This window comes from Vicugna pacos, chromosome 4 (assembly GCF_048564905.1).
Source record: "Vicugna pacos chromosome 4, VicPac4, whole genome shotgun sequence".
NCBI classification, from domain to species: Eukaryota; Metazoa; Chordata; class Mammalia; order Artiodactyla; family Camelidae; genus Vicugna; species Vicugna pacos.
Genome location: NC_132990.1, coordinates 72,125,266 through 72,197,354, shown reverse-complemented (window position 1 = coordinate 72,197,354; position 72,089 = coordinate 72,125,266). Strand labels below are relative to the sequence as shown.

The following is a 72,089-nucleotide window of genomic DNA, read 5'->3' as shown; positions in this document are numbered from 1 at the left end:
GACCCACAAGGATGACAGATGAGAAGGGAATGGTCTTCCACATTTGCAGGGAGTTCACATTTAAAAAATGATGTTTTCAAGGAGATCCACCCCAATTCCTGTGGCGAGCACATCTACCTTGTCAAAAAGGGTGGCTACCCTCCTGGAGGGGGTATACGGGTACATATGGAACCACTTTTTGGCCCAGTGCACTTTCCTCTCAATTTTCATCCAAGCCATTAATTTCAAAGTTTCATACTTACACTCATACAGACTGTGGTAGGCAGTGTTTTATTCTGGTCAAAAGAATGGAGGAGAGTTTAGAGTTGCTTTTGGTGAATCACTTCATCTTTTTTATCCTTTCTTACTCATCTGAAAATGGGGCCTAAATACTCCTGAATTTCCTCTTTTAGTAAAGGATGCATTCTTGTTCACATTTAAATGTTCCTGGACTCAGAAGACATCTTACAATCAATGAGTATATTTAATCTGGTTGTATTTTTTGTCCCAAACTCAGTCAATAAATCTAGAGTACACCTCAGAATCAATGGCATTCTTGAAAGCTATGTCTTAAGCTGGGCTGTTGTAACTCACATCACATTTTCTCACAGGCAGATGTCAGACTAAAGTCAGTACAGTGAAGACATTTGGAAAGATGTAGCCTGGTTTAAAAAGGGGACTGTGCTCTAAGTGTTCTCAACCAGGCACAAACCCGCCGGGCACGCCTTGGATTTCAATAGGTGAGCAAGCTGCATGTGAAGAGCATTCTTGCCGCCACATGTGTTTAGTGTAAAGCCGACCTCCTGTCCATCAAACACAAGACCAGAAGCATTGCTTGCCTTCACTCAGAAGTCAGAGGGCTTTGCAGGATAACTTTGATGACCAAGACTCTTTAAACGAGACGCCCGGAGAGATGGAACCTTTTACCCCTCAGTAAAATTCCCCAGAACAAATAGTTCCACTGACCTTAGACATGACTTTAGCATTTTCCTGAGTTGAAAGCTGTTTAAAAATAAAAGTCATGGCATCTGATTGTTTGACGGCTTCACTGAAGATTTCAGATATGAGGATCTGGAGCAGGGGGGGGGTGTCTCTTTAATCTCCCTCTCTTTTTTCCTTCTTATAACAGGATCAGAATGGAGGGGAGCCCTTTGGGAACAGAGTCCCCAGGGGCTTTCGGATGGTTCCAGGCACTGTGGAGGAGGGAGAAAAGTCCATTTTTGTTTCTTTGGATCAGCTTTAATGAGGTAAGTTGAGTTTCGGTCAATACATACATTTGTTGACTGCCACCACGACCTTTGCTTTCTTGACTTTAGCTGAGCATCAACGAGGTGCTCAGCATCTGGTTTTTGATCCTGCCTCCTGGAGTCCCTGTGCATCCTTGCCCTGCTTGTTCACAGTGCAGAGATCAGTGACTGCAGGACAGAGCCCTGGTAGGAGAGGTGAGATCACCACACTCGAGGCAGATCAGCTGGGCAGTGGAGGCACACAATGCCTCAGAGACCCTGTCATGATATTACTGCTGCATATTTACTTACTCAACAAATATTTTTGAGTGCTAATTAAGTGCCAAAAATTGCTCTAGGTGCTGGGGACATAGCAGTGGACAGGAAAAAGAAAAAAACCTTACCCTTCAGGAATGTACATGCTATGAGAGAAAAAGAGGCATAAACAAACAAAATATGTAGTCAGTTAGACGGTGAAAGGAGCTATGGAAAAAATAAACAGGTAAGGGGAAAGGAGAGAAGACAATATATCACCTGATGACAGAGTTTTAGACTACTTTGAAATTCTTACCTGACTTCTGTATCAAACAAGAGGTTGTTCACAGCTGCTGGGTGAGCAGGGGCTCCTGGCACTTTTACCTGCCCTCCTGATCTTCATCTTCTTCCCTCTGCTGGCATTGAGCAGTTTGCCTGTGTACCTGCCCTGCTCTGATCATTTCTCTTCTGCTGGGCTCCTCCAGGATCTGCTTCTCACCGGCTCCTATGGCCCCTCTGTCCCCTGGTCTCATCTCTGTAGTCCTGTCCACTATCCCTGGCCCAGAATGAAGCTGGCTTTGTTTTCAGATTCAGTGCTTCCACTGTTACTAGACACTTGAATTCTTTCACCACCTTTCCAAGATTGGGCCACATGGTAAAAACCGTGAGACCCTGGGCATATTAATCATCTGAACCCAGATGACTGTTAGGGGAATCTCATGAGACAGTAGAAGTAAAGCGGTTTTCCGAGGCTTGCACTTTGTGGGTGCTGAATCAGTAGGAGCTGCTACCATAGGAGGGACTGAGCTAATGGCAGGATGCAGGGGGCAGCACAGTGTGGAGGTGCACCCCTGCCCAGGCCTCCTCCAGCTCTCCCCATCCTCCCCCACCCCTGAAACCCTGTCATTCTCAGCTCCCCTTTCATCATGGAGCTTAGCTCTGTGGAATCTTTGCCTCTGGCCACTTAATGAGAAAAAACTCTTTAACGGATCTGCGCCCTCCCTCCCACTCTCATCGCCTGAAGAACAGTCTCTGTTCAAAGGGGATGATGCCTTTCTTGTCAGTCAAGACTCAGGAAGACTGGGGTATCTTAGCCTTTTCTTTATTTTGAATGCAGTCATTGCTGAAACCAGTCAGTGAGTTAAATTTGTCCAGGGTACTCCTCTGCACAGAAGGGATCTCATCTCTGCACGATCCCTTCTCCTGGCTGGAGTCAAGGCCCTTTCGTTATTTCCCAGCATGGAAGCCTGTCCTAGGGGACAGTTTACACTGTAACACTTCCTGTTTTTTAACCTGCCATCTGCCACCCCACCCACCCCGAACCCCGCCTCAATGAGACATTCAGATAAGTGAGTAACCTCTACCCATTCTCCTTTTCCTTTAAGCTTCTTCTCATTCCTTTCATCTTGAGCTCCCTGCGTTTTGACCTGTTGGACATGCTCACCTGTTTGGATTCTTAGGCAGAACTTTTAGGCCTGAAGTCTTCTTAAAGGTGGCTCAACTTCCAGTCAGGAATAAATTAAGAAAACAGTTTCTATGGTCAAAATTCACTGAACACAGTTAAGATGCTTAACCTCTCCGAACTTCTGTTTCCTCATCTGTGAAATGGAGATAAGTGTTCTGATCCCCAAGGGTTGCTGGGACTAGTACAGTGAGATAGCGACTGTAAAGCACTTTACAAAGTGCCTCATGTACGATAAACAAGCAGAAACCAGAAGCTCGCGTGGCCACCGTGGGGTTTGTTAGGATGAGTCTTATTTTCCTGCCGAGCCTTCTCTATCATGTCCGGCTACTTGGGAGCTTTAACACTGAGCCCTGGGCACCTGCTGATTCATCTGTCAGGCGTAAGCAGCTTAATGACAGGGACCTTGTCTGGCTCTCTCACAACTCTTAGAAGTTACCAGCATTTCCTGTTGTCAGGGGCTTCCTGTGACTTGAGAACAGGGACTGTGCCTCGTTCCCCACTCCGGTCCCTGTGCCTAGCGCCAAACTCAATAAATGTTTTTAAACAAAGAACAATGGAAGGACAAAAAGAAGTCAGGCTCTAGCTGGCTCCTGCTAGGATGAGATGGCTCAGAACTAGGAATACAGATTCACAGAGCCCTCCCGAGTGGGCAGCATTCCAGCCACCCTTCCTCTAGGCAGACCATCCCCTACCATGCCAGCCTCCTCCGTCCTCACTTCAGCCTCCTCTCAAAACTGCTCTTCACCCTGCCTTTCCCAGAGCTGAAAACAGGCAGACTTTACCTCTAAGGAGTGAACTATAGCAACGGGGTGCTAAAGGAAGGGCATAACTGATGGAGTTTCCGCTCCCAGTGGGAGTCTCCATGGCCACTTAAAACAACCTCGCTTCCATCAGCACATCAACAATCTTGTACCAACAATGTGTTCCAGAAACTCACCCATCAGACAGCCATTCCTTTCAGTGAAATGTGCGGAGCTCTTCTTTAAGTTTTGCTGGTATCTTCAGCCTCTAGAACCCTCTTCCAGTTAAACTTCCTCAGCAGAAAGACCCTCTTGAATTCTAAAGCACTCTCCAAAGACAACCTGACCTTAGCCCTCTAGCAGGAGACCCAGAAACTCAGAACTGGAGGCAAAAGTGTAAGCGTGGCCCTTTCTTTGCTCAGTCAAATTCAAGCCATGTTGTCGGCCCAGGAGTCTCTTCAAATACCCATCACTTCCCTTGCTTGTGTCACATTCCTGTAAATGGGAATGCTGTTTCTAGTGGGATGAGGATTACATGTGACAATCTAGTCCACGGCTGGAATGGTCTGCTGTGGAGTATGGTTCTCTAGTGAAGGTTGAGTTGCAATTTTGGGGATCATCCCATTTAAAGAAGAAATGAATTAAAATTGAGTGCGGGGAACTACAATCACACACGACAACACGGATAAAGCTCAGAAACCTAACACTGAGCCCAAGAAGCCAGTCACAGGAGTATGTGCTATTTGATCTGTTCGTATGAAGTTCAGAGACAGGCAAAACTAATCCATGGTGCTACTAGGCAGGAAATGGAAAGAGGAATGAGGGGAATTTTGAGCCCCATGTTTTTTGATGACATGGGTACATTCATTTTGTGAAAATTTATTGAGTTGTATACATTAATGATTTGTGCTCTATTATGCTTAATCATACTTCAGTTACAAAAAAAAAAAAGTGCATGTGGCCAGCAGGAAATCCTGAGGCCCAGGACTGAATCACACAATGATAATGCAAGCTTTGGGGTAAATTTAAGTTTAAACAAACTCACAGAGCGATGAAGAGACTAGCACGCTCTGCCCAGCTTTCTTGTGTCCGTAGACGTCATTAAACTCTGCCAAGACAGAACTCTCCTTTCCAAGTGGACAGGGAAGGACTCTCACCTAGGCTCTCTTCCTCCATCACTGCCTATACAAGTTCTGTCTCATCATGACCTCTGATGGAGGCCAGGGGTCGGCAGCTGCTATAAAGTGTAGCTATTGTCTAGAAAAGACCTTTAAGAACATGTAACACTTTTCCCTGGAGCAGATTAAGGATCATATGTGGGAAGGGGCTCCCAACCCCAGACTCTGAGGCCACCCTTCCATCTTGCAGAATGCCCCCCCAGTGCCACTCTGATCACAGGACAAGCTGCCTCCCAGGCATTCTGTAGAATAACAAGTTGACTCTCATCCTGCCCAAGGCAGGGTGATTCTTTGGGGTCTAGACTTCTGAAAGGAGCAGTCTGTGACTTTGATAAGTTTACTCAAAGAACAAGGATGAGGTTTTGCTTAAAGTCAGACAAGCTAATCATTTTTCAAAGTTCAAAAAGAAAATACGGCTGTATTATCATTGGCCTCCATGTGCAAAGAGGGTGGAGAGACCCTGAGGAGCAGAAGCAGCTCGGCTGTGGTGTGACTGTTGTGTAGGACCTTGTTTGAGACCACAGCTCAGTCCCTGATCCCAGGCTGTGACAGCTGCTCATGGGCTGGATGCACAGCAGGGTCCTCTCAGTTTCAGCCCCCAAGAAGGGAGCAACTTGAATGTGACAAAGCCAACCTTCAACACCCAGTAATTTCTGAGGCAGTTCTGGCTTGAGGGTGGCTGATTACAAAAAATCTTCATTTGCAGAGTGTCTGAATTTACAAGAGGAAATACAACCAATAATGGTACATAGTTCTGTACATTTTCATCTCTCACCAGAACAGGAATTTGATATTTCTTTATCACAGTAAGTATTTTGGTCTCTCTAGTCTCTCACCTTGCTACCACCACCCAAGCCTTCCTAAAGACTGTAGGAGACTGTCCTGACTTCAACTGAACAAACTGGTTGGGTGCCAGGCCCCACGCTGTAAGCAGTACAGACGTAAGGAACACAGACACAAGCAGGTCTCTACACCCTTCTGGTCCTCACAGAGCTTAGCAATGTGCATACAAATGATGCCTGCAGCGGGGACACAACCAAAGTTTTACGGGGGCCCTAAGGAAGAGCAGATGATACTGGGATGAGAAAAACAGTGAGAGCTTCCTAAAGGAGGTGGCACAGGAAATGGCCTTTATCAGGGAGCCATATTCAATGTCTTGTAATAACCTATATTGAAAAAGAATATGAAAAGGAATATATATATATATATGTATATCTATATGTAGCTGAATCACTATGCTGTACATCAGAAACTAACACAACATTGTAAATTGACTGTACTTCAATTAAAAAAAAAAAGAAATGGCCTTTATTTTGGGCAGGACGAATGGGCAGGATTCTGGCAGAAGGAGAATGCAAAATGGGCACCCTCAGCAGAGGGGATTTTAGTAATGCTCATCGATTAGAGGGAAGCTGTGAGCAACTCCAAGGAAATGTGGGATCTGGTTGGAGAGTAGAATAGGCAGGATGAAGAAATCGAGAAAACAAACCAGGAAGGAAGTATAAGCCTGTGGTCTGCAGAGTCTGGGCTTACTTTGGTAGAAACTGGGGACCCCCTGGAGGCTTCAGTGCAGTTTGATGACATGACGAAGAGTAAGGTGACAGGTGTGTGTAGGCAGAGGTGGAGTAGGGAGACCAGGCAATACTCTGGGTGAGAGATAATGAGGACAAGGGTAGTGACAGTCACCTTCCGAGTCTTTAAAGAATTGAACTTAACTGAGTGTAGGGGAAGGGGAGCGTTCTTGAAATTCCCTGCCAACCACCTTCAGGTAGAAAAGAGTGTTGCCCAATCTTGAGGACACTGGTGAAACAATTTTTAAATTCCATTAAAGGAATTGCTAATTGGAATTTTGCTGGCACGCATGGCAAGATGCTACACAACCAGTGCCAGAGGCAAAAATCTCATGGAGGAAAACCAAGTTTAGAAGGAGCCTCTGTAATTCTTGTTCTTGGACAGCCCTACCTGGGTTAACAACAGCCCCCCATTAGGCTACTGGGAGTCCACCCTGCCCCATTTCACCACTGACTTTACACTTGGCCCACCTGGGCTCATGTTGGCTCCTGCCTCCAGGTACCTGTTCCACACCCAGGAGACCACATTGGCAAGCCTATTATTTGTCACTCAGCCCATGAATGGAATGCAGCACAAACACCACGTCCTAGGTCATGTCATTCCATTGGGTTAATTTTCCTGACAGCTCTGATCATTGCCCATGGAATCAAATCCGCATTCCTCAGCCTAGGGTCTGCAGCCTTTCATGTCCTTGAGCACCAACATGGTATACATGCCCCAAGCTTGGGGCCCAGAGTCAGATGACCTAGTTCCGAATTCTGGCTCTGCCACTTTCTCAACCTCTCTGAGTCTTGGTTTTCCCTTACCCTTCAAGCTGAGTTGTAGTAAAGATCTAAAGAGATACTGCATGTAAAGAATGTAGCACGGAGCCTGGCAATACAGTAAATCTTGGTAGTTGATGTCTGTCACCATAGTAACAACTTGGCCTCAAAACCTACCTTTCCTGCTATGTTTTCACACCTCCTCTCACACTTCTCCACCTCCGTGCCTTTCTTCACAATTTTCCCTCAGGGTAAGTTGTCCTCTTCTTCACTCTAATCCAAGCTCCCCAGGTCAGAATTCTACCCATCCGTTCAGGCCCTCCTTAGATGCTGACAGCACTAGGAAGGTTTGTTGCATGTCCCTAGGTGTCCTGTTCCTGTGTGAGAGTTTGTGGTACTTCTCATTAGCATTAGAGAGGTACCAGTCTTATCTGCGTCTAGAATGTGAATTCCAGGAGAGCAGGGATCTTTTATCTATTTGTCGCTGTATCTCTAGCATCTAGAACAGCACATAGTATTAGGCTCTTACCTTTTTTTTTTTTGAAAGCGTGACTCTACCTACTAGTGTGTTCTTTTGAGAGCCTGTTACTGATTTATTCTATAGCTTCCACATTGTACTTGTGAACTCAAGGTGCTGAACTACGGCAGACAAATTATGAGAAAAGGGTTCTGTTCAAAAAGGGAGAACGGGAAGATTGTGGGAAGCAGAAATAGGAATCACTAACAGGGAGGTTTTGCCCCTTTTCACCCTCAGGATGACAGCGATGAGGTAAAACCCAGGGAAGCAGGTAATATTGAGAGGGTAGCTCTATGGCTACTACAGGAGACACCTACAACCTGGGTCTCGTTCGATAGAGGAATTAAGCTCGGTGGCTTGGACCAGCTAGGTTTCTCTGAGAAGTGTTCTCTTGAAGTAGATGGTTAATAAGTCTTATTTACAGGTCTGGATTCATAAGGTTTAGCCAATTATGTGACATAGACAGCAAAGGACCTATCCTGAAATGTCTGTTTCTTTGTCTCCCGGAGTGCTTCTCACAGCCTCTGAGGACAGGGAGTCACCCAGGGCCAAAGCTAGTGGTTGATACATATTTAGTATATAAGTGAGTGAATGAATGAACCAAAGAATAGGCCCTGAAAGAGTATAAAGCTACTTTTGAGATATCCCACGTTTGCATTAATACTTTTCAACCATATACTTTTTGAAGAATAAATATAAAGTATTGCTGAATTCTCAGTAGTGTTTTGTGATTTTGAATTTTTCTTTTTTTAAATTAGTTTTCTTTTTTCTGAGGGGGGAGGTAATTAGGTTTATTTATTTATTTATTTTTAGAGGAGGTACTGGGGATTGAACCTAGGACCTTGTGCATGCTAGGTATGTGCTCTACCACTTGAGCTATATTCTTCCCCCTTCTTGAATTTTTCTTGATCAACTATTATCATGGTGAGGGGTGGGCACTCCCATATTTTTCTAATGTTAAAAAATGATCACTTGCCCTATGAGGCTTCTGAAGCTGCTTCTAGGCCAACTACTTACCACCTTCTTGGCAGAGCTCCTGTGTGAGTCACAAGCTCACTGCCGCCCTTTCTACTTTCAGATGGTCACAGAAGTCTCATGCCATGCTCTCTCACAGCTGATTCACACAAAACAAACTTTTTATTTCTTATAATCTTTCTAGTTGTCTAGCCCAGATCCTGTGTTTCCTGACTATAACATTCTATGCTACTTAAAGCTCAGAGCAGCACAATTACAATTTGAATGTTGTCCAAAAGCAACTTTTGGTCCTTAATCAATTGCCACAAATTTTAGTATTAGATGAAGCACCAAATAACATGTAACCATCTGTTTTAGATTGTGCCAAAAATCCCACTGAAAATATGCCCTCTTCTAGAACAAGCTTCTCAGCAGAAATTAACAAAAAAAAAATTCATCACTTTTCTTCACTCTAGGGCTTCACTCTAGGGTATATTTAATAAGGAGTATAGCAATTCAGTTTCTTCTGCTTCCAAAGCAACTTGTCAACTGTTTAAGTCATTCTGTTGACATTCTGGTGTGAGCCAGACACTGACCACTGTCTACCAGAAATCATCTTTTGATAAATCCTATTGCCCTCTTCTGCCTGACTTAAATAAAATGTCCAGCATTACACCTCAGTACCTGCTCAGATACAAAATCTTTCATTTGGGTTAGGAGAGAGGATCTGTACTTATTTTTAGAATTCTTAGCCAATAGGCAATTTCAGCACCACTGAGATGACATTCAGTGGGAAGATGGCACTTCGTAAGAATGTTGGGTGCCCATACTTTCCAAGAAAGGTCTCTGACAAAGCAAAAAGTCCATGGCTGTAACTGGTGATAAAGATTCAACAGTGAATCTGCATGTATTATTATTTTTTTACATTCAGCAGTATTTACTGACTGTGGATCAAGACTGTGCCAGGAACGGCCAGTCAGAAACAATTAAGACATAGTTCCTGTTTCTGAGGAGCTCACTGTCTAGTAGAGGACATGGGTTTGTGTGAAGAATGGACAGTGTATATAAAATTACGGCATAGGGACAAGTGTTACAGCAGAATTAAGTTCAAAATGAAATGGAATTACAAAGAGTGGTGAGAATAATTCTCAGGGGTGCTCAGGGAAGGCCTCACAGGGATTATTTTTGCAGAGCCAGGAACAATACAACGTTTTCCAGGAGGACAAAGGTTAGGGAGGTGTGAATGGAAAAGATAAGAATTATTCAAGGCAGGGAAGATCACCCACGCAAGAAAAGCCCAAGGAAAGCAGCCAGGGCCCAAGTGAGATGGGCAGCTAAGAACAGACAAGTAGGCTGATGTCAGATCAGGGCCTTGAACGGCAGGTTAGGCGTTAAGATCCTCCCAGGTGGATCATGGGAAGTGACAGGATTAGACCTGCTTGGGAAGGAGGGCTTGGAACAGGCAAGTGGTAGGAGACTATGTTAGGAGCGGGGGCTGTCGTGAGGCGGTAGCTGTCCCAGAGGCTGACGGGAACAGGGTGGGCCTGCTTGGGGCCCACCAATCCCGACACCGAGATAAGCAGGTGCTGCTGGTGCCGAGACCCAGTCTCCTAGAGATAAACACCAGAGCAGTGGGTAATGGGCCCAGACAAACCACTGGCCTCTGGAACCTCTCTTTAGATTACCTTCAAAATTTAACATACAGGGCACCAGCAGGCAGTGTGGGGTTTATTCTGGACATTCTGAACCCAACAGAGTGCATATAGCTTAGTGGAACCCAAGACTTGGGCTGTCTGGGCTTGAGTCCTGGCTCTGCTGTCGGTGTCCTCCCACCAGACAGAGATGGCCTTAGCACCTGCCTTGCAAGACTGGTGTGAGGGTGAAGGGTCAGTCCATGAAAAGTGCTTAGTGTGGAACACAGTAGGCACACGTAAATGTAAATTCTATTAAGGAGCAAGCAGTTGGTTGATTGTACTATGTGAAATTAAAGTTGCTCTGGTGGGAAGAGGGTGGGGATGGGGTCACACTCCTTTTCCACGCCTTTTTCTTGGAGAACTTGATGGGACTTTTCTACTAGTTGGAAAATCACTGGATTCTCCATTCCTGGGGTTAATTTCTACATGCATTTCCTGAACCGAAGGAGCTCAAGTAGGGTGAGCTGCTGATGCCAGCCTGAAACAGTCACTGAATGGAGTCTCTATTTCTCCAAAGAGAGCAAACAAAGTTCATGAACTCAAGGGATACCCAGTAAGTCACCCACCACTTAAAGGTACCAGGACGATAATCTGGCCTATGTCCTTGCTCTCCAGCATTAGAAGTCATGCTTGGTGGCCGGCAGGTGGAGAGGAACAACTGTGCAAATCTCAGACACAGACATCCCTGCTGGCCCATGAGTAAGGGCTTAGAGAGGGGTTTCTCTGATGGAGGAGGAAAAAACACCACCCCAGGAGAATAGGAAGCTGTCATCCTTTCCTGCTACATGAGGTAGCCCGGAAGAAAATTCTGCCTCACGGGACTGTTATGAGGAATAAACGAGTTAATGCGAGTTAAGTACTTAGCACATGTTAAGCATGCAATGAACCTTCACTTAGAGCTGTTATTTATAGTCCGTAATCCCAATTCTTCCTACACCTATTAAAGTAGGCGCGGGGTTCAGTGGGTTGAGTGTGTTCAGAGCCCATTAAATACACAGAACTGCCATTAAAAAAAAATTCTTTCCAAGAAAAACTGTATCTTCATATTGTGAGTAGACAAAAGATATTTCACATATTATGACACACTATATAAATGAGGTAAAAATTAATCCCTTCTAGTCTGGTTCAAGGTCACTGCTGTCATTTTAAAGCCTACAGGTTCTCCTAAGGCAGATCCTGCAGGAATTCTAGCCGCGTTTACAGATTTGGCGTCCATCCATCCATCGTGAGTGGAATGCTGGGCGGCTGAGGAGCTTTTCAGAGAACCCTAACCAGAGAGATTTTATCACAGCCTGGCTGACCCCAGATGAACAAGGCAGGGGCAGTTCCAGAAGCAGCCCCTAGCTTCTATCAATAAAGGTTAGAGACTACATTAAACAGACCATTATACCCTGGGGAGTAACAAGTATCTTATTAAGTTATAAATACATTTAATGGCCTTAGTACTGTTTTCTTATTTTGGAATATGAGGAAGGAAAAAATAGAACTCACAATTTCTAGAGTCTAAGTAAACAGCCACTATTTTTTATAATGTTTATTTACCTATAATACTGCTTATGAATTACCTTGTTTTTATAGAGCCCACACACTCCCTCAAAGGTGGCTGACTCCCCTGTAACTGCATCAAGCTACTTGCAGTAGTACAAGAAAGTGATAGATTATAAAATCAAATAGTTTGGTTTTGATTCAGACTAGTCAAACCAGTTCAGAAAAAGACCGAGACTTCACTCCCCACCTTCATCTCCCTTCCAAATTTGCATTAAGGAAAAAAAGATGCCATTTCTGCCCATCTTCATGAAACTCTGAACACAGAACGCTGGGCAAGTTTTCTTAAAAAGAATACAAGATAGAGACAGAAGTCCTTATCTTTCATGTTCTGCACTGGGAGAGAACATATTTAAAATCATTTACTAAGCAGTAAAGGACTGTTGCATCCAAGTTCAATAAGCTTACCTCATTTCCTGTTGCTGACCTGCTAACTGGTCCATCGACTGTGGGCAAACTCTAGAGCTCTGTACCCTCCAAGGTGCCCAGGCGTGGAGACTGTCTCAAGAAATGCTCCAGTGGTTTTGTGGGAAGTGGTCCCTGAGTTGACTAGGAGGGAATCTAAATAAACTGCACAGGTGTTATACACTCCATCTGGATAACACCCCTCACATCCCACCCACTTGTGTTCCCAAATACAAACAAACCACTTCATCTTTTCCTTTCCCTGATGAGGAACATAGGGCTTCTCATCTTCACACCACTGAGGTGTCCGCCCCTGCGGGAGCCAAGTGAGAAAATCTGCCTCCTAGGCAGGCTGGACTGCTGGTAACCAGGGGCCTCGGCAGGGCACCCAGGAAGGGTAAAAGTCAGGGTCGGAGGGTTACCATGCCACAGTGCCTGAGCTGTTTTGCCCTTGGTCAGGATGGACAGGCCCTAACTCAAAACAAACAAACAAACAAAAGGCTACAAATGGTTCTTCTGGACTTCTTTTCATACAGAGAATGGCTAAGCTAGCTGAGGCAATCTGTAGTTGGCTTCAAAATCAGCAATGGGGAGGGGAAAATAACCTCACAACAAACAGTGGTAACAGAAGGTTTGTGTGGGAAGATGCTTAAGTTTGGTCTAAAACAAGCAGTGTCTCTGTAATGAGCTGTTGTTAGGAAATATGTGGGGCCCTCAGTGCCTGCAGCACTTTTAAAGAGCATTGGTGCTGCTTCTTGAGGGTTTTCTTGGGAGGGAGGGGAGTGGAGGGGAGGACAGGGGAAAATGAGGTGAGTCAGAGACCCAACTGAAGCACATGAGGCATTACAGAGCAGTGGGAAAAGCCACCTCCATGTGTTGTAGCCACAAGTCCTGCTTCTGAATTTCAGCCCCACCCAGTAGTCATAGTTCCACCTTTGGTAACGTGCCTACCTTCTCTGAGTCCCAGCAGGCTCATACGTGCAGCAAGTACACCTAAGGCATCAGCTGTGGTTCTGGCACAGAACAGATGGCGTGCTCAGCTGGGGTGACTGAGGAGAGGAGAGTTTCATAAAAGGACTACTTACACAGGGTCTGGACAGGGTTAAGGAACTCCTATGAGGACACTTACGCCCTGGAGGCTCAGCAAAACAGGGAGTCAGGACCAATCCTCAGCTTGAAAGGATAATAGGAAGGTGTAGTTACCAAACCCTCAAGTTGCCTGACAGGAGCTGTGGCCCTTGGCAGAGGAGCCCAGCTGCTCAACTCACATCTGGCAGGAAGGAGCCAGGGGAGTGAATGTCCTGACTGCTCTCTTGTCCCACGTGTCTCTGGTAGACCCTGACCATAGAGGAAAGCCTCCAAAGTGAAGCACAGGGCGGGGAGGGGATCTGGAGGAGCAAACAGAATATATCCAACACACCTAAATAATATGATTGTCATCATAAGTGCCTGGCACAGCACTTTGATCACTCACTACCCATTTGATCAGGCTGTTTGGCATTTAGTTATCAAAAAGGCCACAATGTAACTTTTATTCTCAGGTGGCAAAAGCCAGAATGAAAACAAAGACATGTGGTCATATATCTAGAGTGAAAAACAAAACTTTTACAAAGTTGACAGATAACATTTATTAAAACATGTCATACAAAAGGGCATGGTCTCTTCTATAAGAAGAAAATATTAAACAGTAACATTCAATTAAGTAAAACCATGCTGTACACTGAAGACAGCAATATATAAGGACGAAACTATTCAACTTTTGCAACACAGGCGTAACATTTCACAAAATATCAATAAGATATGCACCTAATGATAATCTGTTTATCATCAAATGGTTTTGTGGTCTAAGAGTCACCTGACTTGCATAAATAAAGTAATTTTCTGGAAGAAACATTGGGAACCTCATAAAAGGAAAGAAGGCAGCAGCAACTGACATTATGACACAGGCTTCAAGCAAAACTTAAAAAAAAAAAAAACTCACATTTGCAAAATGTGTTCCAGCATCTTCCCATAGGGCATTATCAGTAGAGATTTGAAATAAGAAACATGTACCTTTAAACGTATAAGTAGCAAAGAAAAAACTCAAACAAACACCCTGGTTTCACTGAACAGAGTTAGTCACCCATGAAAGTAACCTAAATCACAAAATTAGTGTGGCACAGAAGGGACTGGGGGAAGGGGTATGTTGCTTGGTTTTCAGCATTCCTAAATTATCAGAGACCTTAGAAAAGCAAACACCTGGATTTGGAGTGATGGCGTCCTCTCCACCCTTCCCCAAGGGGCTACAGCAAATCCCTTTCCCAGGCGATTGCTGCTTCTGCTCTGCCCCAACTTCATTTCCGCAGCAGCTTGGGGAGGCGTGTGCTTCTGCAGGAAGACGCCACTGAGACTAAGCAGCTTTCCCAAATAGCTAGAAGTCAGCTCAGGGTCAGTTTAGTTCAGCAAATGCCCAAAAGAATGGAGGAGAGCCTCCTGGACAGACTCTTTGAAAGTGGTGGCCAAAAGAAAGGACTGGAAGAAAGTGAGGTCTAGAAATCAGAATCAACAGGCTGTGGCCCAGGAGCGCCTGAGGATAACCCTCAACAGCTGAGGAAAGGCTATGGCAGTTCTTCCTCGGTTAGACGGTGATACCTACTTCACCAAGTGGATTATTGTAATGTGCACAACTCAAATTAAAGGCATGGCATAAGCACTAAATATTAAATACCACTGGTGGTGCCTTGAAGCCCTTTCCCACTGGGACTGAGGAAAAACCACAGTTAAGACTCAAACTCGGGGACAAATACCTTGGCTGTAGGTCACTGACACAATCCCTGAAAGATTGTTTGGAAAATGTTACCCACTACTATCCAAACTCACTGGGAAGGATAAAGATTTTCTAAAGCTGTACTGAGTAAGGAGAGAGACTATCCAACCCAGGCTGGGCAGGAAAAAAAAGGTATGATCTCCTAATCTTAAAAAGCGAAGTTTATAAAAGCTCACTTTTACTCTACAAACTAAGGCAATCCCCTTCCCCTGCCTCTCTGAACATGGCCAGCATTTCAGATGCCCAACCACCTCACACGGTGTGGCTGACATGATCAACAACCCTAATTTTTATGAAAACCCCACTACCATAAAAAAACTTGAAACAGCAGATGTGAGGAACTTACATTTATATTCTACATTTGGTAGCTGATGTATATGAAAGGATTTCAATAAAAGATACACCTCTCTTCACAACACATTAAATAAGTCCCAACACAACTGACTGCTTCCAAAACCACCACCTAAGGGCTGCCCACGAGTCCTGGCTGAACAAGAGCTCTTCTTCCCCATTACTCATGACGGGTGTGCTGATCTCACTATAATTTTTCCAGGATATTTTTCTTTTACCTCTCAGACTTCTCAAATGTCCCAGTGCTCATCTGAATATAATCGTTAATGGAAACCAGCACATCAAACCTTCCAAATAGGCAGAAAATGGTTTGCTGATACCAAGTGATCAGTTTTTGGCAGAACAAATGGCTTCACTGCCTTAGTACCCAAATTAGTAGGAGTAATAAAACAGCTTCTCACACATCATGGCTAGGATCATACCTAAATCCTACTGGCTTCTAACATGAGAAAAAAAGAAGCAATTGAACTTGATGGTACAGTCACCTCTATATGCTCTGTCGGGTACAGAGAAAGGACTGTTAACTGATGGTTCCAACACTAAGAGAAGAGGATATTAACGTGGCAAACAACCAAGAGGTAATATCTAATTTCTCGGTTAAAAAAAATCTATCTGTATATATATTTATAATAAAGTTTTAAATACAAAGTGCTTTTTATATATCGAGAATGATACAGTGTTAATGAATAGATCCCTGTTCTGTAATCTTGATTACAAGAGTTAACTGGTAAGCCTTACTTTCCCCTTTCCAAACAACTTTTAACAAGTAAACGCCTTGATGGTAGGAGCTTGAGACTCAGAGGCCATTGCCAGCAACGTCTATCACATTAGAGCAAAGCCAAACTTTTGAAACAAAATTTCACCCCAAATCCAAGAAGTTATTTTTATTTTAAAGAAAAAGTTTCCACTAAGAAATAATAGATCAGCAAGTTTACGGAAAAGTTGACATAATAGTAGCACCCTGTACTACCTTGTGATAACTTCAGGTATATTACACATCTTAAAACATCCTGAATATATGCTTCTTTTTTAACCTAAAATATCTGACTGATCCTCAGAAAAGGTCTCAGAATAGCTGCTTTTCTTGTTTTTTTTTTGGTAGGTATAGCTATGTGGGCTTGCAAATTTATGCAGCTTCATCTATAATACGGGAGCATGAATCTGTGGACTACTTTCTAAAATTAGTTAGGACTCGTTCTTTTCCCCTTTTAAAATACATTCCAGCACTCAAGCTGGAAGTATTAGCTCAGTGTACCCCACTATGAGTATCACCCCCACCAGTGTATTTTCAAGACTCCTCTTTTCTTGGGCAGTTTCCACCCACCCTCCTCAAGTATAAACTGACACTCAAAATTCTGCTACTCAGCAGCGCTCACTCTGACAACTGGAGTGTCACTGTAGCACTCTATTAACTCCTGAAGTTCACAGGTAACTCTCAGCTGTGACTTCTGGCTCCTTCCCAATAATGGTGGTCACTCACTGACCTCTTCAGGAGGCACCATACTCTAAGACAGGGTAAATTGCCTGGAGCAGCCAATGGTACCACCGTGGTCAGAGTCAAAGCAGGCTAGGAGTCTTCTAGCCACAGAGCAGATCCCACTGTGTGGATGCTACAATTAAACAAATGGGATTTGGGACAGCAAACCAATTAGAAATACCTATCTCTGGCACCCTAGAAAATTACAATTAGATACAATTGTTCAAACTAAATGTTAGTACTAAAATATAATTAAACTCTGACTTACCAAGAGTCTGAAACACATTGTGACAGTGGCATCTTATAGAAATTGAAGCTTGTACCATAAGTTATTTGTTTCATACTTAGAATGTCACCCTCTTAGTATCTCCACAGTTTTAGTTAAAATACCCTTTAGAAAGAATGAAACCAGACAAGAGAGCTCTGTTAACAATTTCGTATCCTAGGAATCACATTATTTGTAGCTATTACATTAAGTAGCATTTCATTCAGTGAAGCAGCTACCAAAACAAATCCACGTTACCTAAGTATCTAGAGTAAGAACAAAATAAAATTCCAATATGACCTTGTAATGATGAGTGATCAAAAACTGCTGCCACCTGAAATGGAACACAGCTCCAAGTGCAGATGTTTCCATCACCAAGTCCACCTGCCTCGATCACAACAGGCCAGAAGGATTACCTGGCCAGGTGGAAGGTGGACTAACTTATTTCCCATTACCCACTGCAGGCCTGGCCTGGAACATACAGATTTGAAGAATTAGATTTTTTAATTGGCCTACTTAGAGCTGGTCTTTCAGAAATATCTTCCTTTTTTTTTTAAGCTTCTCTCATAATAGCAAGTAGCACGCATCATCTGTGCCCAGATTTGCATAATTACCATAGTTTATTTTTGTGCCTGCCACTCAAGGGCCAGACCCTATTTTTAGTTAGCCTCAGTCGTATTCTGCTCAGCCTTTGCAGCTTCGTAGGACTTGGTACAAGAAGTCACATGCCTGTGGAAACTGTCCCTCCACATAAATCTCTTTGCACAGATATTACACTCATACGGCTTTATGCCTGTGTGAATCTTCATGTGGCCCACGAGATGATGCTTCATTTTGAATTTCTTACCACAGACACCACAGCCGTAAGGCCGAAGACCGAGGTGCATGCTCATGTGTCGATCTCTCTGACTCTTGTGAGTGAAACTCTTTCCACACTGACAAGGATACAGCTTGTCAGTGGCTGAGAATCCTAAGTGGGAAGCTTCTTCTTTAATCCCTGTCACCATCTCAATGTTCTCACTGTAGCCTGCTGCCAGGGCAGCCTCCTGTCTGTGCCCAACTAGATTTCCATCTGACCTCTCTCCGGAAAACTCTTCCATGGAAGAGCCATAGAAATCCACCTGCTCATCATAATTGCTTTCATCAGCCTGTTCGTCAAACTCTGCTTCCACTTTTTTTTCCCCGATGTGAAAGTCTTCCTCTACTCCCGAGGGCTGGACCGAGTGCTCTGTCTGCATGGTGTTGATGGACTCAGTGACCTGGTGCTCATCGTAGGGTGCGTGCACATCCATGCCCTCGCATGCTTGTTCGAAGCGTTCAGGCTTCACATGGATCCAGCGTTTGTGAGCCATTATGCTGGGCTTGCTGTACATAGGCCGGGTGTAGTGGAACTCGGCACTGTCGCCGGCCCCCTCCTCCCCGTCCTGGCTCGCCATCTCAGTGCTGAGCCGGTCATGCTCTGTGGACGAGTTGCTAGGAAGGTATTCGTGCTCGGTGAGCTGAGATGACAGCTCATCTTTGGTGCTCTCCTCTTCATTCTCTCCATCCCTCAGTTCCTGGGCTTTGGGGAAATCAGTATGGCCCCCAGAGCCCAGCTCAAAGCTCTCCACTAGGCCGTTGTAACTACTGCTGCTTGGAGACTGGTGGTCACTGCCATGATTCAGCTTCTGACAGAGGACTGTAGGGTTTCCCTCTAAAACTTCAGTGCATTTGTCTACCACATGCCACATCTGAAGGAAGCTTGCTGCTGTTAAGTAACTAACAATTTCTGGAGCAGGCATGACTAGACGTCCCGTATAACTTGATAGGAGAATGTTCTCAAACACCCTGGGGTTCATCACATCAGGCAAAACAATCCTCCTGCTGTTTTTCAGGAGTACCTGGTCACAAAAGTAGGGTGAACTGGCAGCAAGAACAGCTTTGTGTGCCCGGAAAATGTGGCCTTGGACAACAATGGAGACATCACACAGTTGTCCTTGCTGGCGCTGCTGGTTCAGTTTCTGTAGAATGGTGCTGGAAAAATCAGGAAATTCTACTCGAAAAGAGTTTGTTCCAGGCTCCATTTCATCACAAATCTTGTTCAGTGCTACAAGAGAAAGCAAAATTAGTACTAATTCCAGCCTAAAGAGAAACTTAATGATCACCAAGAAAATTAAGCCAAGTCCCACAGTTCCACACAGTCCCCTCGCCTGGAGGCACAGCACTCATTCATTCCCCAGAGCAAGGATTGCAGGTGTGAGTGCCAAAAGCAGGAACCACTCACCACTCTTTACGGTATTAACTCTTAATGTTGCCTGTGTCTGTAAGTGAGAAAACAGAATCCAGAAATATCTGTAAGCTTTATAAATCCCCTAAGTAAAACAAAGTAAACATTTCTAGTCAAAACAAACACGATACCTATCCAAATTACAGACTTTTTAAGAGGCTTCAGGTTCAACCCATATTTGCCAAATTGGGGTGAGGAAGGAATTGTGGGTAGAAGGAAAAGCACATGTAAAGACTCTCTGGCAGACATGAACTCAGTAACTGCAAGGAACTGAGAGGAGAGCACTGGGCTAGAATCCAGGGAGGGGCAGGGGGCCAGAATGGTTGTGCCTTTAGTCCTTCACCACCACAGGGGTGAACTTGTCAAGATTCCAAACAACATGGGTTTCCCTAGTTGCTGTCGGAATGTTAGCCCTTTAAGAGCTTCTGACAACATGAAGCAGAATGAAACAGCAAGGCAAGGTATTCTTCTATCTGTTAATCTCCAAATTGTTTAAAAAGTAATAGACCAAAGAGGACAGTAAATATTGTCCCTGCTACTGAATGAACTCAATCTGAAAATAAAGTTATAACAAAGAATAAGGGATTGCTTGTGTTGTTACTGTAAATCTATTTTGTGGGGTAAGTCAAGCATTAGAGATAATTCCTAACAAGAGCAATCAACGAGGTGAACTCTGCTAGAGCTGCTGTTCAGGTCCCATAAACCCACAGTAAATTAAAACAAACCAGAAAACCTAACAGATTTATTGGTGTAATTTGTCACCTGGGTCTAATACTGTACCTAACACTGCTAAATACCAGGTTTTCTAAGTATGAGATTTTATCATTTTTTACCAGATAATCCAACAAAACAGACAAACCCCCCCCAAAACAGATTTTACTAGATAATCCAACAAAGGTTGAAAGTTATCTATGAAAGATAGGGAGACATGCCAAGAGAAGAAACTAATGTTTCCTGAGTAATTACTATATATCAGGAACTGTACACCTTTTTTTCACCTTATCTTTGTTAACAACTCTGCAAATGTAGAGGATTAACATTCTCAAGTTCACTATTTCAAGTAACTTTCCCAAGGCTAAAATAAAAGCTAGTTTTTATTACATTGGGATTTGAAATCTAGGTCTCTATGATTCCAAAGCCTAATGTATTTTTCCTATCACATCACTGCCTCTTCTAAGAAGACATTAAAATACCAGATTAGTCATTAAAATTTTTAAGAGGTAAAACAGTATTCTTAAAATGAAGAATTAATTTATGGTTTACAGCTCTTAAAACATAAAATAATAACAACAACAATAATAAAAATTAAAAAACAAAAAAATAGACCAGGAAATGAACAATTTTAGGTATTTGTAATTTTAAAAGGAAAAGTTAACTACATAAATGTATAAACTAGAGGTATATAAATTCTGAGAACCACATCTGGATTCTCTGCTCTCATCACTGTAGAATTTTATTTTTAGCTATTTGAGAAAAGGGAGGGACTAATACATACACACACAAAAAAATTTATGAAAAGCTGTATGAAAAAAACTCTCCTAGCTACCACATTAGAATACTCAATATCCAGTTCTCAATCCAAAATCACAAAGTGTACAAAGAAACGGAAAAATAAGGTACATTTACATGAAAAAAAAGAATTAGAAACTATCCTTGAGGAATTTCAGACACTGATAAGTGCTACTCTAAGCTGTTAAAGTCAACTGCCTTGGATATGCTCAAACTGTTAAAGAAAACTATGGACAAAGAACTAAAGGAAATCAGGAGAACAATGTCAATAAAGAGACAGAAATTATAAAAAGTAACCAAATAGAAATTCTGGAGCTGAAAGGTATAATAACTCCATTGTGGACTGACCTGTATCCCTCCAAAATTCCTGTGTTAAAGCTCTAATCCCCAATATCCCAGAATGTGACTATATTTGGACATAGGGCTGTTAAAGTGGTAATGAAGTTAAAATGAGGCTGTTAGGGTGGGCCTGAATCCAAGCTGACTGGCGTTCTCATAAGAAATGAAATTTAGACTGACAGACAACAGGCACACGTGCACTGTGAAGACAGTGAAAAGGTGGCACCTGCAAGCCAAAGAGAGAGGTCTCAGGAGAAATTACACCTGCCAACAGTTTGATCTGACTTCTAGCCTCTAAAATTGTGAAAAAATAAATTTTTGTTGCTTAAGCCACCTAGCCCATAGTATTATGTTACGGTAGATCAAGGAAACAAATGCAACTTGAAATAAAAAATTTACAAGAGGAGTTCAATGGCAAGTTTAGGCAGGCAGAAGGGGTAAAAAAAATCATCAAATTCAAAGATAAAGCAATTGAAATATCCAGTCTGAGGAGTATTAAGAAGGATGAAGAAAAATAAAAACAATCTGAGGTACCTGTGGAAAACTACCCAATATACCAACATGCAAATCAGAGTCTCAGAAGGAGAGAAAAAAAGACTAGAAAAGATATCAAATGATATGATGGCTGAAAACTTCCTGAATTTGGCAAAAGACATGTACCATCCAAGAAGCTTAACAACTCCAGGTAGATAAAGAGATACACATGAGACACATTGTAAGTCAAATAGTGGAAAGTCGAAGACAATGGGGAATCTGAAAAACAGCAAGAAAGAAGCCACTCATCACATAAAAGGGACCCTTAATAAGATTAACAGCTAATTTCTCATCAGCAACCATGGAGCTCAGAAAGGAGTGTTTGACATATTTAAAGTGCTAAAAGAAAAATCGGTCAACCAAGAATTCTATATCCAGCAAACCTTTCCAGAATGAAGGAGAAATTAAAACATTTCCAGATAAACAAAAGCTAAGGGTGTTTGTTTCCAGTAGGTCTCCTCTGTAAGAAATGATAAAGGCGTCTTTCAGGTTGAGAGAAAAGAACTAGACAGGAATTTAAAGCCATATGAAAGAATAAAGACTGCTGGAAAAGTAACAATATAGATAAATATAAGATATTTATCAATATTACCAAACTGTCAGTTTACAACTCTTTTTTTTTTCTGAATGATCTAAAAGGCAAGTGAATATAACAATAATTATAAATCGATGTTATTGGGCATACAATGTATTAATATGCAACCTGTGACAATAACAATATGAAGAGGGCAGGATGGAGATGTATAGGAACATAGTATTAGTACACTATTAAAACTAACTTGTCCCTCACGGTAAATACTAGGAAAATAAAGATACATGAAAAGGAAAGAAGAGAGTCAAAAATGGTGTATATATATATATATATATATATATATACACATTATTTTTATTTTTTAAACTCTAAATACTAACTTTAATGACTGGGGTGTGTCTTAGGACCTAAAGAGTCAATGGTCTAAGGCACTATATGTATGTATGTATGTATGTGTGTGTGTGTGTGTGTGTATTTTTTTTAAGCCATACCTCAATTAAATATTTTTTAAAAGGCAGTAAGGGAGGAACCGTGGAACAAAAAACATACAAGTTACACAGAAAACAAATAGCTAAATAGTAGAAATAAATCCTTCCTTATCAGTAGTTACTTTAAATGTAAATGGATTAAGCTCTCCAATTAAAAGACAAAAGATTGTCAGAATGGATTAAAAAAACATGGTTTATCTATATTTGTCTACAAGAGACTCACTTAGATACAAAGGCACAAAGACATTGAAAATAAAATGATGGAAAGAGATATTTCATGCAAATAACTGAAAGAGAGCTGACGTGACTATATTATTATCAGATAAAACAGATGTTTAGTCAAAAAGGTTACAAGAACAAAGACAGATATCCCACATTGAAAAAAGGTTCATTCTACATCTCAAAAATGTTCTCCTACGGCAGTCTACCCAAGCAATAGAAATAAAAGCAAGAATAAACAAATGGGACCTAATTAAACTTACAAGCTTTTGCACAGCAAAGGAAACCACAAACAAAACAAAACAACAACCAACAGAATGGGAGAAAATTTTTGCAAAAGATGAAACCGACAAAGACTTGATTTCCAGAATATATAAGCAGCTCATATGACTTAATAAGAAAAAACAACCAACCCAATCCAAAAATGGGCAGAAGACCTAAACAAGCAATTCTCCATTGAAGACATACAAATGGCCAATAGGCACATGGAAAAATGCTCAATATCACTAGTTATCAGAGAAATGCAATTCAAAACTACAATGAGGTATCCCCTCACAGTAGTCAGAATGGCCATCATTCAAAAGTCCACAAATGACAAATGCTGGAGAGGCTACGGAGAAAAGGGAACCCTCCTACACTGCCAGTGGGAATGTAGTTTGGTGCAGCCACTGTGGAAAACAGTATGGAGATTCCTCAAAAGACTAGGAATAGACTTGCCATATGACCCAGTAATCCCACTCCTGGGCATATATCGAGAAGGAACCCTACTTCAAAAAGACACCTGCATCCCAGTGTTCATAGCAGCACTATTTACAAGAGCCAAGACATGGAAACAGCCTAAATATCCATCAACAGATGACTGGATAAAGAAGATGTGGTATATTTATACAATGGAATACTATTCAGCCATAAAGAAGACAACATAACACCATTTGCAGCAACATGGATGTCCCTGGAGAATGTCATTCTAAGTGAAGTAAGCCAGAAAGAGAAAGAAAAATACCATATGATAGCACTCATGTGGAATCTTAAAAAAGAAAAAAGAAAAGAAAAAGACAAATGAACATAAATACAAAACAGAAGCAGACTCATAGACACAGAATACAAACTTGTGGTTGCCAGGAGGGAGGGGGGCGGGAAGGGACAGACTGGGAGCTGGAAATCTGTAGATACTGACAAGTATATATAAAATAGATAAACAAGATTATACTGTATAGCATAGGGAAATGTATACTGGATCTTGTGGTAGCTCATGGTGAAAAAGTATGTGACAATGAATATATGTATGTTTATGTATAACTGAAAGATTGTGCTCTACACTGGAAATTGACAAAACATTGTAAACTGACTATAACTCAATAAAATAAAATTTTAAAAAAAGGTTCATTCTATCAAGAATATATGACAATTAAACATATATGCACCTAGCAAAAGAAATATATATGAAGCAAAAATGAACAGAATTGAAGAGAGAAATATACAGATCTACAATAACAGGTGGAGACTTCAATATCTCACTTTCAATAATGAACAGAAAAACCAGACAGAAGATCCATAAGGAAAAAGAGGACTTCAACATTATAAATCAATTATACTTAAGAAACATACAGAGAACACAAAGCAAAAGGAAAGAAATTCTGATACATGCTACAACATAGATGAACACTGAAAACATTATGCTAAACATTAACTTAAGCCAGACACAAAGTACAAGTGTTGCAAAATTCCACTTACATGAAATATCTAGAATAGGCAAATTGAGAGGAAGTAGATTAGAAGTTACCAGGGGCTCTGGTGGGTGAGGAATGGTGAGTTACTGCTTAATGGATAGTGAGTATCTGTTTGGGGTGCTGAAAACATTTTAGAAATAGAAAGTGGGGCTAACTGCACAACACTGGGAACATAATTAATGCCACTATATTGCACACCCCCCAGAAAATGAAAGTGGCAAACTGAGTATGTTTTTACTACACAATTTTTTAAATGGAAAAAAAGTCATATAATTTTATTTTTAACTGTGTCAAGGTGGTAATAGTCTCTGTAATTTAATACGTATCTGATCTCTGCCCTTAAATTTTGGTGAGTGTGGCATTTCAACATATTCCCTTGCCTTGCAACATGCAAAGCCTAAACCTCTCCTACTGGTTTTCCTGCTATATAAGCAATATTTACAAACTCACAGGCAGTTTTGACCTATATTAACAGTACAGTTGTTATTTCAATTGTTTAAAAGAATTTCTTAGAAGTAAATATACTAAAAAAAAAAAATCATTAAAAAAACCCACCACAACATAAAATACTATACACAAAGTACTGTGGGGATTTCTAAGATGAAGGAATGTCACTGTCCAGAGTTTATAATCTGGTAGCGGAGATAAAAAACCTGCATACAACCCCATTATTCAATACAAAGCCTGATAAAAGCACTGAAAGAGAATTAAAAATCCAGGAGGAATCAGGAGGGGACTTGGTTGGTATACTCTACAGGTTTATATCCTGTCGCTATAAATTTTGCTGTCACCGGAGGAAGAGGAAGACTTGAGGGCAGCATATAACTCTTCCCATCTACCACACCCTAACCAAAAAAATTTAAGAAATACAAAAAAATAGGCCTGAGTTCTGAAAAGTAGGGATTAGAGTCATCTACAGGCAACAAACTTTAATTAGGGCTACAGCAGAGCTGGGGCCAGGCTAAAGTAAGACACTGCCCCGGCAACTGCACCTGCTACACAAGGCTGTCTATCCTGGCACAGCAACAGTAATCCTGACAGAGGACCACTAATACCTGTTCATTTGGAAGGCTTGCAGCTAAGAAGCCAGGGCAGACCATGGGGTAGGGCCTGCAGGTGGTGACATGCAGAGGTGGCTGTGTTAGGATACCAAAAGTTGTATAATGCCTCAGCAGAAAAAATTTTAAAGACTTTACATGAGAGGATGGGGCTCATTTGTAGCCCGAGGAAGGAGGCGAAGACAGCCCATCCTTTGCCAGCTGGGCCAAAGGGACAAAGTAGGCCCCGGGTATCACAATTTTACCCACACAAAAGAAAGTGCACAGAGCTCAAGCTCTCCAGGTGGTGAGTCAGAACTTGCCCCCAGCCCCTGCCATTGTACTCTAACCCTGGTGTCAACACCGTTGGCCCATCCTTCAGCAAAAGTGCTATGAGTTGATTATAACAGCATTCAGGTATGCAATGAAGGATCCCAACGCAATCCACCCACAAAGGGGGAAAACTTCAGACCCAAACAGAATGTTTCCTGACACAGTTTTATTCTGTAAATAAATGTAAATACAGTCTACAATAATCAAAAAGAAAATAGCAAGGGATAAACTAAGAGTAGAGTTGAGACAGCATTTTTAAACTGATGTTTTCCACAAACATAAAAACTGAGTCTCTATTAATGACATAAGGAACATCAGACAAAATAGAATGATACAAAAAAAACCCTAAAAAAAAAAGAGCTGACTGAATTAAAGACAAGATACAAGGAAACTAATAATAGAGCAGAATTTTAATCAGGCAATAAGTAGCAGAACTGCAACTGGAGAAAATGGAATCAGTGATGTGGAAGGCACTTCAAGGAACCTCTATCTGAATGTAGGCGGATGATAAAAATATGCAAATAGCCAGAGAGAAGTTAACAGAACAGGAGAATAGAGACTAGGGATCCAACATATGACTAACTAGTATCCTTGAAAGAAAGAACAAAATGATGGAGTAGAAGGAATAATCAAACAAAATATTTAATAGAAGAAAACTTCCCTGAGTGTAAAACCTTGAGTACTCAGAAGAGTCTTAACTCAGTAGTGGGGACAAATTAGCACAACATGCAGTTCTGGTCCCATTAAACAAAGCTTAAAAACAAGCTTCAAAAGGATTAAACTATTTCCAAGTAACTTAACTGTATTCCAGAACAAAGTCTGAGGATTTTAAATAATACAAAAATATCCAGAGCCCAACAAGGTAAAATTCATGCCTGTCATCCAATAAAAAAGTCATTGGGCATGCAAAGCAGCAGGAAAATATAACCCATAATAATGAGAGAGAAAAAAATGATCAATAGAAACAGACCCCAAAATGACAGATTTACACAACTGGGAGAGATTTCTACATTCCATATGTTCAAGAAAACAGAGGAAAATTAGGCATATAAGGTAGACAAGGAAAGCTATTGAGAAAAAAAAAAAAACAAAACCCAAATCAAACTTCTACAGACTATAAGACAAACAAATACTGGATGGGAAGAACAGAATTAACACTGCAGAAGAGGGGATTAGAACTTGAAAACACAACAATATAAACAACCTAAAATCGGGGGGGGGGGGGGAAGAGTATCAGTAAGTTGTGGGACAACTTCAAGGCACATAACTGGAGTTCCTGAAGGAGGGAGAGGGGAAAAGGGTCAAAATTTATTTGAAGAAGTAACAGCCAAAATTTTTCCAAATTTGATAAAAACTACAAACTTAGAGATTCAAAGAAGCTCAATAAACCCCAAGCACAAGAAGTATAAAGAAAACTGTATCAAGGCATATCATAATCAAATCACTTAAAATCAGCGATAAAGAGAAAACCTTAAAAGTAGCCAGAGAAAAAAGATCCACTATGTGTAGAAGAACAAAGATAAGAAAAGCTGCAAATTTCTTGTCAGAAATAGTCCAGCCGGGAGACAGAGACATCTTTACAGCGCTGAAATAAAAAAAAAACTGTCAACCTAGAACTCTATACCCCATTAAAACAGCTTTTAAAATGAAGGTAAAATACTTTTTCAGATGTAGAAAAGTGAACAGAATCCATCACCAAAAAGCTCAAAAGAAAAAAAAAAAAAACAGGTACACAAAAACAAAAAAGTTTCCGGCAACAGTATTAATATCAAAGTAAAATTCAATGTAAAAAGTATCAAATGGGATGAAAGTTTATAATTATATTATATATATATTATATATATATAATATAATTAAGGAATTCCATAATTCACATGAGGGTTACTTTGTGAACTTTTATGTGTAAATATAGCATAGTTTTCAAAAAAAACAAAACAATAGTGACATAAACACAACTATAGTAAGAAATATAAATGTCCTTCTTCTAATCTTTAATAAATCAAGTGGGCAAAGGATAATTTGGATTTAGAGATTTAGATTGGTATCATTAATAATGCTAATTTAACTGAAACATACAACCTCTGTATTGCTACAAATAATACATCTTTTTCAGTTTCCATAGGACATTTGTAAAAATGATCATATAAGTGGCCACAGAGAGCATCAATAAATCCCCCAAAGCAGAAATGCATACACAGACCTCATTTGATTACAACTGATTACACAATGTAATAAATCTAGAAATATTAAAAACATACATTTTAAAAAGCCCAAACACTCTATAACTAAACAAAATTCTTAATTGTTAAAACAATGGAGAATTAAAACTGCAATGTCGAATTCACAAAATTAGGAAAAAGAAATGGAATATAATCCATTACAGAAACTTTTTGAAACAGAAGACAATTCTACACTAATAAAATTCAAAGTCTCAGTGATAAAAAATTGATAGAAAAATATAGAACTCTGAACAGATCAACATGCATGGAAGAATTGCAAAACACATTCAAATGACTGCCAAAACACACCAGGCCCAGAACATTTTATGAGAAAATTCTTCACAACAGATTTCTACACCATATAAACTGTTTCAGAGGAGAAAGAAGGGGGAAAGGAAATAAAGATAGGAGAAAACCTACTAATTATTTTTATGTAAAACCATGGCATCAAAACTGGACAACAAAGGAAAAAGTGTACAACTATCTTACTTATTAACATAGAAAAATTATAAACCACACGGCATTCTACTTTATTTTAATCTCTTGTGAGTTGAACACATTATGAGTGTAATACACTGAAGAAATTATTGTCACCATCACACTGAGAGCAAGATTCTAGACTACGGTAAAATTAGCACCAGAAAGCCTTCCTTCCATACAAGACCACCACTGGCAACATGCACATCATCACCTGTGCTCCCTTCTACAGTGACAGGGAGTGGTGGGAGATAAATCTGAAAAGAATGGTAATTTGGTACTGGTACTTTCCTGCTAAAGGCTACGTTTGAACTTTAAATGTGGGCGCAGCACCGGAAACTTCTGAGTGACGTGTTGTGAAATATGTTCAGAAAGGATAATCTGTTGATGGACTTAAAGCAGGAGCAAGTCAGAAGTAAAGGATAATTATAAGGTTTCATTGAATATGGTCTAGGTTCAAGGCAATGAAAGCAAAGCTTTTTCATACCATTCTGCTATTTTGTCTGATGTTCCTTATATGTCAGTAATAGAGATCACATACTGTCAGCCCATCCTTCAGCAAAAGAGCTAAGAGTATGTAAAACAGAAGAGAATGGATGGAACTGACTGAATCGGTAGGCAGGAAGATGCAAGAGTAGTGCAAGGTACAAACAATACTATCAAGAAAGTAAAAAGATAACCTATAACATGGGAGAAAAATATATTCAAATCATTTAACTGATGAGTGACTTGTATCCAGAAAAATAAAGAACTCTTAAAATTCAACAATAAGACCACCCAATTAAAAAATGGGCAAAGGATCTGAAAAGACACTTATCCAAAGAACATACACAGAAGAGCACACAAAAAATGTTCAATATCATTTTATATTAGAGAAATGCAAATCAAAACTACAATGAGGTATCACTGCTCACCCACTCGGATGGCTATGATAAACCATACAGACACTAACAAGCATTGGAGAGGATATGGAAGGATTAGAGAACTCTTATACATTATTTGGGGGAAATTTAAAATGCTGCAGCCACTTTGGAGAACAGTTTGGTAGCTCCTCAAAAAGTTAAACAGAGTTATCATGTAACTCAGTAATTCTACTCTTAGGTTTATACCCAAGAGAAATGAAAAAACGTACAATGTCCACATAAAACTTATACATTAATGTCCACAATAGCATTATTCATAATGGCCAAAAAGTGGAACCAACTCAAATGTCCTCAACTGATGACTGGATAAACAGAATGTGGTATTATTTATATGATGGAGTATTACTCCGTTTTATTACATACTGCATGTAATTACGCCATTCTTTTGGTAATAAAAAAGAATGAAATATTGATAGATGTGATAATATGACTGAACCTTGAAAACATTTCACTTATAATGAAATTAGACACAAAAGGTTACATCTTGTATGATTCCATTTATATGAAATGCCCAGAACAGGGAAGTCCATAGACAAAAAGTAAATCAGCAGCCGCAAGGAACTACAGGGTGAGGAAATGGGGAATGACTGCTGATTGGTTTTTTTTTTAAAAGGGGAGACAAGAATTCTAAAATTAAGACTGTAGTGATGGGTATACAACCCACTGAATATACTAAGAACTGTTAACTGCATATGAATTATGTCTCAATAAAGCTGTTTTAAAAAATAGAGTAATGCAAAGTAAACTAGTTACTAATTCCAACTGGGTAGCTAGGAAAATGTCCTAATTAGTAGGAGTGGTAGCAGCATCTACTACTTATTAAATGCTGTAGTGTATTGTAACATTCTGTACAAAGCACTTTATGTATTCTCTCTCATTTAATCCTCATAACAACCTTCTGATAGGTATTTTTATTCCTAGCGCATAGAATAGGAAATAGACAAAGAGGCTAAACTACTTGCCTAAGGTCATACAACCAGTGTGATGAAGCCGGAATTTAAATTTGAAACAATTGCTCAGGGTCATTACAGTCTGAGAGATGAGACAGTATGGAAAGTAAAGATGAATACTATTTTCACAAATAAACAACTGATATAATCTATAATATACAATGTATTCACAAATTCCAGAGCAAATGATTCACCTCAGACTTAATGAAGAATTAGCAATTTTATACATCATCTTGCACATAATTAAAAAATAAAATCCAACAGCAATAGTTTTAAACAAACACACCAATCCCAGCTCATTCCCTCTATGGTTCATTGAGGTTATCTGGCTTTTCTTTTTAAAGCAGAGCATGAAGGGCAAATATTGAAGAATCAATGAACTAGATGACCTCCAAGATCCCTTCCAACTTTGATGAGTCTAATAGTAGCCTATATTTATTATTCAGCTGAGGAATTGTATGTCAAGTTTTATATGCTATTTAAATATCAATTACATATCCTAAAAACAAAGATGACAGCAGTATAACAGGGAAGTTGACCCACTAGCCACTTTTCTTGAAGCCCTCCAGAGATATCTTAATTAGAGTATATGGTAATTTGCATGCTTACTGTAAAGAGCACATTTAAACACCATAAATATTACTTCAGTAAATCTGTGGACTGGTACAAATGTACAAAAATACCAACACCCTATGCCTACCAAAATACTTCAGTCAAATGCTGTACAGTTCACAAAGCAGACTATGCAAACTTGGTCTGGCAATACCCCTATACGTCATACTCATGAGTAAACTGAAGCTCAAGAAGGTTGAAAGATCTGCCCAAGGTCACATAGCTCAGAAGTGGTATGTTAGAATTCAAACAGAAAAATGCTAGATTTGGAATTACACTTCTAAATTGAAAAAAAAAAGTCACTTTGCAGAAGCTTCTCTAACAATACAATGTATGGCAATGATTTGGCTTAAAATGTGCAGTATCTGTTGTGGGACACAACGGGGGCGGCCGGTCCGTGAGCCAGTAACATGCAGGTGTTGGTAAAAGAACTTACCAGAGATAAAGTACGAGAATAGAAAAGGAGCTTATTAGGGGTACAATGCCATGGACAACAACGGGCCACACAGACGAGACGTGCCTGTGTGAGCACCCGAGAGCCAGTTTCTGGGGTGTTTTATAAGGCAGGATCACAAGGTGCCTGACTGGCTGTGCTCAAGTCTCTTATTGATTGTAGGTGAGGTAAGAAGTTTAGGGTCCGTGAAGGGCAGTGGGGTTTCTGATTCTGATAAGGTGGGCTGACACAAGCCAGCTGGAGCTATTGTGAGATGAGGCATTACCTCGGGCTATTAGTTTGTTAGGGGAAACACGCCCAGTAAAGAATGTACCTTTTCTTTTGAGGGATCGTAGGCAGACATCTGAGAGCCCAGGAATGGGGCTGTTGGACTTCGGAGGATGTCATTTGGCCCCACAATATCTTCTCAGAAGAGAAGTAGAAGAACCTACTGGTCTAGGGCAATGAACTACAACTACATTATTATTTTTACTGAAAAAGAAACCATTCTGGTAAATAGTTTTTAAAAAACTGTAGTTTTAGCAAGCTTACAGCTTACCTAATGCAAAGTTGTATTCCTGGGATAAAGTTCCTTATGCTATGGTCATCAAAAAGCAGTATGAATGAATGAGAAAGAGGAACTCATTTCTTAGTTTTGCTTCAAATTAAAATCACACTGACTTCTGAAAAGAAAAATCACGTTGAAAACGTAAGAGATGCTGGTGCCATTCACTGTGTGCCAGCGCCATGTTAATAAATACTATACCTGTGGGTGAGCAGCAGAAAGAAAACTAATCAAGATCAATATTTTTGGTTATATTAACTTTTTTTCTGCACCTTCTTAGCTTCTGCCTTTGTATTTTTAAAATAAAATTTTAATTTTGGAATAATTTCAGATCTACAGAAAAACTGCAAAAAAAAAAAAAGCATGATTTGCCAGGAGTATGCCTGTCACTCAGTTTTCTTTTAATGTTAACATCTTACATTACCATGGTACATTTGTCAAAAATAGGAAACTAACGTTGGTCAATACCTACATAATTTTGCAGAATTAACATATCTTTTGGAAAAATGTTTTCTGACTCCAGACCATTATCAATCAGCACCCCTATATTTTCTAATTGGAACACTTTAGTCAAAGAACTTACTAAAACCTATTTTAGGATTTGAAAAAAAACGAGCTACCTACTTTGTGAAGTTTGATTCATTTCTACAGAGGATTGTTTTACTTAAGACTTCAGGGCAAATGGTCCATTGTGGTCAATTCTTTGAGATTCAAGAGGGTATTGTTCTACCACTAACTTCTGTGTTTCCACCTTGCTTCTGTGTTTCTTGACACTGTGTTTCTCTCTTAGTCCTACCTATCAGTCATCCTGCCATTACATTACACTAAAGTCAAGGCAATGTTTTAAACTGCATCCTCATATTCATTAGAATTCAGGATAAGAAGCTCAGTCAAGAAAGCAGAAGAAACAGCACTTTTTCATGAAAATTATTTACATACCAACAAAATAAGTTTTTTTCTCAATATGTTACAAATAAGACAAAAACCTCTTTCTATTCTAATTACAAACATAAATAAAGCAAAAAAGAAAAGTTCATGAAAACGATATACAGCATATACAACTGATTATAAGAGGAACATTTTTTTCATTTTAAAATTTCTGAAATCAGGATGTGATGGCCAGGTGGAAGTTGTAAGTGTCTCTGCCCAAGACAATGACAGGGCATTCCTGAGAGCCTCATCGATGTTTTTGATGGCACAAAGGATGACACTGGAAAAGCATGGACGCAACTCTGAATTGAAAAGTATTCAAAAGAGTAGCAATGTTAAGACAGTTAATGAACGCTTTAACAAATTTATTTCACTTTTCTTCTTTTTACATATGTACTAGAATATCATTTTAAATGCCTAAGTAAGCCTAAAAATGTAAGAAAGCATATGTAATAGCTTAATTACATATGCTTAATCTCTTCCTTTGGTAGTACATAAAATAATTGATGGTATCTAGGATTCAATACGGTAGTAATTCAGCTGCTACACCTGAAAGCTTGATAAACTACCTTACAGGCAAACCGATGGCTTAGATAAGAGAACATAAAACAAGGGCCTCCTCATCAGAAAACATACAAGAAAATAACACATAACGTTTTGTTATTATAATAAAAGGGCTTTTTTTCCAACCCTAAGAGTTTTTTTTCACATGAAAGGTAAAATCTTCCTCAAATTTCCTACTTATGATGCAGATTCCTGCACTGAATTCAATGAATATGGAGGGAGAGCCAGGGTGGGAAACTGCTACAAGAAGAAATTTTTAATTCTTTTAACCAAATTCCTTTTCTAAGGAACTTGGCTGAGAAGAGAGCAGGAATCAAGAAATGTAGGTTCAACTAAATGTTCTAAAAGCTACAGAATGAATTTTTAAAATCACATTTTCAAAGAGCTCATTAGTTCCAGGAATCTACATTTAGCAATTTTGTTTTTGGTATTGTAGTAAAATATATTTAACATAAAATTTACCATTTTAAAGTACACAATTAGTGGCATTTAGTACACTCATGCTGTGCAACCATCACCACTATCCATTTCATCATCCCAAACTAAAACTCTGTATTCATTAAACAATAACTCTCCATTCCCTCCTTCGCCTCAACCCCTGGTAAACTATATTCTACTTTCTGTCTCTATGAATTTGTCTGTTTTAGACAAATTCATATAAGTGGACAATATTTGTCCTTTTGTGTCTGGCTTATTTCTCTAATGAGTACGTTTGTAAAGCAAAGAATGAATCTCAAATTATCAGGTTTCTCATAATTTAACTGTACATCCTGACAATCTCTAAGCATACAGCTCTCCCAGAAATCCTGCTACTGTTCCATCAGCCCCATGGCACAGAGGATCTCAGACAGACCCTTCCTTAGCCTGTAGACAGGACTGGTTAAGCAGCTGTTAACTTAAAGAGCACGCTCCTTAGAACCCTGGAGGCCATGGGATGGAGCTAAAGGAAACAGGGAGCTGTGCAGGCCTGGAAAACCATGGGTAAGGAGCGGAAAAGATTCATCAAGCTACTCTGGCCCTGAGAGGGCCTCTTTTTTTTCCTCCAGGAGCTCTAGCACCCTGACACTTAGGCTGGGTGACACGTGTCAGAGTTGAGGCCAGACTGCAGTCTAGTCGCTGAGAATGTCACCAGGGCAGGAAGCTTCACAGGGTCATGAATCACCGTCCATGGCTCAGAGGTCCGGGCAAGCCCGCCCCGCCCAGAGAAACCCAGGTAGGAGAGGCAGAAATAAGAGACAGATGGAGCAACACAGATGGTCAAAGAGCTGGACTGACAGGCAGGCGGAGTAAGGACTAAGAGAGAAACACAGTGTCAAGAAACACAGAAGCAAGGTGGAAACAGGAATAAAGACAGGATCTAGATACTCAGAGATGCGTTCGAGAGAAACAAAGTTTACATGGGCTGAGTTGAGAGGCAAAAAGAATAAGTGACAACAGGTGACACAGACAGCAAGAAAGCTGAAACACAGAGGTAAACACAGACAGACATCAGCAAAGTCCAGGTGCAGCCTTTCTCCCGGCCTTGACTAGTACCCGAGGCCGCCAAGCCGCGCCCACCCAGCGCCCCCGAAAGGCCGGCAGACGGACGGACGGGGTGGGGGGGATCTCTAAGCGCTCTGGCCCGCCGAGGTCCGCCGCCGCGGGATGACCTTGGGCCAGACGCTGCCTCGGGGGCCTTGCTGTCGCTGTCCGCACTCTGGGCTCACTGGAGACCGCAGCAGTCGGACCCGGGGAGCCAGGACGCCAACGGCCCGCGCGCGGCTTAAGCATCCCGGTCGGCGTAATGGGCCTGGCAGGGCCAGCAGCGCTGGCGCCGGGACCTGCAGAGAAACCGTTAAACCTCTCCAGCTTCCCTTCCTTCTCCCTTGCTACCCGTTGACGCGACTCCGCCATACCTGCCAATGGCTCGGTGCTCACATAGCCAGCCGGTAGGCTACTTTCCGCTGCCGGCGCCAGGCCCGTTCAAGCCGCCGCCGCCGCCGCGACCGCCTCAGCCTGCGCCTCCCGCCCCCGGAAACGTTTCCCGGTCCCGCCCCCGAACTCCCAGTGCTTCCGGGGGTGAGTCAGAGAGAAAGAGGTGTGCGCCTGCGGGACTCACGTTCGGGGCGGGGCGTCAGGAGAGTGAGCCGAGAGAGCCAGCGCCTGCGCAGTATAACCTGGAGCGCGTCAACCAGCATCGGGGAGTCTTGAGGCCCCTACTGGGAATTGCGGAGCGGGTACCGACTCCTGAAGTCTTTCTAAACTGTGACCTACATCAGCTTGTCTAGCAAAGACACTGTCGTGTCAAATCTTTTTGTGCCTCCACAGCACCTTTGGCACATAATGGGTACTCAGTAAATGTTCAATGAAAGGACCAGTGCCCTCTGTGGCAGGCATTGTGCTGCCCGCCCCCCCAAGGAAAAACCTCATTTTGTTAAGGTACCAGCGGAGATCCTTTGAGCTCAAGGGAGGGAGACTTTCACCCCATCCAAGGGAATGACTCATAATTGGTCCATACTAATCATGGTAATCTCATTCTTATTGGCCAATAGTTGGACTAGGCATAGGCATGTGACCAACTTCTGGCCCATAATACTTATTATAAGAGTCACTGAGTGGGGTTTTTGGGAGAGTTTTTGTTTGTTTATTTTGTTTTTGTTTTTACAAAGTCCACTAGGACTTCTAGTTGAGTATGCTCCTTAAGTACTTTACCACTTTTATTTTCTTCCTGTTTCTAAGCAGACCTAAAGGATGCGTGTTCAGTCACTATCATGTGCCTGTGATATGACAATGCCTAATCAAATGCTAAAACTGGCAAAGCAGAAAGATTGAGAGAGCCTAGGTCTCATATAACATTAAGCGACTGTCTCAGCTTTGGACTGTTTACCTCTGGATGTTTGTTGCATGAGCCTAACTTATTACTTGGGCTTTATTTCCAGCAATATTATAGACTACATATCACCAAATATAACAGCAACAAAATATATAAAATTTCTAGGAGAAATATTGAAAATACCCTTTTAAATGTATAGATAAGCTTGTGAGAGAGTCAGGAAAATCATCTGAGGCCAGAAAGGAAGCAGAAATACAAGCCTAGGAAGTTAGAATTAATGTTCGGAAATTATGCAGAGGTATGGTCAGTATCTGTTCTGATTGGTTGGTGCATGTTCTGTACTGACAAATATTTTGGAAATCATCTCTGGAGGTAAGTAAACAATAATGCTGCTACCAGCTAGGGGGGCATATACCTGGGTCCAGACAGGATGAGAGCCAAATTGGAACATCAGGTTTGGACCCAAGAAGGAGAGGCAGACACATTTTAAGTGTATAGCTCATTAAAAGGGTTAAATAACAAATTAGATACAGCTGAAGAGAAATTAGTGTGCTAAAAAGTAGATCTGAAGAAAATAACCCAAAAGGCATCCCTGAGAGAGAAGGAATGGAAAAGAGTGAGGTCTATCATACGCTTTTCAGTTATGTTAGAAGAAGTTAGTAAAGTGAATATGAGTAAGGCAACTATCAAACAATGATGGTTGAGAATTTTCCAGAATTGGTGAAAGATAAGCATCCTCCAGAAACACAATGAATCCCAAGCAGGATAAGGAAAAAGAAAACCTAGATCCAGTCTGGTGAAACTGCAGAACAGCAAAGCAAGAGATGATTTTAAAAGCAGACAGAGAGGAAAGGCATTTAATCTACCAGGGAATGACAGTGGTACCAACTCCCAACTGCTCGCAGTGGCAGTAACGAGAGCAATGATAATAATAATAGCATAAAATAATACCATTAATGAAATAATAGCCTAGTTTGATGACAGAAAATAAATATACCTAGAATTGTATACTTAGCAAACACTGTTTTATGAATGAAAATGTAATGCTTTTTGGGTCAACAAAAACTGAGTTACTACCAACAGAACTTAACTGAAGGGTCTTCTAGAAGATATATTTCAGGAAGAATAAAACGATCCCAGGATGAAGATCTAAGGAACATAAGGATTGGTGAGCAAATAAAATGGCAAACATGGGTAGACATAAACAAACATCATGGGCAAAAAACAAGAACAATAATTATTTATGGAATTAAAAAAGGCAAAACTCAAAAAAATGGATCAATAGTAAGTAAAGTATAAGAGGATTATTGAAATTAGAACATCATTAATGAGTGTCAGTTAACTGTTACATAACAGTCACAAAACCTCAGAGGGATATAGTTATATTTGTTTATTGCTCACATGTCTAGTTTTTGCTGGAGGTTGGTTAGAAAGCTCTGCTGAGCTTGGCTGGGCTTGCCTACATGTCTGGGGTCAGCTGATCTAGGATGGTTTTGGCTAGGGGCCTTGACTCTATTCCATATGTCTCTTACTCACCAGCCAGGCAGTAGGGATAAGTTCTCATGGCAATGGCAGAGACATAAAAGAGAGCAATGGAAATGTACAAGCACATTTTCCAAGACTTCTTTTACACCTCACTGGCCAAAGCTGGTCACAGGACTGAGTCCAATGTTAAAGTAGGAGGGAGCTATGAAGGATTATGGCAAAGGGCTTGCGTACAGAGAAAGTGAAAAATTGGAGATGTTAGCTCAATCTATCTGAGGTCTGCACTGTGCATAAAAATATTGAGTAGCATTAGACTTCTCTTTAAATATGAATGTTAAAATTTCAAGGCTTACCATTGAAAGAATAAAAATTGTCACTGAGCAAACCAGAGGAAGAAAAATAATATTTTTAAAAATAAGGAAAGGGAGAAAAAGAGGAAGGAAATAAAGGCAAAAACGAAAGAACATAAAACGTATAAAAATACAAAGCACAAAATAAGGTGAATAAATAAATTTGAATGTTCAGTAATCACAATAAGTATACTTTAAAAAAGACCTAAACCTTCTAGTCAAAAGACAGATTGTAACAGCACCTTAAAAAAAATTAAGCTATACTGTTGAAAACACAGACAGAAAATTTGAAGGAAAAGAATGGTAAAAAGGTTCTGTGTGGGGTCTGTTAACTATATTAACACTGGACAAAATAGGCTTTAAGACAAAAAGCATTGTTGGAAATAGTATGGTGAATTTTATTATTGTTCTCAATAATTTACTGCTCCTGTGTGTAAAAGGCCTGTGCTTCCCACCCCTTGGATTTCAGGCTTCCATCGGCCACAAGCAGATCTCATCCCAGATGGGAATTCTCCCTCTGTTTGGGTCCTTGAATGAAAATAAGATAGAATGAAGAGTGGGTATTGCTACAAATGACCCACAAAGGATGTATAACATGAGTGAGAAATTAACCCTCATTGTTGTAAACACTGAGATTTTGAAGTTAGGTGTGCTCAGTCATGTGGCTGTCTGACTAATATAACATGGGTCCTTTAGTAGCAGCTGCATGATTCAAGCCATCATGCTGTTACTGCAGCCATACCTAGCAAAAGATGACTAACACAAATAGGCTATTTTGTAATGGAAAAGATCGACTCACCGGAAGTACATAATAATTCTAAATTGTATCCATGTAATATTATAGGTTCAAACTGTGGTATAGTGTAAAAATTGATAGAACTATAAAAAGAAATTGACAAACTCACCATCAGAGTAGAGATTGTGGAATTCATTAGTGCTATCCACCAAATATTTCCTGTCTTTCTCCTGGATATGTGGTGGGCCTGCTCCTGAACATAGATGTGGCCATGTGGCTTTATTTGACCAATGAAAAAAGAATTAAAATGACACATGTTACTTTCAGATGGAAGCTTTAAGAGCCAGTGCATAATGTCCTGCTCTGCCCCATCAAAATGAATCCTAGAGTGAAGTCTGCATGAAGCAGAGCCCCAAGCTGACCAGAGATAAAAAAAAGAGAGTAATAAATAAATATGCTTTTGATGCTGTAAGCTTCTAAGAGTTTGAAGTTGGTGTTTGTTATTTTAGCATAATGTAGGTTATAACTAATGCAGTTATTTTTCCATTTTTAAATTAAGGTACAATTTACATATGGTAAAATTCACCCTTTTTGGTGTATAGTTCTATGATTTTTGAGAAACACAGGCAGTCATGAAACTATCACCACAATCAAGATACAGAGCAATTCCATTAGCTCCAGAAATTCCCCCAGTGTAGCCAACCCTTCACCCCTGGCAACCACTACCTATTTTCTGACCCTATAGTTTCGCCTTTTCTGAAAAGAATCGTATGTAATGTAGTATGTAGCTTTTTAAGTATGTCTTGTAGCCAAATGTTTCCAGTGGATAAATCAATCACAACATAAAATAGAAGATTATAATTTAGAACTATGACCACCTTCTGAGAAGGGTGGAACTTTATAGATGAAGTAATCTCTGGAAGACTCTCTGTTGAGCTGAGAACCTCAATGTATTTTTGATATGGGTAGGCCAGCCCAGAGTTGAGTTTGAGAGTAGGGACTATAGAAGCAAAAGGCAACTGTATCAGTTAGCTATTGCTGAATAATAAACAACCCTGAATTTAGTAGATTAAAACAATAATAATTTATTCTTTCTTTGCTTTAAAAGGTAGCTGTAGCTGAGCTTGGCTTCTCTCTGTAGGTTGGGGTCAGGTCCACTCCACATGTATTCATTCAGGCAGGCTCAGGCTGACTACTCCTCATAAGGCTCAAGCTCTGACAACTGGTAGTTCAGTAGCCTGGTGAACAGACTGGTCCGAGCTCTCTCCCTGTTGCCGCTAATATCTGTTCATCATGCTCTTAACAGTCACCATGTCAGCCAGTGTCCAATAAAAATGGTTGAAATAGCAGCCACTTTTGGAGAATGTGTTCCCCCAGCTAGGCTGCTGGGCTCAGAGAAGTGACTTGCCCAGGGTCGCACAACTGGTTGTGGGAACATGGTCAGACTGACCTTCCCTTCTAAGTTCAAGAGCTCTGTATCAGTTAGCTTGGGCTCCCATAACAAAGTACTGCAGACTGCCTGGCTGAAACAAGAGATTTATCTTCACACAGTTCTGAAGCCTCAAGTCCAAGATCGAGGTGTCAGCAGGCTTGGTTTCTCCCGAGACCTCTCTCCTTGGCTTTACCAATGGCCATCTTCTGGCTGCGTCCTCTTAGGTAAGTGCTCCTGATTTCTCTGTATATCCTAATGTCCTCTATGTGTCAGAACATTATAAGGGCCTCATTTTAACTTAATCACCCCTTTAAAGCCCTGTCTCCAAATATAGTCACATTCTGAGGTCCTGGGGATTGGGGCTTCAACATATGAATTTTAGGGGGACACAATTCAGTCCATCTATCCACTGACTCCAGGTAATGCTACCACTGCCTCCAAGACCCACAGACCTGTAGGATGAGCCCTACTCTCCACCGTGGTACAGACCTGGCCACTGAGGCACAAAGAGGGGCATGGACTGGCCAGGTTCACACCCGTAGGGAGGAGCAGAGCTGAGGTTTGACCCAGACATCTGGGTCACCCAAAGTTCCCCAGCATCCATGACCCTCTTCCCACCAACAGTAAGTGGACTTTCCTTGGGAACTTCATACCCTCCCCATTCTCTCACCTATGGTTTGATTCAGCTCCAGAGATGAACCTTGATTAGCTTAAGCCAATCCGCTTATCCCATTTCCCTGCCACCATGGTGTATGAAGGGAGAGGCATGCGACCTTATCTGGACACCCCAGGACTTGTGGGGGAGCTACTAGAAGGGACGTTCTTTTGTGGGGTGGTATGGGGGGATGTGAGGTCGAGAACTACTGTAGCCATTTTACTGCTATAAAGAGGTGGGCCTGTAGTTACAGGGGTCCCTGTAAGAGGGCTGAAAATGAACTTGACAGCAAGAAGGACATACAAGAGAGCCAGAGAAAACTCAGTTTCCTGGGGAGAGTCTGCCTCTAGCCTCACCTGAGCAGGCTCTTGTGAACTAACATATTCTCTTCATTGTTTGTCTGTTTGAGGCTTTGCTTTTGTTTTCTTTTGCTTTTTTACAATTAGGATAATCTTAATGTGCATACAGTCTATGAGGGAGTTGCTGGGGGGAGTGGCTGGGGGTGCCACTCTTTCCTCCAGTGTTCTGTGTTCACGTGTATCAGTAGGAGTTCAAAGCTACAAGGAACAGAAATGGAGTCTGGCTGATTTCAGTAGAAATGGAATTCACCAAAAGGGTAAGTCCCTGGGAGGCCTGGAAAATCAGGCTCGGTGACTACGCAGCTGTGCCCACAATCAGGTCACAGAACTAGAGTGGCCAGGATGCTGCTGCCAACGCCCAGGCCACCACCAAGGCCACTGCTGACTGACACCCCAGTCTGCCCTTGCTGTCTTAGAAGCCGGTCTTTCTACAGCTGCTGCCGCTGTCTCCTTGAGCCACTGGTGACCAGTTCATAGTCCTCTGCCTGGCTGAGCCTGGTCTGGTGGCTGTTCCCTAGCAAGGGAGGCCGAGAAAGTGACTACCTGGCCTTTGGAGCTTCTACAGTGAGAGATGGGTTCTGTCTCCCTCCAGGGCTCAAAAAATGGAAAATTCCTCAAACACAGGATAAGCCAATGTTCAATATAGGGCACAAGGAACTGAGATCAAGGAAACTGAGATCAAATATAGGGCAAAGGAACTTCAACTATATTAATGGCAAATCTGAATTGGAGAATGCAGCCCGAAAATGGGGCCAAAATGGGCTTCTGACTCCTCCCTCCCTGAACCGACTGAGTTTCTCTCCCAGCTGCGGGCGAGCCTTTAGCCCAGGCAGCCCTCTCCCGAGGGCAAGGATGCTCCACCTGGCTGAGCTGCTGCGTGGCAGCAGGCCCAGAAACAAGGAAGAGCTGTTCTTGAGGGCGGGTCCAGGGGGAGGGCTGTATCTGATCTGTGACCTGCCCCCACCTCCTCCCCACCACACACAGACAAGGGCGTGGAGAGGTGGATGGGAAGGGTCTTGTTTCCAATGCTGTTTCCTCTTTGGGGAGTGGATGGGACTCTCTTTCCCCAAATGGAAATAAAGCCAAAAGAGAGTGTGATGGGGTGCGAGGAGGGGGCAAGGACGAGGATAACTTTCCCAGGGTCAGCGATGCAAAGTTGGATACCTATAGGGACTAGGAAGACGATGCAAATGAGAGAAGTGGACCATGCATTCTCACATTAAATGTATAAGAGCACATAGTCTTAACTTCTACACAGGTATATACCCTCTCTCATTTTCTCTTAAACAATTGGTCTTTTCTGTATATTTTTTGTTTTGCCACTTTTGATGGATATGTGGCATACTGGCGCTCTTCCATTTGGCCCTTCCCCCAGATTCTCTCTTTGCCGCCCATGCTCCCCAACTCTGTTTTGCGAGGCTGACCTATATGGAAGGCCTAGGAGGACTCCTTTGCCTTCTGGCTTCCAACAGGCGTGGCCCAGGCGGAGCTGCAGAGGAGACTGGAGGGAGGGAGGGAGGACCGGCACTTGGAGGAGTCTTTTCCAGGCTCTGTTCATGTGGAGCCACCCTGAGTTGACTGCAGCCCATGACCCAGCCTTAGCTCCATCAGCAGAGCTTTCTCTCCCTGCACCCCTTCAGGCTTCGGATGGTAGCATCTCCCCAGTGTTAGTAGCCCTGGGTGCTGTATCACTTTTTGTTGCCTTTCCTATACTCTATCCATACCTTTGTAAATCATCCCCTTACTAAACTCTTGTCAACTACCCAGCTTTGAGTGTGCCGTGTTTCCTGCCGGTACCCAGAATGATGTGTATGAATCAGGGAATGTTTCTTTACCAAAAGAAAAACAACATCTCACATGCAACAACAAACAGGATTTGAGTAAGTCTAAAACTCCTGACTGCGAGGGAGACAGTAGGGAATGGTAGGGATTGTGGCAACTGGAAAGCATATAACCTCTCAAACTCCAGCTTTTTGTTGCCATGATAACAGTTCAGTGTGGTCAATTCTTCCCATTTATCAAAAGTAGCAAAATATCCAGAATTTTAAGTGAAATTTCCTGATTTTTAAATGTTGGCTTGAATATTTCAAAGTCAGGATGCAAGCCAGGTAGACAATCAGTTGGCTGAACTTGGCCCTAGAAGCAACAGTTTTCAGTCTGTACTCTCTGCATGCAGCATTCTGCCAAGCCCTAAATCCTTCTTGGTAAGAAGAGCCTATGGAGTGGAGCGTTATGTGCAGGCCATCAGGAGACCCTCAGGGTCCCAGGGTGGGGAGGAATCCTGGCCATGCCACGTCCTCCAAAAAGTCTCAGTGGTGGAGCCCACAAGCTCGCAAGCTCTGGAGCTGAGAGCCTCTCAGTGCCGGCCGGGTCCATCATGTCTAATATGGGTGTCGGCAGAAAGTAAATTAAATCCACTTGGCTGTAATTTGCAAATGAAACGTTCTGTGGCGGTAACTAAACAGAGCATTATGTTTTAATCGGGTTTTTCAAATGTTGTTTTAAAAATCATTTTATTGTGCAGAGCTGGTATCCTAAGAGCTATAATTCCTTAACTAACAGTATGCTAATGCCATACCCTCTAGTCTAGATGTTCCTACCAGCCGAGGTGTCTGTCTCCATGCTCTTAAACCTATGTATTTTTAAAGTAGAAGCGCTATACTGCCTTCGGGGGCAGCGGGAAACTCTGGCAGCAGCTTCTCTCCAGGGACTGCCTTTCACCCTGGCTTTGAGAGAGAAACAAAATGATTCATCTTTTCTTCCTTTTATCTATCATCTCTCCATCTATCATCTATCTGTCTCTCAATCTATTTACTTAACAAACAATTATATATTACTATCTAAGCGCTTTGCAAACATTAGTCCAATGAATTCTCTTATCAACTCCTTGAAGGAGGTGCTATTTTTATCTTTATTTTTATAGATGAGTAAATTGAGACACTGAGAGGTGAAGTAACTCGTTGAAGGTCACTTAGCTGTAAGTGATGGAGATGGAGCCTGTCTCCTGAGTCCACACTCTGAACTCTCCAGCTGTGGCACCTCTTCTTTTTGCCTCCAGCCTGGCTCCGGAAGCCTCCAGCTCATTCATCTTTCTACAGCCCCTCCTGCTACTCCTCTCTCATCTCCTAGATATTAATTTATTCTTTATTTAGTGAGCAATGAGTGTCTGCTTTGTGCCGGATCCTGTTCTAAACGTTGGGGTCCCCACACTGAGTTGTCCCAATATGGCACCTGCCAAGAGGGGCTCACAGCTTGGCAGCCAAGCACCACCATCCCTTGAGATGAAGTGCGTACAGCCCTGCGACAGCCGATGAACACCGTTGTTAGAATTAGAGAAAGATGCTCCTTGCTCCAATCACTTTACCGCCACCTGTGGGGAAACAGTCACATAGAGACATGCATCTATGACTGTGAATGCGAACTTACCCTCAGTTGTGCATGACCTCCACAGCTGTGTGTGGTGGGCCCCATAAAGTGCCGGCCAGAGGAAGGGCCCACTGAAATCTGGAGGAACCGCCAGAGAGACTTCCAGCTGGAAGTTGAGAGAGTGAGTGAGAAGAGAAGCCAGGACTGTGTTCTAGGCAGAGGGAAGGGCACGTCGGAAGAGTGGTGGGTGGGTTTGTACTGCGTCAGCGGAGCTAAGCTGGAACTACATTTCCCAGCATGCCCTTCCCTGTGGGCTCTGGGAGGGGGTTGGCTTCAAGGGAATTTTCTGTGAGGTTAGGGAGGCAGAGATGAAGCAGTAGCCTTGGTTAGTTAGGTGCTGTGCAGCTCACAAATGTAGACACAGGAGCACAGACTTAGAAGAACTGCTTGCCCAGCTCCTAAGGTCAAGGTCAAATCCCTATTTTAAATTCCTTAAAATAAAATCACGCCTAAACTCTGTTTCTCTGAACAAAGTGATCAATGGAAATTCTAGCAAGAGATGGAGGTGAAAGGGTAGGTGGGGGTTAATTAGATGGTGAAAAGTCATGGGGTCATCGAAGTGTTTGCTTTTTTAAAAATTGAGATATAATTTACATACCATAAGCTTTATGCTTTCAAAATATACAATTTCATTGTTTTTAACATCTTCATGAAGTTGTGCAATCATCACCATTATCAAATTCTAGAACACTTTCATCACCCCAAAAAGAAACCCTGTACCATTAGTAGATCACTCTCCATTCTTTTCTCCCTTGAGCCTCTGGAAACCACTAATCTACTTTCTGTCTCTTTGGATTTGCCTATTCTGGACATTTCATATACATGAAATAACACAGTACATGGCCTTTTGTGTCTGGCTTCTTTCACTTAGCATAACATTTTCAAGGTTCATCCATGTTGTCACATGTATTGATACTTCTTTTTTATCGTGGAGTAATATTCCATTGTATGGATATACCACATTTTGTTAATCCATTCATCTATTGATGGACATTTGTTACTCTTTGGCCATTATGAATAACGCTGCCCTGAACATTTATGTATAAGACTTTGTGTGGACATCATATGTTTTCAAATCTCTCAGGTACATACCTAGAAGTGGAATTGCTGGGTAGTATGGTAACTCTGTTTAACTTTTTGAGGAACTGCCAACATTTCCCACACCATTTCATGCTCCCACCAGCAATCTATAAGAGTTCTAATCCCCCTACATCCTCACCACCCTTTTTATTTTTTTATTATAGCCAGCCTTGTGGGTGTAAAATGTCTCAATGTGGTTTTGATTTGCATTCCCTTAATGATTAATAGTATTGTGCTTATTGGCCATTTGCATACTTCTTTGGAGAAATGTCTATTCAGATCCTTTGGCCATTATAAAACTGGCTTATTCACCTTTTTATGGTTGTAATAATTCTTTATATTTTGAATACTAGACCCTTAACATATATGTGGTTTGCAAATATTTTCACTTTCTCGTTGGTGTTTTTTTAAGCACAGAAGTTTTCAATTTTGATGAAGTCCAATTTATCTATTTTTCCTTTGGTTGCTTGTGCTTTGGTGTCATATCTAAGAAATTACTGTCTAATTTGAAGTCATAAAGACTTACACCAATGTTTTCTTCTAAGAGTTCTGTAGTTTTAGTTCTTCTATTTAGGTCTTAGATCAATTTTGAGTTAATTTTTGCATATGGTGTGAGATAAGGTTCCAATTTTTTTTATTTTGGGGGTAATTAAGTTATTTATTTGTTTGTTTATTTATTTATTTTAATGGAGGGACTGAGGATTGAACTCAGGACCTCATGCACACTAAGCACGCACTCTAGCACTGAGCTATACCCATTCCTCCCCAACTTCATTCTTTTGCATGTGGATATCCAATTGTCCCAGCACTGTTTGTTGAAAAGATTAAACTTTCCCCCATTGAAATATCTGGGCACCCTTGTTGAAAGTTTGTTGACCTTTTATAGATAGGTTTGTTTCTGGACTCTCAATTCTATTCCATTGAACTGTATGTCTATCCATAAGCCAGAAACTGAAGGGTTTTAGACAGAGGGACACACCTACTTTGCATTTTAAGACTGAAGGAGGAAAGACCTATGAGGTCTCTACCTACTGCGGTTGTCCACGTGGGAGATGTTTAACGGATGGCCATAAATTTAGAGGAAGGGGCAAATCTGAGGGCTGTTTAGGAGGAATAGTGAACAGTGGGCTCTGGAACTGCCCTACCTGGGTTCAAATCCCAGCCCTGCTGCATGTGCATTATGTATCCTTGGACAGATGGCTTGATTTCCAGCTTCAGTTTTCTCAGCTGTAAAATGGGGTTAATAAAACTGGCCTCCAAGGAATGTTTCAGAGACTCAGTGAGAGTGCCCATAAAGCCATCAGTTCAGCGCCCAGTGCCTAAAACATGCTCAGCAAACATCAGGAGGGGAGAAGCAGAGGAGGCAGTCAGGGCAGAGGAGCCACCATGGTTCCCCAAAGACCTCCAGTTTCTGGCTCCAGCTCCTCCTGGAGGTCTGAACACCATTTGTATGGTTGCAAGTGGTGGAATTAGATGTCCTGTTTAATTTTTTTCACTCATGGAGAGACAACTGTCTCAAAATCACTTATTGAAAACTCTTTTCTTTCCCCACTGCTCTGCAGGGCCACCTGGTCATTTATCATGTGAGGATCTGCTTCTGGGCCCTCTTCCTGCTCCATTGGTCTTTATGACCATCCTTGGGCCAAAACCATGTTGTCTTAATTGCTATAGCTTTGTAAAAAGTCCTGACACCTAATGCCTGTTATTCTTAAGGGTGTCTTAGTTATTCCTGGTCAGAGTGGTTTTCAGAAAACATATGTCAAATCTTGTCACTCCCAGCCTTGACTCCAGTGGCTTCTTAAGAGGAACTGAGGCTGGGGATTTAGCCAATCAGGAAGGACTGGAACAGGGCCGGGGTGATGCTGGAACCCGGGCAGTGTTCCTTCTCCACATGCAAGTAGCTCTACTCTCTCCACCTTCCCCTGTCTCATGTCTTTACTATATAGATCAACTTCCCCACTCTGGCTACTTTCTGTGAGATTTGCTGATTACCCAGAGTCTCCAAAAAAAAAAAAAAAAAAAGAGCAGGCAGGAGCCGACCCAGCAAGCAATACTCCCCCTTTAAGAGAGGTGTGTGGGGGAGGAACTGGCTTCTCGAACATCAATCATTTTATCTTGGGACACTGTCCATTACCTGGAATAAATAAAACCATGCTTCATTGGCCCCAATCTTGCACTCCCACTGTATCTGTACTGTTTGCCAAATAACTTTGTGGTCCTTCCCACTAAAGGTGGAGATTACGCCCCATCCTTGACTGGTCTTGGCCACGTGATATGTGGGTGGAAGAGGGCTTCTGTGTTTCCCCTTACTCTCTTGTGCTTGGCAGCCATAGCATGCTGGTCCAAGGAGAGGTGGAGGGACCACAGAGGCCCCTGCAGCCTCAAGCAGAACAGCCCAGGGGAGCCCAGCTTCGCTCAGCCAAACCCAGCCAGCCTGTGCACGTGTGCATGAAAATGAACAACTGTTGTTTAAAGCCACAGGGCTTTAAGGTGGTTTATTAAGGAGTGGTAACAAACTGGTCCAGGATAAAATGGAGAATCTGCAATGGGCTGGATGTGGGAGGATGTCACTATGGGGATTGCTGGCTCAATCTGCATCGTGGGAATATGTATCACCCACCTGGTTTGAGCTTTGGGGTTTTGAGTCTTCACTTTGCAGCTTGAGGCCGCAAGTGAATTTAATTTCTGGGCTCTGTGACACCTTGATCCCCAAACAGCCATTCATACAAAATTGTTTCTTTCCCTATCATCAGTCAGAACCAAAAAACTGCGGCAGGTGGGTGGGGGCATACAAATATAGCATTGATTCAAGTGTAAAAGAGGTTATAGCGACATGTTGTAAACTGACTATGCTTCAGTAAAAAAATAAGGTTATAGCCATTGAAAAAGATGTAAAATATTAATAGCTAATGATTGCTGTGTGAGTATGAGATGAAAATCACGGGCTAAGCAGCCAAGCCCTGAATCTAGCGTCCATCACAACGCCTGCTATTGAGTATCCACAGCAACTCAAATTCAACATGGCCAGAGTGAGCTGGATGTGGTGGCTTCTTTTTAATCTTCCTTCCAGCCCTCCTCCACTGCATAGATTTAGAGGGGATGTGGTTGACACCACTCCAAGCTCTCGGAATAGGCTCTGGTTTGAAAATCCAGTGAATTTCAACCCTGTCTACACATTAGAATCACCTAGGTGAACTCTTCAGATGCCCTGGACTTGGCTTCAGCCCAAGAGATGCAAGTGTGCAGCCAGGATGGAGAACCTGGTCTACTCAAGGAAGTCACCTCTCCTTGGCCATGGTGATTAGTTCAAGTAACCAGGTCTAAAACGATAAAGCCATGACATTCTCCAGGCTACAGCCACTGGTACAGAAATGGGCACAGAGCCCACTTTAGACCAATGAGACATCAGAGTAAGTTTGCTGGAGCTTTAGGGAAAGGTTATTCCTATTCTCCCAAGGGAGCCACAGCTGTCTCTTTCTCTTCTTTTGGGCTGGGTAGGTGCTGATATGAAGCCTGGAGCTGCTGTAGCCATTTTATCACCATGAAGGGAGCAGCCTCAGGGAGACACTGACACCGTGGAAGGCAAAACCAAAAGAAGAAAAGAAGTAGGGTTCCGGTGACATTATTGGCTTTCGCACAAAGTTCACCTTACCTCTGGACTTTCCAACAATTTAAGTCAATTAAATATGGGTTTTCTATGATCTGCAACACAAAGGATCACAGCTGATTTATTTTCTCTCCCCACATATCAGCCTGTGCCTCATCTCAATGAATGCTGCTTCCATACGTCCAGTTTCGTAGAAACACAGAGGTCAGTGAATATTTCTGTTTCCTTCACAGCTCCCTAGCTGATATGTTCCCAAGGCCTCTGGACTCAACTTCCAGCATGTGTCTCCCACATTCACCCACTTATTCCACTCCTGTCTCCTCTCCCCTAGTTTGGGACACACCTCCCCCCATCCCTCACCTGACCACAGGAGTGGCCTCCACATTGGTCTCCCTGCTTCTAGCCCTTCCCCTGTATGCTGCACAGTACAGCCTGAGGGACACTGCAGAAACACAAATCTGTTCACATCACCCCCCTCCCCCGCCTCTCACCTCTGAACAGCATCCCAGGCTCTGAGGCAGAAGGTCCAAGTCCATTCACCCGGGCTTCCTGCCATAGCCTAGTCTTGGGCCCTCCCCATTCTCACTCCTCTCCAGTGATGCTAGTTTTCTTTCCATTTTTAATTTCTGGAAGCTGCCAAGATCTTCCTGCCTTACGACACTTCCCCCTTCTCTTCCCTCTGCCCAGAGCACTCCTCCCTGTGGCCTCCCCTTTCTCCAGAGCTACTCCTATCCATTTTTCAGATCTCAGTGTAGATGTCACTTCCTCAGGAAACCTTCTTCGATGCTCTCTACCTGCATTTGGTGCCAGATATTTATTTGGTGCTTTTTGGTGGGCCCTGTGCTATGATGAACAAAACTGACATGCCCCCCGCCTGCTCAGAATTTATATTCCAGTTGGGGAAACTATTCCAAAAATTCCATGAGCAAATAAAAACCATTGTTGCAGGTGCCAAGAAGTTCTATGAAGAAGACAAAAACGGTTGAGAAAGGCCTCTGTGAGGATTTCCATGCAGGGAAATTTGTAATTAGGAGAGAAGAAGTGAGGGGAACAGCATTCTGGGCAGAGTGAACAGCCTCTGCAAAACAGCTGAGGTCAAAAAGAACTTGGCATTGTTTAGGAGCTGAGAGGCCCACATGGGGCTGCAGCGTGGAGGGTGGGTCAGGAGGGGCATGAGATGAAGCTGGTTAGAAGCCCACATCCAGACTGTGCAAAGCCTTTCTGAGTCTGGCGAGGAGCTTAGATTTTATTTTAAAGGCAATGGGAGCCATCAAAGTTTTTGAGCAAGGGATGGATGTGATCCGATTCACGTCCTAAGATCACATGGGCTATTTGTGAAGAACAGATCGTAGAGGGTGAGGCCAGAGGTGCCAGGTTCCTCCTGGGAAGATCCCGGTGGGAAGCTTTTGCAGTAGTCGAAGGAAAAGGTGAGAACGGCTGGGACTGGGGAGGTAACAATGGCTATGGGACAAAGAAGAAAACTTGTGGTATGTTTTGGAGTGGAAAGGGTAGGTCTTGCAGAAAGATTGACGATGGGGGTGAGGGCAGAGGAGTAATCTGGCTTTGGGGTCTTCTCTCAGCCTGAGTATTTTCATCTGTAAAATGGACATGCAACCAAATTCAACATACAAGCTTTTGCACAGTAAAGAAAACCATAAACAAAACAAAAAGACAACCTATGGAATGGGAGAAAATTTTTGCAAATGATGCAACTGACAAGGGCTTAATTTCCAGAATATACTAACAGCTTATACAACTTAATAACAAAAAACCAAACAACCCAATCCAAAAATGAGCAGAAGACCTAAACAAGCAGTTCTCCAGTGAAGACATACAAATGGCCAATAGGCACATGAAAAAATGCTCAGTATTACTAATTATCAGAGAAAAGCAAATCAAAACTAGCATAAGGTATCACCTCACATTGGTCAGAATGGCCATCATTCAAAAGTCCACAAACGAGAAATGCTGGAGAGGGTGTGGAGAAAAGGGAACCCTCCTGCACTGTTGGTGGGAATGTAGTTGGTGCAGCCACTATGGAAAACAGTATAGAGATTCCTTATAAAGCTAAAAATATACTTAACATATGATCCAGCAATCGCACTCCTGGATGTATATCCAGAGGGAACTCTGATTGGAAAAGATACATGCACCCCGATGTTCACAGCAGCACTACTTATAATAGATAAAATATGGAAACAACCTAAATATCTGTCAACAGATGACTGGATAAAGAAGATGTGGTATATTTATACAATGGAATACTACTTAGCCATGAAAAAGAATAAAATGCCATTTGCAGCAACATGGATGGATCTGAAGATTGTCATTCTAAGTGAAGTGAGCCAGAAAGAGAAAGAACAATACCATACGATATCAATTATATGTGGAATCTAAAAAAAAAAAGACACAAATGGACTTACTTACAAAACAGAAACAGACTCACAGACATAGAAAACAAACTTATGGTTACCAGTGGGGGAAGCGGTGGGAAGGGATAACTTGGGAGTCTGAGATTTGCAGATATTAACTACTATATATAAAATAGATAAAAAAGTTTATACTGTATAGCACAGGAAACTGTATTCAAAATCTTATAGTAACCTATAATGAAAAAGAATATGAAAAGGATTATATGTATGTTTTACATATGACTGAAACATTATCCTGGACACCAAAAATTGACGCAACATTGTAAACCGACTATACTTCAATTTTTTTTAAAATGAAAAAAAATAAAAATAAAAAACGTGAGTGCAGCATGAGAATGGTGCCCAATGAGATAACTGACATAAATCATGGAGGCCAGTGCTCAGCACACAATGGTCACCATGGTTACCACACATAGCCTAGTTATCATGCTGGGTTGGGTCCCCAGAGATCCAAGCCTGAGTCTTTTAAAATTTTTGTTTTATTTTAATTTTTTAAATTGAGGTGAAACTGACATATGACATTGTATTCATTTCACGTGTACAACATAATGACTCGATATTTGTATACATTGCAAAGTGATCACCAAAATAAATCTAGCTAACATCCATCATCATACAGAACTACAAGAAAATCTTTTCCTTGTGATGAGGACTTTAAAGATCTCTCTTAGCAACTTTTAAATATGCAGTACAGTATTAACTATAATCACCATGCAGTTCATTACATCCCCCTTAGTTATTGTAGAGCTGGAAGTTTGTACCTTTTCAAGTCTGAGTCTTATTTATCCCTTGACCCCAGAGAATGAGAGTGAAAAATTCACAAACTTAAACTGTGTTTTCATAGTGTTCCCGGAAGCATCAGGCGTGAGCTTCCTTGATCCCCTGTTCTCTCCCCAGCCCAGAGCTCAAATTTGGCCTCCTGCTGGCCTCTGGGGGAGCTGCAGTTCAGAATACGGTCAGCTGATGGCGCTGGAGGCTAAGGGAAGGCTCCCCCTCCCTCCTGCCCTCCCTCCAGTCCTGCCTGGGCGCTCCTTTCCCTTCCCAGTTTCCAGAGCCAGATCCAGCTCCCGCTCCCAGGCTGCCTTGACAGCAGAGGTGAGGGGCCCGAGGCCCAGCCCTCTGCAGACTCCTGGGAACACAGACCCATTTTGGAGAAGTAGAAAGGCAGCCTGAGACCCTATTGGGAGCACTGAATGGGCCCTAAACCCTCAGAGACCTCCCAACCTCCACTCCCTTCCCTCTCAGGAAATCACTTTATAAGCAGGGCACCGTGGGTCCCGGGTGAGAGTGAGGTTTTGCTCAGAAGAGCCACTTCATCTGTGAACAAGGGAGCTATGAAACCTCTTAGAGCAGCCCCATGAACTCCCCGTCCATCCTGTGTAAAATATGAAATAAGAGTTTTAATTACCAAGCTTGGAAGCCAGCCGACATGTTTAATATTTAATGTCTCCAATGCTTGTGCCCCAGGCGTGCCGGCACTGACAGAATCGGGGTTTCCCTTGGGTTGGCTCTGAATGTGCTTGGAGACCCGCCAGGCTGCTGCCTTCCCCGACACCTGGGGGCCTCCTGGAGCCCGGCCGGGGCCCAGGCCTGCCCTGGGCCTCCCACTCCCTGAGGGACTCCTGCCAAGATGGCCCGGGGTGGGGGGCCCATTCCCCACTGAATTCAGGACCTGGAGTCCTGTGAAGGCATCTGGCACTGGACTCAGCCCCCGGTCCTGGCAAAGGGTGGGAATCAGTGAAGTCAGACAGCCTGAGATGATGGAAATAAACAGAGACAGACAGATGTGAGTTTGAATTCTGCTTTTCTGTAAGTGACTCAGCCTCTCTGGGAGTCCATTTTATAATTTGTAAAGTGGAGAATGTATTTCCTGGGTTATGGATTGTTACGAATAATTGATGGCCATTTTTGAGGCTTAGCACATGCCTGGAAACCAGCTAAGTCCAGCACATCAACTGGGCCTTTGTCATCTCCAACAGTCCTGTGAGGAGGCTCAGCTGGGACTTGAACCCAGGACATTCTGACTCCAGAGCCTGTGACTCTGAAGGCCTATATGCGAAACACTTCAGAGATATGGAGAAACAGGAGCTTGAAAGGAACTCTGCCACCTGGTCCCAGACCCTAGCTTATTCTACACCGCGTGGAAAATTGCTAACCAGGGGCTCAGGATAGCAACCCTAACCGAATCACCCCCACTGCTGTTGTCTGTCCCACTTTTCTACTTCTCAGGGAGATGTGATGGGCATGCAAGCTACATTTATTGGATTGAATTGACACTCTTGGTATGGATGGAGTTTTCAGGGCCATCTTGGAGCTGGCCACATACCTTGGTACGTCTTTAGGCTCATGCAGCATCTCTTGTTCAGCTGGCTGGGACTGAGTTGGTTCCTTGTGGGTGGAGACGTCCAGCAGTTGGAGCCACTTGTCTTAAAAGGAAACAGAATACATGGCATCTAGGAGGCCTCATCAATTCCTTCTGCAGCACATCTAGGAGGGACAGCCAGGAAAGACAAAGAGAGCTCCACTTTATGATCATGAGATGGGCCAGTGCTGGTGAAGACATGGGGACACAGGAACCCTTGTCTAAGCGGGAGTGTGAGCTGTGGGGCTGGTGTGGAGAGCATACACCCTGCACTCCGCAATTCCGCTTCCAGACACATCCTCCAGAGCGTACATAGACAAAGGGACTTGCCCAGGGATATTCCTCGAAGCATTTACTGGTCATCGCCAAGGGATGGAAACAACCGAAATGCCTACTCACAAAGGAGTAGATAAATCACAGGTGGCATATGCAAATAATGCCCACCACGCAGGGTTCAATGAAATGAATTAGAATGATGTGTATTAACGTGGGCAGGTTGTAAAAATGTGATGCCAAACAAGATGTCTGGCAAATACAACTCATATATGCTGCAATATATATTCTCTTGGCTACACACACTCACACATTGACAACATGCGAATGTTTGCCCACGAGGAGAGGGGTGAGGGTAGGGAGGGAGTTCAAGAAGGGGGATGGAAGAGGCAAAAACAAAGCAAACAAATATACAAGGGGACCCATGTGTGGCTGATAATGATTGTAAGCTGAACTGACAATTTTGAACAATTGAATTTTGTGCTTCTGAGTTCCAAAGCAAAAAAGCAAAGAATCAAAGAAAAAGGAGCCAAGGACTTACATAAGGTTTTTTTTTTTAAATAAAACCCAGAAATTCCTGGTTGGTTGGGGATTTTCCAGACCAGGCCAACAAGTATGTCATCCAACCTTATAACCGAAATGTTCACTGAGATCTTGCTGGACATTGGGTCCATTTTCAGTGGGTTATGTGATTATCTCGCTTTAACCTCGTAGCGTTTCCTTGAGGTTTTGCCATTTTACAACAGGCTCAGAGAGGTGAAGTGAGTTGCCCAACACCACCTACTTGCGATGTGAACCCAGCCCCCGACATCCCATCTTCCAGCCTCGAGGATCCTAGTCCAGACCCTTTGTGGGGTTCGGTAAATACATTTTTTCAGGATGGCCTGAAGGTGGCGCTGTTGCAGTTGATCCGGGACAGTTGAGCCGTTTGTGGGGGTGGCAGAACATTGAGTGGATGATACTGGGTCTTCCTGGGTTTGGCGGAAGGCCCTACTCATCAGCTCTGGAGACGGTAGGGATCAGGGAAGAAAGCAGGAGCATCGATCGCCTGCAAGGAGAGCGTCATCCTGGACTGCAAACCTGCTTTCCATTCTTCACCCCCTCCCATCTGGAGACGCAGGACCGTGCACCCGCCAGGGGACTGTTTTGCAAAGATCCAGGCTCTGTGGGGAGGGTTCAGGGTCAGGATTCCAGGACCGTGCAGATAAACCTCGTTCAGGCTGTTGAAGGAAGGGTCCCCCTACCCACAAGAGGCTAAGGGTAAAGCACCTATCGATTGACTCCTGCCTCCATTGGGGGAGGATGTCTGCAAGGGCATTCACTCCCTGCATTTCCAGGGGGTGCTTGAGTACAGGATGAGCTCACGGCCATGGCGCTGGAGAAGAGAAAAGACCTGTGATGTGTATTTGAGGTGGGACTCTGCCAGCGCCAGGGGAGTCTGAGCCTGTACGTAACTGTCCACCACAACTGCAGCTGAAATTAGAGGTGAGCTGAGAGATGCAGGGATGCAGGATCCTGGGGCTCCCTGAAACGTGCCCTTGGCACTGCAATGCTCCACTCCACATCAGGACCAGGACCTGCCATTGCAACTCCTCCCTTCTGGAACCCAAGCCTCTCTTCTGAGCTTCAGACCTGCAAAGACAACTGACCCTTTAACATCTGACCTTCTGGATGCCTCACATGTACCTCAAACTCAAAGAAGCCAAAACTGAACTCATCACCTTTATGCCAATCTGCTTTTTCTTCTTAATTGTCTATCCGAGCATCCACTCAGGGGCCCAAGTGGACAACCTGAGACTCATCCTTGACTTCTCTGTTGCTACCACTCTCTGCATCTCACTGGTCATCAAATCTTGTGGATCCAATCACCTGCTTTCTCTGCCTCTCCACCTGCGCCCTCCCTCCCTCCCTCCCTTCCTTCTTTTCCTATCAGATTAACACAGGTTAAAGAGAACAAGGCTGAAGACTACCCATATTGATGACAGTGCGCTCTCATGCTTTGGTGATGAGAAGGCATATTGATAACCGTTTGGAAGGCAATGTGGCAGAATACATCAATAGCCATAAATGTTCTGATCCTTTAATCTAGTTATTCTTCTTCTATGAATATATCCTGAGAAAATAATCCTATACTCAGAAAAAGCTTTCTGCACGGATCTTCATGACTTCATTGTTTATATTAGCAAAAAACACAACAATCAACAACTGTGACCAAAAAACTGAATACAACCTAAATGTTAACACTAGAGTAATGGCTGATTTCACTATTGAGCCTATTCTTCAAGCTGGGCACCCTTCAGTGTTGCTGTTCTCCACGTGTCTGCCCTGTACCATCTTTTCTTCTCATGCCACGTGCTCTCTGCTGAGGTCCTTCACGCCAACGGCCTGGGCTACCATGTACATTGACAAACCCCCAATTTTTACTTCTAGCCCAGAGAGTTCTCTTCAACTTCTCACCTGCATATCCAACAACCAATTAGACATTACACTTGAATAACCCAAAGCTAGCTCAACTTCAAGAGTCCACAAATGAACTTCATGCCACTTTCAACACTCTGCAACCAGTAGATGGGACCAACATCTCCCCAGATGTCCAGGCTAGAAATATGGATGTCCACCTTTCTTCCCCTTTTCTACAAATAGCTCATCACCAAGTTCTGTTGATTCTACTTTCTAAATAATTCTCTCTCCCCTCTGCCACTAGCTGAGTTCAAACCACTTTCATTTCTTGCCATGACTACAACAGCCTCTCTTATCTGCTTTCCTCACTTTCACCCTCTTTCTTCTAACCCCTCTTCCTCCCTGGAGCCAGAGAAGACTTCCAAAAGCAAAATCTGATTACTTCCTGAATATATGGATGTGAAGCCTTGCTTCTGAAGTCATTAACATTATGCCTTGCAGTTACTGGTGGGGTTTTCAAGAGAGGCGGTTGGGGGGGGGCGTGTTTCCACACCTAGGTGGACAGTCACTCCTGACTCTGCTGAAACCTGGCGGTGCCATCCAATGAAATGAACTGGCTCTCATGGGAGGCGCCACCACGTGGCTATGTTTGTAATAGTATCTATTAATCCACAGACATTTGCTGTGTGTCTACTATGTGCCAGGCCATGCATGCCCGGTGGCGGTGACATCATCCCACCATGGGTGGAAATTCATTCTTGGAGGGTGAAAAAATATTTAGCTATTACAGTGTTTCGTGGTTCTCCAAAGCTCAACTCTACTCAACAATATCTTATTCCTTAGTATTTGATTTCTCTCATCAGGGAGAATTTAAATTAAATTAAGATTTTCTCCTTAGAGAAGCAATAATGAAAAAAAAATAGGAACACTGGGGTGGGCTATGGTGACACAGGAGTTACTGAGCCAGACACGGTCTTTCACTGTGCAGAGCCTTACGTTCTGGCAGGGAAGACACACATTAAATCATAATACGACGAAGTGAAGGAAACCAGACTTAAAAGGCTGCAGGCTATAGATTCCATTTATATGACATTCTGTGGAAGGCGCAGCTGTAGTTGCAGAAATCAGGTCTGTGGTTCCAGGGGTTTGGGTCAGGGAGGGGACTGACTCTAGGGGGCAGGAGAGAACTTTCTGGGTGTTGATGTGTTCTATATCCTGACTGAGGCGGTGGTCCTACAACTGTATGTGTGTTTCAAAACTCATAGATCTGTACACTGGAAAAGGGTGAATTTTACTATATACAGATTACATCTCAATAAAGCTGCTTTAAAATGATTGTGCCATAAATGACAGGTGTAGCATTGTGGTGACTGCTACACAGAATTGGCAGCAATGAAGGCAAGCAGCAGGCAGTGGACCTGGTCCCATCAGGGGGCACTTCCCTGGTGAAATAGTGTTGAGCTGTGTGCTCTGAAGGGTAAGTAAACATTAACCGGGAAAAGAGAGGGTGGTAAGAACTGCTCCTGCTGCACAACCCTAGGGGGCGTCACTAACATAGAAATCATTGTATTCTTAGGTGTGCAATGCAGTGGCACTGGAAGAGCAGCCAGGGAGGAGGGAACAATGTGTATACAGATGCTGTGGCCGGACAGCATGTGATGTACTCCAGGGGTGGAGGGAGGCCAGTGAGCCAGGAGTCCAGAGGATAAGGGAAAAAAGTAGCTGGTGATGGGCTGGTGGCTGGGCAGTGGCCAGACCATGCAGAGCCTTGTGGGTCTCGTGGGAGATTTTGGAAGGGAAGTGACTTGATTAGCTTTGCACTTGGCTAAAGGTGACCATCGTAGGGTGGTGAATATTAATTAGCACGTGGCAAAGTGCCTGCAAATTGAAGTCTAGGTGACAGATAACAATATTTTGGAGATAAAATTAACTGAACTTCGTGGTTGGTTGAACACGTGGGATGGGAGAGAGTAAAGGGGTCTGGGGACCTCTGGCTTCTGACCTGCCAAACTGGGAATATGATGGTATCTTTCTGAACTAGAGAGCACTTGGAAAAGGACCAGGTTAGTGTGGGAAGATCTTGTGTCCAGTTTGTTTGCGTAGACTTGGAAGTATCCATGATGATCATGAGTGATATCAAGTAGGAGACATCTTTTGGAGTATCCAGGCACCACATGCTTCTCAGAATACGGTTCCTTCTCCAGCCAGGGGTGAGCATCTGAACCTTAGACATGTCTGGTGATATCAGGGACAAACCCCTGGTCTGCAGAGCATCAAATCAGCAACTTCAGATCTGAAATGAAGAAGCGATGGAAGGAGAGGAGACTGAGACAGGACGGCATGGGCTTCACAGGAGGACCACGTGTTCTGATGCTGACACTCCTGACACAGCCCTGGTTCCTGCCCTGCCTGAGGTCTGGCTGTCTACCTTTTACTTGGATTCTGTAAAAATAATCTAAATTTGCCACTCCTAAAAGCCTTGACAAAATTGCCACAGATACACGGATATTTTATTTCTGTGCCTTTTTTCCCCCAGCTCTGTTGGTCCACTTGCCCAATTTTCCATCTGTATTTTCATTAGCTTAGTCTTACGGTATTGAAACTGTCAGGCAAGCCCCCCGCCCCATCGCTAGTCTTTTACTTCCCAAATTTCTTGACCATTCTGTGCAATTACTCTACTAGATGAACTGTAGAGTCAATTTCTCAAGATTAAAATTTCCCGTGGAGATTTTACTGAAATCACATCAAATTTATAGATTACTTGAGGGAAGATCGACAATTTTGCAATACAGTCCTCAAGAGCAGGATCCTTTTCTCCATTGATTCAGGTTTTTTTTTTCAATGTCCTTCATCCAACGTCAGCATGTATCTTTACACATATTTTGCTAAGTGTAGTCCTCCCCCACCCATGCTTTCTGACTTGTTATTGCTGGTTTGGAGGACAGACGTTGGTTTTGAAAAATTTATCACCTGGTGCCATCCTCTTTATTCAATCCTCTGATTAGTTCTTGTAGTTTTCCCAGCTTATTCTCTTGGCTTTTCAGGGTGGACAAACATATCGTCTGCAAATAACGATAATTTTGTCTCTGCCTTGCCAGTATGTGTGTGTGTGTGTGTGTGTGTGTGTGTGTGTGTGTGTGTGTGTATACATATATGTATCTCCCTCTTTTCTTTTTGCTGTCTTACATGGCACCTTCAGAATGAAGGCAAGACTGTTGTGACAGAGGCACCCTTGAAATGTTGCTACCTTGATGCAGCTTCCAAAACTGACATCTGAAGAATGCTGTTCTGCAGGATGCTAATAGTTTTACTGAGAGAAAAAAAAAAAAAGGTTCTGGGTCTAAATAGCTTTAGACTATGTTGGGTTAAACAAAGGCAAACAGAAAATTTGATGCTAATGTGCCTTATGGATGTTCAAGATTAAGTGACATATCTTCGGCTGATTGACCACCAACCTTTTTTTTTCATGCCTTACTGTGTAACATGCCTACTGTGGAACAGAGTTCTAACAGATAGTGTTGGAACTGCTACTCTAAGGTTTCACCAATAAGTACAACTTTTGCTGTGATTTTCGGAAAAACAATTGTTGGGTGAGTGAACAAATAGTTTTTATCCTGGTAAGACTATTTTCTTCAATTTCTGCTTTACTAAGAATTTTCTTAGGAAACAGAAATGAAAATTGAATTTGATCAAGTGATGCTTAGATATCTAAGAAGATGGTCATATAATTTTCTGCTGTTACATTTGTTTAGAGCAACACCACCACATTGCATTAAATGTGATTCAAAATATTCCATAGTGTAAACAGCAGGACTGCATGACTGGGGAGTAAACAGGGTAAAACTGAGCAGCCATCAGGCCAGGTGCTCTCAGGGTTGGGCTGTAGCTTCCCGTATGCCCTTGCTTCAGCTGCAGTTTGCTGCCTCCTGGTGGTTCTTTGCTGCTATCACTGAAATATCCGTGGTGACCAGTCTGAGTTCTGTGGCTGGGCTGAGACTTTTAGGATAGGAGCAGCAATTCTAGGAATCTGCTAGGTTTGATAAAATTTTTTTATTTTTTAGAAATTCAATTAACTTACTAGGTTTCTGAGGGTGAAGGAAGTAACTAGGTTTATTTATTTATAGAGGTGGTACTAGGGATTGAACCCAGGACCCTATAAATGTTAAGCATGTGCTCTACCACTTGAGCTATACCCTCTGCCCACTAATCTTATTAAACCAATCTGGAGAGATTGGGCTGGAAGAATACTGGGAACACAGGGATGCACACCCTGCCTCCCTGCTCTTTGAGTTTCCTGCCTTGCCCTGTCTTCCTCTTCACTCTTTCTACTCAGAAATTAAGACATTTAGTCGACCCCTGTTTGGGAACTTGGGCTGTGTGGAAAGCTCAAGTCAACTGCCAACTGCATCATCAAGTCTTTAAAAATTATTTTTAAAATTAATACTAATATCTAGCCATTTTTGAGTGCTTACTGTGTACCAAATACTTGATGAAATTCTTCAGATGAAGTACTTTAATTAATCCTCCCATCCTTATGAATTAAATATTATTGTTTATATTTTACAAGCTAGAATACATCAGAGAGTTTATATCACTTACCCAGGTCACCCAGCTGGTTTTTGGAAAGCGATAAAGCTCGATTCAAAATCTGCCGTTTGCCTCCCAAATCCACACTCTTGAGTTAAACCAACCTTGCTTTCCAAGAATAAACCTGGTAATGAAATGTTATTTTTCACTTGATGCTATTTGCTGATATGTTATTTAGAATTTTAGTTGGGAAGGATATAGCTTCAGTGGTAGAGTGTGTGCTTAGCATGCACAAGGTCCTGGGTTCAATCCCCAGGACCAACTTTAAAACTAAATAAACTTAATTACCCGTCCCCACCAAAATAAAATAGAATTTTTGTGTCTAGGTGAGATTTTTTAACAAAATTGTGTGTGTGTATGTGTGCTTTATTTGCTTTTGGTGTCAGGAATATGCAAGACTTATAAAATGAACTGGGAATTTTCCATATATTTTAGTGCATTTCAATGACTTGAAAATTTTTTAAAGAATTTAGGCAGTAGCTATTCCTAAAATGTTTGCTAATTCATTTGTAAAATCAGTTGGTCCTATGGCCTTTGACAATTGCTGAAACTTATTTGCTACAGCATTAGTCTTTTCTGCTTTCTCCCTATTGTGTCAATTTGAGCCATTTCTATTTTCCTGAAGTAATTATTATATTTACCTAGGAAAGTTTGGATTTATTAGCATAAAGTGACACATAGTGTTATCTTATAGTTTTAAAAGTCTCTGTATTTCTTTTAAAAAATCCCATCTTAGTCATGACGTATTTTTGTGTTTTATTTCTTTTGTTTTCTTCACCAGACTTGCCAGAAATCAAATAGTAGTAGTAGCAGTAGAGAAAAATAATAGTAAACATTTATATAGTGTTTACTCTGTGCCAAGCACCATTCCAAGCTATATTGACTCATTTAATCTTCATGACAACCTTATGAGTTACAGACTGTTACTACCTCATTTTACAGATGAGAAATTGAATCGCAAAATTAGTAAGTGATTTGCCGAAGGACATATAGCTAACAAGTGGTGGGGCTGGGATTTAAACCTAGGCAGCTGCTGCTTTTATATTTACTAATTCGTTCCTCCTATTTTCTTTTCTTTTTCTTTTTCTTTTTCTAATTCTTTGAATTGAAGGCTTGGTTCATTTATTTGTAATTTTTCTTGCTTGTTAATAAAAGCATTTAAGGTCATAAAGTGACTATGACTTAATAACTCATGGACTCTAATAATGTTTATGTTTTCAAAGAACCAGCTTTTGATTTCATGGATTATTATTTTTCTGTTATCAATTTTTTTGATTTATGCTTTTATCTTTATTATTTCTTTCCTTTCATTTGTTTTAGGTTTAATTTGCATTTTTCTGATTTCTCAGGATGGAAGTTTATATATTTCATTTGAATCCTTTATATTTTTTTTCCCTAATATAAGCATTTAATGCTATGAATTTCCCTCTTGGCAATGATTTAGCTGAATCCTATAATTTTTTTATCATGGTAAAAGAATGTAACTTGAAATCTACCCTATAACAAGTTTTTAGGTGTACAGTGTTGGTAACTATATGCATATTGCTATACAGCAGATTTCTAGAACTTTTCCATGTGCAGTAGAGAACTGAAACTCTATACCCATTTCCCCAACTCCCCCTTCCACTCCCCCCTCAGCTCCTGGCAACCCCCATTTTCCCACAAACTTTTATATGCTTTGTGTTCATTTTCATTACATTCAAAATATTTAATAAATTTTCCTTCAAAGAGGCTTCCTCTTTGAGCCATAGGTTATTTAGAAGTGAGTTATTTAATTTTAAACTATGTGAGCATTTTAAAAGGTTTTTTTTCTATTACTGTTTTTAGTTTTATTATGTCACAGAGAACATTATATGATCTCTATGTTTCCGAATCGTTAAGGTTTATTTTATGACCTCAAATGTTTTATCTTGGTGAATGTTCCACGCGCAGTTGAAAGAAAGTGTATTCCCCTTTTGCACAGAAACGTCAGGCCACTTTGGTGGGTAGTGATGAGTCTTCCATACCTTGGCTAATTTTTTGTTTACTTTTTCCATTTACTTACTGAGAGAGGAGTGCTTACCCCGCCAATTATAACAGTGAATTTCTCTATTTCTCATTTTAGTTCTATCAGTTTTTGCTTCATGCATCTTTAAGCCCTGTTGCCATGTGCACACACGTTCAGGGTTTTTATATCCTTTGGTGAAGCAATGTTTTTATTACTATGTAGTATCTCTCTTTATTCTGGTTATCTTTCTCGTTCTGAAGTCTACTTCGTATCATACAAATACAGCTACTCCAGCTGTCTTTTGATGAGTGTTTATGCAGTATAACTTTATATCCTTTTACTTTTAACCTACTTATACAATTAAAGTGAGTCTCTTATAGGCAGCATGTAGTTGTGCCTTGTATGTGTGTGTGTGTGTGTGTGTGTTCAATCCAATCTGACAATGTTGTCTTTAACCTGGTGTGTTTAGACTTGCCCTCTAGCTACTCAAAATTGTAACCACCTGTGCTGTCACACAGCTCTGGATGACCTGGGCCACCTTCGGAGCAATGCGGAGAGAGAGAAAAAATACAGGGAATTTTCTGAGACTCTGTAAGCCACAAGAGCCCCTGTTTCTGGTTCATCTGGCCAGAAAGGTGGGTTTTCTCTTGGCATTTTAGATGGCTCTGCCGCCACAGTGCAGCATTGTGACTGGTTCACCCCTGGGACAGGCTGAAAGAGACGAAACAGGAAGAAAAGATACCCCCACACTCTCCAACTCACAGAGGCCTCTCTTTCCAATTCTCGCTCCAGGAAAATGGGTTTCTCTTGAGTTTTCGCTGCCTGCACCTGCTGCGCAGTTTCGTATGGGGGCCGCTCTCAGGTGAAAGCTGGACGGTAAAAAAGGAACAGAGCCCTGGAAACTTACTCCATATGAGTCTTCCTTCGAGCTTTGGTTCCCTTGCTGAGCCACTTTACTATTTTCAAAGTCCTCAGGTTGCTGCCTTGTGTATTTCGTCCAGAACTTTTGGCTGAAATCAGTGAGACAGATCAACTATAGTGGTTTACTTTACCTTGGCCGGCACCCAAAGTCCAGGGTAGATTTTGCAAATTGAGTTGGTGGGCTGACATAGTCAAATACGTTTAAATTATTAATTGATACTTCCAAATTGGTCTTTAAAATGGCTATATCAATTCATATTCATCCAGCACTATGTAAAATCTTTCCCCATCCTCTTACCAACAACTGACACCCAGTTAAAAATTGTATTCCCATTCTGTTGGGTGAAAAAAAATAGTACCTTGTGGATTTGATTTCAAATTCCATGTTTGCTAGTGAGGTTTGAGCATCTGTCTATATCTTGTGGGCCATTTATAGATTCTTATTTGTAAATTGTCCCTTCCTAACTCTTGCCCATTTTTCTACTTGGTCATTTGTCTTTTTATTATTGATTTGTAGAAATTGTAGTTTCTACTGTTTGGAATTTATTGAGGTTTACTCTGAGACTCATTACTTAATCAATTTGTCTTTATGTTCTGTGAGCATCTGGGAAAAAAGGTATTCCCTGTTCAAATTCTATCTAGATAGATTAAAGCAATCTTGTTAATTTTATTATTTAGATTGTCTACGTTATCTTAAAAAATATTTGATCTGTTAAGTTCTGAGACAGATGTTTTAAAATCTCCTAATTTGGTTGTGGTGTTCTAAAAATCTGCTCATATTTCAGTTTTTGCATTGTATACTTTTTTCAGGGTAATTGTCCATACTTCAGATTCAGATTCATAATCCACCAATCACTCGGTGATTAAGAGCAGGAACTCTGGTGTTAGGTTAGCTGGGTTCAAACTTGGTTCTTTCACTTACAAAAATATGTAGATGTGGCTGATTTACCTAATTTTTCTAAGTGTAAGGTTTCTCATCTCAAAATAGCATTTACCTCCCAGAATTGTCATAAGATTAAATCGAATTATCCATGTGAGTGTTCAGTAAATAGCTATTATTACATTTTCTTGATGATTGTACATTTCATCGGTTAAAAAGTATCCCTCAGTTCCATTTAATGCTTCCCCCTCTTGAATTATGCCTTTTAAAATATGAACATTGCTACATGGATATCTTATAAAGCATGAGGAATATAGCCAATATTTTATAATAACAATAAATGGAGTATAACTTTTCAAAATCATGAATCACAATTTGTATGCCTGTAACATATAATATTGTACATCAACGCTACTTGAATAAAGAAAGGAAAAGGAAAAAAATAAAAATGAATAAGAATATGAACATTGTCACATTCTCTTTATTCTATTTGAATTTTCCTGAAATATATTTATCTATTTTAAAGATTTCATCATTATTTAACTTTAGATACACCTCTTGTAAAGCACAATTTGCCAAAGAGATGGCCACTGTAAGTTCTTTCCTTCCTTGTAAGCACGTCATTCCGTCCACCAGGACGAGGGATCTATTTCCCCTCTTGTTGAATCAGGATGGCTCGTGTCTTGCCTTTGCCAACAGAAAGCAGTGGAAGTGACATGGTGTCAGTTCCAGATCTAGCCTTTAAGAGGACAGGTAGCTTGCAAATGTGTTTGCGGAAGCCAGCTGCCATACTTTAAAGAAGTTCAGGATGTAATATTAAATCATAAGCACACCTGGAAACCAAGAGAAGCACTGAGGCACCACGCTTGTGAGTGAAGTCTTCTTGGACTGACCAGCCCAGCACAGCCCAGCCACCTGTAGAATGCAGCTGAGTGAGTGACCCCAGCCCATGCCCAACGGATCAGAAGACCCCAGCCAAACCTGGCTCCCATCCCTGACCCACAAAACTGTGATAAATAACAATTCCTTGTTGTTCTAAGCCACTAAGTTTTGGGGTGGTTTGTCACTCCACAAGAGATCACCCAACCAAGAATAGGGCTAGATTTTTTGTCTTCACTCAGTCTGAGAATCTTTGTCTATTCAAAGGAGAATTTAATTGTTGAGATTTTTTTCCAGGTGTTAGTAATTAGTCTTGCGTCTGACATCTGTGTTGTGTTTTCTATTTCTTTCACTATTGTGTGAATGAATCGAAGAGAACAGCAATGAACATCTTACTGAGGTGTAATATTTTGCATTGTCTGCCCCACCCACAGCAATCCCTTCATCCAAGCCCTCCCCACCCGCTGCCCAACAGGAGAGGCCCCCAGAAGCTGAGCTTACTAAAGCACTCCCTGGCTGGTGGGGATGTAGTTTGGTGCAGTCACTATGGAAAATAGTATGGGGATTCCTTAAAAAACTAAAAATAGAGTTACCACATGATCTAGCAATCCCACTCCTGGGCATATATCTGGAGAAAACTCTAATTCAAAAAGATAACATGCACCCCACTGTTCATAGCAGCACTATTTACAATAGCCAGGACATGGAAGCAAAACGAAATGTCCATTGACAGATGATTAAATAAAGAAGATGGGTATATATATAAAATTAATGCCATTTGTAGCAACATGGATAGACCTAGAGATTATCATATTAAGTGGAGTAAGTCAGAAAGAGAAAGATAAATATCATACGATATCACTTATATGTGGAATCTAAAAAAAATGACACAAATGAACTTATTTACAAAACAGAAACAGACATAGAAAAGAAACTTATGGTTACAAAGGGGAAAAATGGGGGAGAGGGCTAAACTAGGAGTTTGGAACTTGCAGATACACACTATTATATATAAAACAGATAAACAACAAGGTCCTACCGTATAGCACAGGGAACATATTCAATATCTTATAGTAACCTATAATGAAAAAGAATATGAAAAAGAAAATATATATATATATATGCATAACTGAATCACTATCTGTACACCAGAAACTAATGCAACATTGTAAATCAACTATACTTCAAACGACAAAAATAAAGCACTCCCTGGCAACAGTTACCTGGCCCAGGCCGTGGCTCAGTCTTTGCCAATGGGAGGATGTGGAGGGTGGGGAGGCACCAGGTTACAAGAGAAGATGGGCCTCGGGATATCTCATGGAAGTAGTACATGAACTTTTCCTCCAAGAAGGGCCCCATCCAGTCCGCTCTGGCTTGGTCAGGTGTCCCCTGGACAGCATGCCTGGATCCCACACCAACCCTGCAGCCTCAGCAGCCTGACGCAGTGTTCTTTCCCTTTTAGGTCAGGTATGATTACTCTAACCCCAGGAAGGTATGACATTTAGTAAGGAAGTCATGAAGAACTGAATTAAAATCCACCTAACCAACTTTCTAGAAACTTCTATAAACGCTAAATACAAGGGCACCCGGGAGCTTAGTGATCATTATGATCAGGTTAGTCTATTTTGAAGATATTTGCTGCATTTCAAAGGGAATGACATATCAGAGGTGTGATTTTATCCAGAAGTTTAGGAGGATTTGAGAAAATGCATAATCAATGTTTAAATGAATAGAATTAATGAATATATATAAAATAAATGAATATAATCAATGTTTCAGAGAATTTGATTACATTTAAACATTTTGATTGAACAGTTGCATAAGGATGTTCAAATGTTTTGGGGAACTTTTCGTTACTAAGTTGATGGGTTCAATACATTGATCACTAAATGTATAAAGAGCAGAAGGGCATTTCTGGGCTGCTTACTCTGCACCAGGAGCTGTTCTAAGCATCTTAAATGTATTAATCCATTTATTTCTCATAGAAAATGTAAGAAGTAGGAGCTATTATTATCCCTGTATTATGGGTGATAAAACTGAGGCACACAGAGGTTGAGAAATTCAACCAAGGGCCTGAGGGTCTGCAAGCTGAATAAATAGATATAAACCAGGCAGTAGGAGTCTGGTGAAGCCTCCTGCTTAACCAGGAATCTCTGGAGACTGCCAGATAGTAAAGACATGACCAGTGGCTACCATACCGGATAGCACAGACTTCGACCAGCATTGAGCTGTGTGCCTGCTGATGGACCTAGAACTTGCTTCCACTTTTTTGCTCTTATAAGCAATGCTACAATAAACATTCGTATGCTTATCACGTTACACACACATGTGATTATTTCTGGAGGATAGATTTATAGAAGTGAGGTTTCTAGGTCAGAGAGTTTATGCATTTTATAGTATAATAGATACAGCTAAATTACCCTCTAATAAGACTAAACCAATTTATACTTCCACCAACAGTACATGAGAATGATCATTTTCCCATACTCCTGCCAAATTGGATGGCATGCCTTAAACATTTTTTTCATCTCTCTTTGCCCTTCTGCATCTGTACACTAGTGCACTGCATCGCATCACAAAAGGAGAGATCTGTTTCAAATCTGCATCTTTTTTAATTGGCTACCTCTGTCAGTCAGATAGAGAATGTGTTTGGCTGGGTAGGTAACCTAAAACCCAGTGACCGTTGACTCAAAAAAATAGTTTATCTTCTCATGTAAAAAGAAGTCCGGAGAAAGGTGGCTGCTTGTGGTGGTTGACCCAATGATCAACAATGTCTGCAAAGTTCTTTCTGTCTTTCTAATTATTCTTAGCAGGTGAGTTTTCTTGCCTCATGGTTGTCATCTGATGGTCACAAGGTGGCTGCCATCACCCCAGATTGCATGTCTGTATCCCAGGCAAGGAGGAGAGGGAGGTGAATGACACTAGCTACTTCTTACCCAGAAGCCACCCAGAATACTTTCATGTCATTGGTTAGAAATGGATGGCTATTCCAGTTGCAAGGGAGGCCAGGAAAAAGAATAACCATTTTTTTGGCCTATTGTGGAAGGTGCCAAAAGAAAACAGGATTGGCAATGGCTGATTGGTTCCCCAAGAGCAGTCCTGTTATATCATCCACCCCTAAAGATGGGTCTAAGGTTTTGTTAGGAGTCCCATGCTTGAATCCAGGGCTACCTGTTTCCGGTCTTTGTCATAGTGGCCTCTGGCTGCACTCACTGCTCTGGCCTCACCATGCCTGCTTTTCCTTGTAGTCTGCTTGGAACCACAAGCCTTAGGGATCCTTCTGGGTCCTGATGGTGTCTGGGGAAGAGGAGCTTCAAGAAAGAGAACTTGTGATCGGCAGCTTCTGACCTGGCTCCTGGTGATTCCTGCCTTCTGGTATCTGTGCCCTTGTATAATAACCTTCCCTTGAGGGAGATTGGCTTCTGATAAATAGAATATGGCAAAGTGATGGGATGGCACTCCTGGGCTTAGGTTACAAAGACCGTGTCTTTTCTCTTGCTAGTGTTCTCTCTCTATTGCCCTCTCAGCTCGCCTTTGATAGCACAAGCTATCAGTTTGGAGGGGCCCACAGGACCAGGAACTGATGGCAGCTTCTGGCTAACAGCCCATAGAAAGCTACTCTACCAACAGCCACACAAGTGAGCTTGGAAGTACATCCTTCCTCAGTTGAGCCTTGAGATGAGTGTATCCCCAGCCAACACCTTGACTGTAGTCCATGAGAGACCCTGAGTCAGAAGACCCAGGATTCTAGACCTACAAAGAGCTGTGAGACAAACATTTTTGTTTCAAGCCCCTAAGTTTTGGGGTAATTTGTTACACAGCAATGGATAACCGATAGAGTGCTGTTGGAAGACCACCTCTTTGGGAGCAACCAACTCATATCTCTGAATCAGTTTCTTACTCTTGAAAACCTCTCCTCATACAGCTGTATGGCCAGGGCAGCTGTGATTGACAGGTGAAGGTAATTGCCAGGCATCCAGAGAGCCCAGAAGCCCTTTGACCCCTTCTTCATCTTTTCGTACCTTCTGATGAGTTCCTTGGGAGTGCAGCTCAGAAGAGAGGCCAGGGATGGAGATACTGTGGACTCACATTTCCATGAGAAGCACTCCTGGCCTCTCTCTGTACCCCTTGCTGATTCTGCCCCGAGGGAGGTGAGACTTGATATGTGCATTTGGGGGCAGGAACCCAGCAGGCCCCACCCAGCCCCTTCTGGGCTCTCTTGACTCCATGGGTCTGGAGGGTTGCCCATGACAGGGGTGGTATAGTTTTTCCCAGAAGGCTCTGCCCCTGCAGGGGGCAGCCTGCAATCAGAAGGGGCAATTGGGTTTCAAAGGATCATGAGGAAGCCCACCAGGGCACTCATCTGCTGTGCCCTCCAGTCCAGCATGAGGACCTGGTATTTGATCTGTTAATCTCCGTGCCTTAGTTCTCGTCAGGTCCGAGTTTGGCAGGAAAGAGAGGGGTTTTACTTGTCATCTCCATCTCAAATATCAACATATGTATTCAAAATAACCGCACTTCTTAATGAAGATACAAAGGGAGTTTTGATAGAAGGGAAAGATCAGGCAGCTGGGTCATTGTGGGTGATGGTGGAGGGGGGTTGGGACAGGGGTTGGAGTGTGTGTCTTGGTTGTGCCTTTGTGCCCCTGATATCAGGGGTGACTGTGAGTGAGTGATTCTGTGTGTCTACATCTTTGTGTCCCTCTTAGAGGTCAAGGGCAGTGAGTCCTGCCCACCTCCTCCTCCGGCTCTTGCAACCCTACAATGGGCGGGTGTCTCATGGGTCTGAGAGGGTTTCAACCCCAGGTAGGATCTCTTCCCTGCAGTGGCCCAGGACTCCAGTGAGACTCTGACCCCACAGACAGGGTCTTGCTTCTCCAAAGCACCTGCTGGCCAGACCCCACCTGGGGCTGCGTTTGGGGGATGCAGAGAGGCCCCCCACCAAGCTGCACGCCGGGCCCCTGCTGCTTCCTGGCATCCCTGATCTCTGTTCAATGCGTGATTTTTTACGATCGATCTTATATCCGGCACAATCAGATTTATGGCTCCTGCATCTTATGAAATTACACAGATGTTGCTGCTCTGCTTCTCTCCAGGACAGTAAAAGGCAATAACATTCTTGCAGATTTCGACAGCAGGCAATTCAATAAAGGGCCATGTATATTTTATAAGTACAATAAAGACAAGGCTCTCTGCCCGCACTGCGGCCCACCAGGGCCCGGCCCTTCACCGGCGGCCGCCCACGCCCCCTTCCTGTCTGTTTGTCGATCAGGCCTTTCCCACTGTCACACAGGGGACCAGGGAGATTTATCCCCTTTCTGATCCATTATTTAAGTTTGGCTCCAGGGACCCTGCAATGGGGGCTGTTTAAAATTTAAAGGTGTTTGTGGAACTTAATACTTTCCTCCTCCTGATTTGCACTATAAAATTTTATCTATATTTTTGTTGCCCCATAAAACGTTTCTATCTTATCAGGATGGCTTGTCCTTTTACAGGCAAAACCATAAATACCTGATGAGGTGCGGGTTGGCAGCAGGTCTCACCGAGGAGCCCTGGGAGGAGGCAGGAGAAAAGTA

The 72,089-nt window shown here is 42.1% G+C and overlaps 1 protein-coding gene and 1 long non-coding RNA gene across 4 annotated transcripts; one reads left to right on the top strand and one right to left on the bottom strand.

The window, feature by feature from the left end:
• Window positions 1–13,791: 13,791 nt before the first annotated feature.
• On the bottom strand, window positions 13,792–35,881 carry ZBTB43 (zinc finger and BTB domain containing 43). Of its 3 annotated transcripts, none has more exons than XM_015240340.3 (2): window positions 35,746–35,881; window positions 13,792–19,276 (listed from the first exon to the last, which is right to left on the bottom strand). In XM_015240340.3, the coding sequence occupies exon 2, from the start codon at window positions 19,251–19,253 to the stop codon at window positions 17,850–17,852; it is 1,404 nt and encodes a 467-aa protein (XP_015095826.1). In that variant the 5' UTR covers window positions 19,254–19,276; window positions 35,746–35,881; the 3' UTR covers window positions 13,792–17,849. The 3 variants fall into 3 exon arrangements, 2 of the variants coding, with proteins under 2 accessions (XP_015095826.1, XP_072816237.1); XM_072960136.1 differs by lacking the exon at window positions 35,746–35,881 and adding an exon at window positions 19,588–19,769; XR_012072274.1 differs by lacking the exon at window positions 13,792–19,276 and adding an exon at window positions 32,351–32,474 and having other exon boundaries at window positions 35,746–35,862.
• A 139-nt stretch (window positions 35,882–36,020) lies between these two features.
• LOC140696168 (uncharacterized) lies at window positions 36,021–49,796 on the top strand. The gene is made up of 3 exons (XR_012072275.1): window positions 36,021–36,268; window positions 40,785–40,889; window positions 49,684–49,796. It is a non-coding gene; the product is annotated as an uncharacterized lncRNA (long non-coding RNA).
• The last annotated feature ends 22,293 nt before the right edge of the window (window positions 49,797–72,089 follow it).

Excerpts from the sequence above, each read along its gene's own strand:
- ZBTB43 (XM_072960136.1), bottom strand. The coding sequence starts at position 19,705 with ATGTCTGCCAGAGAGTCTTTACATGTGCTTTTCCTTCTACCCACAATT. Across the intron at positions 19,277-19,587 it reads AAAGTCTGTAATTTGGATAG|CACTGAACAAGATTTGTGAT; the intron begins GTATCGTGTTTG and ends TTTCTCTTGTAG.